This window comes from Peromyscus californicus, unplaced genomic scaffold, assembly GCF_007827085.1.
Source record: "Peromyscus californicus insignis strain IS unplaced genomic scaffold, ASM782708v3 Scaffold_8__1_contigs__length_139910024, whole genome shotgun sequence".
Taxonomy (NCBI): Eukaryota; Metazoa; Chordata; class Mammalia; order Rodentia; family Cricetidae; genus Peromyscus; species Peromyscus californicus.
The window spans coordinates 50,656,891-50,728,979 of NW_026294606.1; positions in this window are offsets into that span (position 1 = coordinate 50,656,891).

A 72,089-nucleotide genomic window follows, 5' to 3' on the forward strand; every position below is an offset into this window, starting at 1 on the left:
TTTACCTGTCCTTGAAGTCCAGAATACATTTGTCTCTCAGGGAACAAATGAGGTAACAGAAGATGAGATGAAGAGAAGCTGTTTCATGAAGTCTCTGAGGATTATGCATGGGAGAAAAGTCTGTATCTAATGTGCAGTTGGACAGTAGAGTGGAAGGTGGACAAACAGTGTTATTTCTACAGTTTTCTTGAATATCTGAGATACCTAATAAACTGATATTTTTGCATAAAACAACGTTGAAAAAAGGCCATGATACCTGGGCTCCAATTCTGCCTTACAGGACACATGGGACCCAAGCAAAGATGGCTACCTAAATGTTGCAGCTATTAGGATGATGTCCCCCAATGACTACTGTGCATTACTACAGGAGTCCCATATGGAGACCGTGTAGGAAAATATGACCTAGTTGTTTGTTTAATGTTGAAATTTGGCTTTGTAAAATGTGCTAGAAATTGAGATTTTGGATGAAGTAATGAGTGATTAATGGTTGGGTTAAACTACACATTCTGTATTTTCACAATTCTGAAGACCATCTTGGAATGGAATAAATAAGACCTTTCTTCAGGAGAATCCTTGTTCTTTTTTTGAAGAAATGTGGGTGCACTAGCAGAAAAGAGTTTCTGTGGAATCCATGTCTTCATGCACAATCTGATTGTCACTTGTGTTGTGAAGTTTATCTGAGATGAATTTCTGGAGGGAGAAGGGAGCACAGGGTGTGATGGAAGCTCTTTGACTTTGCATCACCATTAGAGTGTCTTTCCTCTGCCTCACTGCACAGGCTCTGCTTCCTGCACTCTGCATTAGCTCCTCCCTTCTGATGTCCTACAAACTGACTGGGACACAAGCTGCAATGCTAGTCACACAGTAAGCTCCTGTTCATACAGTTTTCTACATTCAAATTTATTTTTGAATTCATTGTGCTGTTTTCTAAGCTGGGCCAAGTCATTTTACAAAGTATATCCATTATAAACCAAGATGAATATTTTTCTATAGTTCTCTAGGTTTTGTGTTTGAAATAGAAAACAACTCTTCAAAAAAAGAGTAATAAAGTCAAGGACTGGAGAGATAGCTTAGAAATTAGGACCAAATATTGCTCCTTCAGAGGACTGAAGTTTGATTCCCATGATCCAGGTGAGCTGGCTAACTACAGCCTGTATTCCAACTAGGGTGTGTTTGTGCATGCATCTCTCTCTCTCTCTCTCTCTCTCTCTCTCTCTCTCTCTCTCTCTCTCTCTCTCTCTCTCTCTCTCTGCTTCTGTGTGTGTGTGTGTGTGTGTCTTTCTGTGTGTGATGCCCTCTTCTGGCCCCTATGAGTACTGCACAAATGTCTTGCACCCTCCACTATTGAATTATATCTTAATTCTGAAGCTAGTTTTACCCAGTCCCCTGCCTTTTCTAAGAATTGAGCAAGAGTCGTTTATACAACAGTGAGTTGCAGATGGAGAATCATACCTGACTGTTCTCAATGGAAAGATATCTTTATTCTTTATGGTTTCTGTCTTGTGAGAGAAGTGAGGCTCAGAATCTATACTGTCAGCTGATGATGACCATGGATGATGGGATTTAAAATCAAGTCTCCTGCCACTCCAGAAGCACAGTGCCCTAAGAATGTCACTTCTCTATGACATAGAAACTGTGTGCAACAAAACTTTTATAAGCCCCATCATCAAATGGAGCTAAGGACTTTACATGTTTCTAAATAATCATTTCATGTGCATCCTCTTCAACTCAACTTTCTCTTGCTAACCCCCTAATAGTTTCTGGGACTCTGTTCTAGATATGTAGAAATGACGAGGGAGAGAAGGACTCTTTTTTAGATATATGGAATTGGGGTATAAGACTGGGGCCAATCATTTTTATTCTTCTTTTGGTTTATAGATCGGGTCTCCTGCACAAGACAATTTTTCTGTAACCTGATGTAGCAGTGTGAGAATCCAGTATGGCTGAAGGGAACATTCATAACTCAGGAGTTCTTCAGAAACTGTGATGCTGGCATGAAGAATCTGTCTCAAATTTCTGTGTATAAATTAGGTATTCCTGAGTTTTTAGTATGAAGTTGCTGTGAACCAATTTGTTTCAATTGGAAGCCACTGACAATGCTAACTAGAAATCATTCTTTATCCAACAAAAGTTTAAATCAGTTTTGGAAAAATAAACACATTTAGTCTTCTACATTTTTACTAGGGAGACTTTGCATTGCGAGAAAATAGTCATTTAAAAATACTGTAGATTATTAGATATTTATATTTTAGAAATCTTTATAAACTTTGGGATTTGGCAGACAAAATTATAAAATATTATAATTTAAATATTATATTATATTTTAAGCATGAAATATTATAATTTATATAATTATACTTAATATATTATAACTTATAATATATAGTTATTGAAAGCTGTACATGAAAAGTATTAGCTCAAAATTAATGATGCTAGATGATATGAAATGAGGGGGAGGAAACACACTTTAAATAGAATCAATTTTCATCTTCTTGTGGTCAACTTGACTTTTCCTGAAATAGCATAAATCCTTTTGGAGAGAGAAGTATTTTAATATTTCTAAAGTCACATTAACATTCAGTTGTGATGATTCATCCTGTTTTTCCCCTCTGGTGCTTTGCTCCCACTTTATGATGTGTGTTTATTTATTTTGTGAAGAGAAATGTGAGAGATTGTCCATACTGTACAAGGAAGACTGCCTCAATGCAAGCTGACTTTTTAAAAATACAGGTTACTCACATAGAGCCTGTAATTACTGCATCAGTGTCAGCCAGAGGCTTGCTGTCCTGCCCTGGCTCCTCTGCCTGTGCCTTTATGCAGGTCACAAGTAACGAGTCAGACTCCAGACCTGAAGCCCCCTTCCAGACTCTCTGGTGCATCCTTTCGGTTCAGACTCCTTGTGAGTTCACTTGGTCAACAAAGGCCTTCTTACATCTTCCTCCTCCTCTTCTATCTTGCTTTCTTTCCCTTCCCCTTCTTTCTATATTCCTCCTTTTTCTCTTCTTCTTCTTCCCCTCTTTCTTTTCCTCCTCAATCTTCCTTTCTTCTAATACTGTGTCCCTATATAGCACAGGTTGGCTTTGAAATTCCATTTCTCTTTTTACTCAGGATCTCAAGTGCTAGGATTATAAGCGTACCCCACCAAGGCCTAGTTTAATCTATTCTTAATAAAATGTCTTCAATAATCAAATATTTTGATTTCTAAGAGTATATTTTTCTATTCAGCTGACCCATTAATTTTTTTGTTTATCACATTTTTATCATGTTGCATATATTGAATATGCCATGGTTAAGAATTTTCCTTTTGTTATTTGGATGTCTTTATCTTCATTATCAAATGAAACAGATAATAAATCAGGGCAATAAATTTATTGAATAATAGCCAACAAGAAGAGGTTTGTTGTCTTAAACAACATATTTACCAGCTCACCAAGAACAGCAGTTTTCTTAACTTATGCCTAAACAAATTCAAAATTCGCATTTGATAAAATATGATGGGTATATATATGGGCAAGTATATTCTTATGAAACATAGTGAGCTAAGTGCTTTATTTTCCCTCAAGCTCTTGTAGATTCTCCAGTCCCTGCCTCCTATCTCACCATTACAATGGGATTATAGATACACACTTCTGCACCTGGGTGTATATAGCTTCAAAGGATCCAAATTCAGATCTGGATGCATATGTGGCAATCCACATTGAGCCATCACCCAGCTCATGTCTCAAGTGAGCTAGCTCTTCTGTGAGATTAGAACTTGGATGGAGAAGTGTAATTTGACGATTGTGAGTTTCTGTGTTTCTTTCTATCTGAGTGTTCAGTACCACTGCTTTCTTTAGTTATTTGCTTGAAACTTCCATGTGGTTAAGGGTCTGGGATGTTGAATTTCTAGCCATTTGCTACTACTTTTGCTCATTTGAGACTCAAAGAGATTAAAAAATAAAATGTATCTATAAGAAATTTTTGACTTAGTGATTCTCTGTGGTTTGTGTTCAATTGAGCATCAAGTAAATAAGGTGTCAGCAAACTCCTATGGATGGTATTTTGTGCCAAAATGATGATTTATACATAAAAGTCGTTTTCACTAACTTTTATCATTAAATTATTTTTCATTATAAAGCATTTTTAAAGTGATATTATTCTTTCACTCTTAGGTACTATAAGTATGTATGATTTTCAAAAGAAAAAATATTTAAATGTATGAAAATATTTAACTATTTTGGAGACAGGGAAGGAAAATCTGAGTCTTACCAGAAGAACCAAATGTGTAATATAATAATTAATCTCCCTAAAATTTTTCATTTTCCTCTTCAGCTAACATCAAACTGGCATATCTTCTCATTAAACACATAGATAGAAAACAAAATCTGAAATCTAAAGAGATTTCAATATGATCATAACAATATCAGATCAAAAAATGTGGGACTATATAGATCTTATCTATCTTATGTAGGCACACTATGAGTTTGAAAATTTATTTAATAACAACATAATAAAGGTATAATATTTATTTCCACAAGCATAATAGGCATGTAGGTGATTGTAAGAGTGTCTCTGATAATTTTTAATATGTTTTATTAATATTAGTATAAAATTCAAATTCAGTTAAAATTCAATGGTTTATTACACACACACATACACACACACACATGCACACTTTTTTGTATTTTGGGACCTGAGTACTGAATCCAGTGCCTTGAATTTGCTAGTCCAGTGGTCTACCACTGAGCTAAGTCCTTTTCTTAAGACAATGTCTTATGAAGCACAGCTTGGCCTTGAACTTGCTATATACTAGGCCTCTTCTTCTGTACCTCCCAAGTGGTAGGATTACAAGCATATGCTACCACATCTGGCTCCATTTTATATATTTACCTTGGCTGTATAGTCCTTGGATTTTATTACTAATGATGTTTCATTTTACATTTTAACAAATGTGAAATTTATTTGAACATTATTCAGTTAGTTTTTAAAGGTCTAAATATACTTTCTATGACAGCAGCAAGTACATGGACATACATTGTGATTTAAACAATAGAAATGTATTTGTTCACTGTCTGGAAGTGGGAAGTTCAAGATCAGCATTTGCATGTTGTTGTATCATGAGCCCTTGGCCATCCTCTTTGTATGTCTCATGTATTTTGTGTGTGTGTGTGTGTGTGTGTGTGTGTGTGTGTGTGTGTGTGTGTGTGTTATTTTTGGTATTTCTGTATGCTCAAATGTCTCCTTCTTTCAGCATAGACTAGGAATCCTGATAGAGGCAGACTTTTCTTCAGCTTTACTGGTGGAAAGACCCTTTCTGCAAATGCAGCTGTCTTCTGAGGAACTGGGGACTAAGGCTACAACCTATAAAGGCAGCAGTTTTCAACCTGTGGGTTGCACCTCCTTTGGGGTTGAACAACCCTTTCACAGGGATTGCCGAAGGCCATCAGAAAACACAGATATTTACATTAGGATTCATAACAGTAGCAAAATTACAGTTAGGAAGTAGCAATGAAATTAATTTTATGCTTGGGGTCACTACAACAGGAGAAATTGTATTAAAGGGTCACAGCATTAGGAAGGTTGAGAAGCATTGCTATAAAGGGGCTTTTGTGCTCAATTGATATCTAACATATTTGTAGGTATTTTCTATTTATCAAATATTAGGGAAAGAAAATGCTCAGAATTAAATAGTTTTAGGCAAAGTACATTTGACAAACTAAATAAAAAATAATGAAAATATATCAATTATTATAGTCACTAAAGTTTATGTATATAATATTCAGTTGGCCACACCTGTATCCCACTGGCTTGGTATACTGAGATAGGACGATCACTTGAGCCCAGGAATGCCAAGCTAGCCTGGACATAAAGGAACTTATAACAACAACAAAAACTAGAAACAAACAAACAAACAAACAAAAATATAGAAAAATATGGGATAGTTCTTCTCATTATTATTATTATTAGTATTAGTATTAGTATTAGTAGTAGTAGTAGTAGTAGTAGTAGTAATAGTAGTAGTATTTTAAATAAGTGGACCTATTTTTCTATAAGTGTGAATGTTTGGCCGGAATGTATGTGTATGCACCATGTGCGTGCCTGGTGCCCAGGGAAGCCAAAGAGCATTAGATCCCCTGGAACTGGAATTCCAGACACTTGTGAGCTATCATGTGGGTTCTAAGAGCTGAGCTAAAGCCTTCTGGAAGAGCAACAAGTGCTCTTTACCACTGAGTCATCTCTCCAACTGCTAATATTTAATTTTTAAGTGTATGTGGGTATGGAGAGAATTGTACATATGCATACAGTCTTCATAAAGGCCAGAAAAATGCATTGAATCCATCCTCTGGAACAAGAGTTACAGCAATGTGAGTGCCGGGAGCAGAATTCCTGTTCTCTGCAAGAGCAGTGTGTACTTTGAAAAGCTGAGTCTTCTTTCCAGCTGCTCACATCTTTTCTATAAAAGGCCAGATAACTTATGTTCCAGGACTCATCATCTGTAGAGTCTCAAAGGCAAAGTTACTCAGCTTTGCTGTTACTGTACCAAAGGAACCACTGGTGATATGCAAATAAACAATCACACTGTGTAACAATAAAACTTTATTTGTAACACTGATGGTGATGGATTTAGTCTGTGAGCTGTATTTTGTTAAGCCCTAACATGGAGTTTGTACTCACTTCTGCATGCAGTTGTTTCCTTCGTATATCAACATTTCTATAGCTTCAATAGATTAGATGCCCTTTTCTATTTGTTGATAGCCCCTAAATTTAGCATTGTTGCTTGTTAACAGAAGCAATATTAATTTTTTTCTTCAATATTTTCTTCTCACACAGCCTTAGTTTTATGGACGAGATAGTCTTCTTTCTCCTTTCTCATTTTTCTTTTATATTGAATGCTCTAAATTGGGACTTACTAATATAGATATTTGTTGCCCTTCAACCATGTTGGTATCTTCTCCCACTTGCCCATTGCCTTCACAAAGGCCTATAAGTCCCCAGTAACAAAAGGCAGAGAACTCTCAGTTTGGTGTAAACAACTGCAGAATGTCCTAGAATGGTCTTACTACACATCAAGACAAAGAAGGGTGGGTCCAAAGCGAGTGTGAGTTTCATGACACTCTGTACTCTGTGCTGGGCTTTTTTGTCCACCCGGATATAGCAACCCTTGGCTAGGGATTGCTTTTGTTTCTCTGCTTTGTGCTTAGCTGCTATATTTTCTGCAAGGCAATTTCTCTGCCTTTCCACATTCTCTCAGCAGAAAATAATTGTAGAAGCTTGTATTTCTGATGAATAGTGACTGAGGTTCCCTCACTCTCAGGTCTAATGAAGAGATGGGAATGTGTTCTGAAGAGAATCTGGGAGTTTCTACCTGAATCCTCTTTCCAGTCCCAGAGAACAAGCTGTACAGACTGCAGTCATTGTATATACATATACATACAAGTAGCCCCAGACTCCTTGGCTCATCAGATCAGTTTGAGAGAAGAATGGCCAGAGGAATGAGGAAAACTTGACATATGAATTTGATGTGATCTTCTTTTCCTTCTGTATCTGTTGGACATCAATTAAACTAGGCAAAAGATAAATGGTAGGCTTTCATATTAGAAAGAACATCCACGAATATTTAAGGTGTAAAGATTGACCTAGATGTGTGTGTGGAAATGCAAATTTGGATGGGAAGGAAAAGAGGAATGGGTCTGTGAAGAGTCAGGGGAAGGGAGGTGAATATGATCAATACATGTTTTATGAAAATCTAAAAGAACTAATATAAATACATATATTAAACCAAATAAACAAACAACTAATAAACTTCACCAAACCTATTACTTGGGGAGAAAGATCTAAATGATTTAATATGTTCATCCCTGACAAAAATGGCTACAATATAAAACTATGTAAGAACCAACTTCTAACATTCAGATGTATTTACACATATTTGTGTATATGTTCCAAATGTATAATGTTTGGGCAGATTTCAGAAGAATTTACAATGCAAAAGGCAATTATTCCCTTTTCATCTTCAAGAAAAACAAGCCCCTTAACATTAGCACACAAATGATGATACAACACCTCACATTTCCACACATAGACTCATATGTAAGCTTTATAATGCATTCACTATTGAAAAACTCCATCTTTCTGTTTTTTTTAATATTCCTGTGACAATAGTGGATAACGTGTTGCATTAGCTCATTATCTTCTGAAACTTCGGTATTGTGCAGTGGAGGATTAACCTTTGCCAGATGAGACTATTATTTGTGACAAAACCTCTTGAAAACTGATCTAATTTATTTTAATTTTTCAACTAGCTAAAAATAGCAATTTTGTGAGATTAATGGTAATTATATTATCTAAATGAACCTATTCTAAATTCAAATTAAAACTCAATGCTACAATAAGAACAATTTACAGGAGAAAAAAATCCCAGTTTTGCATGTCAGTGCCTCAGTAACTAATTCATTTCACATTCAAAATACCTAAGTGATGTGATATTTAATTTTTTTCTCTTTTACAACTTCTGCTTTCATTATGAGGCAAATATGTAATTATAATGAGGCTATACTAATTTATGCAGCTGTTTTGGGAAGAGGGAAATTAAGCCAGCCTGATTTAGTAATGAAACAATTGAATTAGGGAGTGATTTTTGCATAATTGATTTTGTGTTGTTTACACAATAATGAACAACACTTGAGAAGTCAAAGTGTCTGATTTCGTGAGTACACAAGATGGATGAAGTCACCTTCCTCCTGTTGGTTTTGGCAGTGAAAAGTCTGCTACAGACTCATGTCCTTCCTTCAACACTTGGTCTCCAGTTGGTGGGACTGTTTGGCATGGTTGCAGAAGGAAGGTAGTCTGTGTTGAGGTAAGCGCTGACTGCAGGAAGTTGCCTGCAGGGAGGCAGTCCTTTGGGTTATTGTATGCCATCCTTAGTTCTGGCCCAGGGTCTCCCTTGCTTCCTGGCCACTGGCAGGATATAACCCACTGTCTCTCATTGGACAGCCATAGCCTCAAGCTGTTTCCACTGAGATGTTTCCCCACCATGATGGACTGCAGCACCTCGAACAATGTTTCCAAATGAATCTCGGGTCTCTGGTCCCTGTTGGGTGTTCTGTCACTCTGGCATTATGCCAACAGTATACTTACAAACAGAAAATATGTCAAAAAGGATGGTGTGATGAGTAATGCTGATTATCAACTTGATGGGATCTAGGATCACTGAAAAGATGAATCTTTGGATGTCTGTGAAGGATAATCTGGATTAGATCACGTGGTAGTTAGACCCAGGGACTAGAGTCCTTCCTGGATGAACAAAAATGAGAAAGTAAGCTGAGTACCTGTCCTGACCTCTCTGCTTCCTGAATGCAGATGTAATCTGACCGGTTGCCTCATGCCCCTTCCTTATCATCATGCACTGGATCCTGGAACTGTGATCCTGAATTAACTCTTCCTTATGTTGCTTTTGCCTGGGAATTTTGCCATAGCAACAAGAAACATGGCTAGTACAGATGGTAAATAAAATCCAATGGTTTTTGACCTAGCAATGGTATCTTGGAGTAATAAATTTCAATTTCTATAACACAAATTTGTCTTGGGTAGAGAAACAGTATTAAGGTGATTTCTATTTTTATTTTCAAATGTTGGCTGAAACATGCATGGATATTGAGCACTGACTATGGAATGTGTGTTCTGCTCCCAACTCTGGTGACTACTATCCAGTAACTGCAGGGAAACCTTTAAAAGAGTCAATCTAAGAAACTGATACAGCCTAGAAAACCTGAAACCTGTGATCCTTCTGCCTTGGCCACCAGAGCAGCTGGGATTATAAGCATGTGATATCATATCTGATTTATTTGAGGGGAATATATCTTTCTTCGTGATGTATTGAGTAACTGTAATGCCAGAGACAGAGATTTTCTGTGTATGGCTATGATAGAGATGGGCTTCCTGTGGCTAGAGTCTTTGGGTGTATAACTCCAAATATCTGTGGTCTTGGGCCAGCTACTTTTAATTCTGTAATGATGGAATGTCAAAAGACAAATTCCAAATTGGATGACAAATTGTAGGACTTTATATAAATTACTAAAGAAGGTGGCACTAAAGCAGCATGGCATCATGGGGTAGAATGGAATGTTTGTATGAAAAAGATACCATTCAGGATGGTTGGTTTGCAGCCATCTGTAGTCAGCCCAACATGAACATTCACCTGCTTGTGACTGGCCCATCTTGTAGGTTCTTGAAGAAAAACAGGCTGGGTACACACTCTGGTTCATCCCCAGTTCCAATGTTGATAACTTTATGTAGCAAGAATCTTAAAAGTTCTTATTAATAAGAACAAACCTAAGGCCAGTTATTGGGGTGAACGCTGGAAGGGCAGAGAGACAGAACAAGCCACAGCTAACCTCACCTGGCCAACTTCTCTGCTGGTCTTGTTTCCTCAGACTGGAAGCCTCTGAGTCTTCATATCCGAATGGCTCTCAGCTGAACTGTGCTGCTAGAAGCCTGAAAGCTTAACCAGCCAAATGCTTAACCAGCCAAATGCTTCTAGTTTCTGGTCCTCATGCCTTATATACCTTTCTGCTTTCTACCACCACTCCCTGGGATTAAAGGCTTGGTTTCTGGGATTAAAGGCGTGAGTCACCATGCTTGAACAGATGGATTTCTGCCTCTGGAATGCTAGGATTAAAGGCGTGTGCTATCACTGCCTATCCTAAGTATCTAGTGGCTTTTCTGTTCTCTGACCCCAGATAAGTTTAGGGTATGCAATATTTTGGGGAACACAATATCACCACAACTTTGTCCAGATTTGACACTTCTTGTCTATAAAACAGATATTCTAAACTCCACTCATGACAGAATTGTGGCCTACATCAAGGAGAAAGTACAAGAACAGTTCGACATATTATCAACATATTATCAATGGACTTTCATCCTCATGCCTCTGACATTCTCATACTGGATGATGCTTTGTGGTTTGGTGTTTCTAGAAATAACCTGGTCCATGTATGTGCTACACTCAGAGCCATTGAACACTGCCCATCCACACCAGAAACTGTTCTTCAGGTTTTTAACCTAGGACCTGGAGAAGAACTATTCATGTTGAATTTCAAAGATAGATTATAATGCAAATACAATAAAAAAATACTCTTTTTTCCTTTTTTTTTTTTTTTTTTTGGTTTCTTGAGACAGGATTTCTCTGTGTACCTTGCCTATCTGGGAACTCCCTCTGTCTGTAGATTAGGCCAGCCTAGAAGTCAGAGATCCACTAGCCTTTGCTTTTCAAGTACTGGGATTAAAGATGTGCACTACCACCTCCCAGCTCTCTGTTCTTTCTAAAATAGCTCATTTTGGCTTCAATCTCTTTAAAGAAAATTTTATTTAATTAAAATATATTCTTATCATCAGAGTAACTTTTGTCCTACAAAAACATAAAACTTTACATACAGATGTAGTTACATAATAATGCTTATATTATGAAGAGAAAACTTTATATAACCACAGTGGCAGTGACTGTATGAATAATTGTGGATTATTTGAGATTTTGAGAGCCAGTGTTTCAGCTATTCCTTTAAATTAATAGGAGTTGAGATATTGTGGTGGTTTGAATAGGATGACCCCCATAGACTCAAGTGTTTGAATGCTTGGTCCATAGGGAGTGGAATTATTAGGAGGTGTGGCCTTGTTGGAGGAAGTGTGACTGTGGGGCGGGCTTTGAGGTCTCATATGCTCAAGCTATGCTTAGTGTGGAATACAGTCAATTTCTGCTGCCTGCAGATCAAGATGTAAAACTCTCAGCTCCTTCTCCAGCACCATGTCTACCTGCATGCTGCCATGTTATACCATGATAAAAATGAACTGAACCTCCAAAACTGTAAGCCAGCCCCAATTAAATGTTTTCCTTTATAAGAATTGCTGTTGTATGGTGTATCATCATGGCAACAAAACCCTAATTAAGACAGATATTTTAATCATTGTCATTTATTTTTAATTTATATGCAGTGAGTTTTGTCATTGTGAAGATTGGGACAGCTTGAAGAAAAATACAATAGGATTGAAATTGGGGATAAATTTTAGTTCCTACTGTGTGGAAACTTCTAATAACATGCTTAGGGGAAGTATATGAATGCATGTATGATGCATATTTAAATATATATATATGCACATATTTTTCCCAATTTCAATAAAATTCTTAAATATTATTAGATCATTATAAATGTTAGTGATGCTTTTTAAAACTTAAGCAATGAACTAAAGCATATATATGTACATATGTATGCATATATATGCATATATAACCACATTTAAAATTTTAAATATAAGCTGTGTGTCACAGTGGTTGCACTTTTTTGGGGGACGGGTTCTGGGAATTAAATCCAGGACCTTACACATATTAGGCAACTACTCTGCTCCAGCCATGTGCCTTTTCAGTGCATTGTAGCCATGAGTGTCATTGATGACCTTGGTGCTTCATGGCCTGGGAAAAGGGGTCCTGCCTCTGCAACATATGGAAGACCACGTGGCTGTCAGACATACAACCTGTTCTTCATGCCCAACTACTCCCTAGGTTTTGATCTCTGTTCCTTTCACCTCTAGTTGTGTTGCTTCTCTTGGTGGCTTCTCAGTGAAACTCCAGGGCTTGATTCTTTCTCTTTCATTCTATGTCTTTGCATTTCTGTTTCTTTCTGGCTTCACTCCCCAGGAGTATTCTGAGTAGTGGTACCATGGCCATGGCATGTAGCCACCAGAAATGTGTCAGTTCCTTTCATCTGGGGAGCAGGGCAAGTTGGACCCGATTGAGTTATGATTATAAAATGAGAGCAGAGCAGGTAATTAAAATTGATCAATGGAAGGGATGTAAGCACACTTTACAGGTTTAGAATGACTCATAATTTTTCAGAAAAAAATCAATATCATAAGAATAACAATTTTAATAAGTGGTTCAGCAGAAACACATATCTTGAATATTAATAGCGTTAAATATCCTTTCCACATGCCAGATATTCATTGTTTATATTTTGTTTTTAGTGTTTTTTTTTTTTGTGTGTGTATGTGTGTATGCACATACATGAGCATGTGTGCTTATGCATATGAATGTATTTTCTTCACAGAGACCAGAAAAAAATGGAGCTGGATGTGGGTACTGGAAACTGAACTCAGGTTCTCTGCTAGCACAAGAAGTTCTCTGAACTGCTGAAGCCTCTCTCCAACCCCTTGATATCTTTCTTGACTCTAAACATGGTATACACTAATTAATTTGAACATTAGAAAAGCATATAAAGTAGCAGAAAAAATCTATGAGGTATTGTTTTAATCCTCACTGGCATACTGTTTTATTAATAATGGATACTAGAAACAACAGGTTTGTGTCAATTCAGTCTTCAATAAAGCCTTGTCAAAATCCAAGCAAGAAGCATCATCCTTCCTTGTGACTGAAGCAGAAGAATGTTTGATCCTTTAGAAACCTTGAGCTATCAGTGATGTGTTTAGAAGGAGCATGAGAACTAATCATGTGATCTGTTGGGTTTTCAAAAAATAAAGATAGGTTCTTTTGAAAAAAAGCAAAGACCAGATGGTAACTCTACCATGAAATAAGCAAATGGGGGCTTGTCAGTTTCACAGAGAATCTCTAGATGCCCCGACCCAGCTGTCAGAAATTCTGACTATGACACATTGCCTGGCTCTAGAGTCAGTACATCTTACTAAGTGGTTTCCATACCTAAACATTTCAAGTCTCTTTCTTTCTTTCTTAATTTATTTCTTCATTTGTTTATTATTCAACTTCTCATCTTCATCAGATTTCACTTCAATTTTCACCATGAGTTAACATTTCTTGGCCATTTGTAAAAGATGAAGTGAGGAACTAGCCTTTGTGGTTCAGAAAACAAATGGTCTGGGTAGGCTGATTTCCCTGGATGGAGGCTGATATTTATGAGGTTCACAAAACTGTGCTATCCTAGAAAAAATATGGGGACCCATGCCAGTATTGGCATATGGGACTACATTATTCTACACTGAAACAGAAAGCAGCTGTGTGCCTTAATAGATTATTTTCAGGCAATTGTCCTCTAAAAAAATGCACACACACAAGGTGCTCCCCAGTTTGTGTGGTATTTAACTGTATCTGGTAATGTTACATGAAAGAAATGCAGTGATGTTTACCAAACAGGGGCTTGGAACCAACACCTTCCATTTTGTAATTCCATGAACGTAAAGACTGTATACAGATGCACTTAGTACTATTTGCCAATATCAGATTTCAAATTCTCTTCCTGTCAGTTACCTTTGTTATCATAGAAGTGAAATACTGAGAGAATCAAAAGATTATGCCATGATGAATCAAGACCCCAGGGGAATAGGAAGAAGCAGAGTGTTAGACAGGTCTCCACATATCCACAAAGATATCTCCACTGTAGACTACTGGCAATGGTCAAGAGAGTGCCTGAGCTGACCTGCTCTGGTGATCAGATGGCCAAACACCCTGGCTGTCATCATAGAACTCTCATCAAGTGTCTGATGGAAGCAGATACAGAGATCCACGGCCGAGCCCTAGGTGGAGCTTCAGGAGTCCAATCAGCAAAAGAGAGTAGGGATTGTATGAGTGAGAGATATTGAGACCATGATTGGAAAAAGCACAGGGACAAATAGCCAAACTAGTGGAAATGCATGAACTGTGAACCAATGGCTGAGGAGCCCCAATGGAACTGGACCAGCCCCTCTGGGTAAGTGAGACAATTGATTAGCTTGAACTGTTTGGAAGGCCCCCAGGCAGTGGAGCCATGACCTGTCCTTGGTGCATGAGCTGGCTTTTTGGAGCCTGGGACCTATGCTGGGACACTTTGTTCAGCCTTGGTGTAGGGAGGAGGAGACTGGACCTGCTTCGGCTGAGTCTACCAGGCTGGGGTGACTCCCCAGGGGACACCTTGCCTTGGAGGAGGTGAAAGTCGGGGGTGGATTGGAGGGGGAGGGCTGGGGAGTGGGAGGAGGGAGGATGGGGGAATCTGTGGCTGAATGTGAAATTAAGTTAATTATAAAATAATAAAAAAAATTATGCATAATTTGCATTAAATATCATGTGTAAGACACCTAAATGACTACTATACTATAAAAGGAGGAGGTGAGGTAGCTGGAAAGATGTCTCAGTAGTTAAGAGCATGTATTGTTCTTGATAAGGACCTGATTTTGGTTCCTAGCACCTGCATCAGGTAGTTCACAATTATCTATAACTGGTTCTCCAAAGATCTGATGCCCCTCTAACCTACTTATACACAGATACATACACATAAATAATAATAAGATATATTTAAAAAATAGGAGGAAAGAATATTATTTTGGAATATTGTGCTGGAATAAATTTCATTTAATTTAAACTTTTTAAGTAAAATCAAACAGACATAGTCTAACAACTGAATGTTGCCTCTTTAATCTTTAGCACTATGCTCTATTAGCAATTTTTTATTGCTCTGATAAAAGCAATTTAAAAAGGGAGAGTTTTTGTTATGGCTCACAGTAAAAGCAAACAGTCCATCATAGTGGGAAGGGCATGCTGCTGGAGCATGAGGCAGCTGCTCACATTGTAGTCATGGTCAGAAAGCAGAGAGTGATGGATGCTGGTGCTCAGCTAGATTCTTCCTTTTCATTTAGCCTAGGAGCCAGTCCATGAAGTGGTATTGTCCATATTTAGGGTAGATCTTCCCACCTCTATTCACCCAGTATAGAAACTCCCTCACAGGCATGCCCAGAGTTTCCTAGGAGATTCTAGCTCCTATCAAGTTAACAACTGACATTGATCATCTCATACAGTCAGATATGGCATCAGCAAAATGCCCACATGAAACTGCTGGCCCATCATTTGTCACTGCAGATATGCACAGGGCTTAGCTGTAGCTATGGCTGTGATGACTCAGCCTTCAGAAACATCTTTACTCTCTTCATATATTCACTTAGTAGTCTAGAGAACCTGGTCTGGTAAGAGAAACATTGCTGTGCAGAGATGAGATCCTGAGGATGGCTCTCAAGCTCATGCCTAGGTGTGCTCACATGCAGTCAGCTTGCATCTGCATAAACCTTCACAGACTTGGAACAGGAAGCTTTTCATTACTCCTGTTCCTCCCTTCACCCGAGTATAATCCTCAAAGCAGAGGATGGCAGAGTCCATGAGTAAGGGGCGGGTGTTTTAATAATGCCTGTCTCCACCAGGAAGAAACACAGTGTGCAGGCATGAAGGAAGAATACATGTGGTGAGACTTGCTTTTTCTAGGCATAATTAGATGACAAAGCTGAGAACAATTTATACTGGTTAATTAAATGTAAAACTGCTGTACAGACAGCTCTCATGCTCACTTCTAATAATAATGAGCCCCGAGATGACATTATGCATTCATTCATATTTGATTTCATTGTGGCAGAGAGAGGAGGCTTAAAATGAACTACATCATTCATATCCTTTTGTCGTAATGAGGGAAATGTCATTTAAAAGTAGTATTAATTAAGTATATGGGAATATAATTACTGAATTATTTTTTTATTTAAAAATCATATGAGCTGCTGGGAATATGGTTAACTTATTGGAGTACTGGCCTAGCATGCAAGAAACTCTGGGTTGAATCTTCCATATTGGATAAATTGCACAACTGTAATCTCAGCATGGGGAGGTGGAGGCTGGAAGATGAGAAATTCAAGGCCATACTTGACTATATAGTGAGCTTGAGGCCAACCTGTGTTACATAAGCCTCTGTCTAAACAAAGTTTAAAGAAAACTAGACAAAAATAAGAAATATTGATTCAATATAACATGCTATGATATTTGTATATGTTTTTTTTTATTTTTGAGTTAACTAAGGGTGGAGAAAGTATATGACTTTTCCCAATAACAAACCATGTACACGGCAAAACCCACAATTTTCAATGATTTTTTTCTGGTGTTCAAAAGTTCTTTTTTTAGCATTGTTTGTTCTATTTAAATGGACAAGTTTCATAGCCCTCCTTGATGTATCTGAAAAGAGACATTGAATGGACTTGATTAGCTGATTTAACATAAAATGTATTGATTTACCTATTTATTTATTTTTATGATTGATTGCTTGATTGAGACACGGTTTTACTCTATAGTCCAGGCTGGCCTGTAACTCACTATAAAGCTCCGACTTTCTATCTCATTGCCTAGACTGCTAAGAAGTACAGTAGTGAGCAGCTATGACCACATTAATTTTTAATAATAAACATATTTTGTACATTAAGCCATCAAAAAGAGATTTCTATTATGAAGCTGAATTTTCTAGAGGTTTGGCTTCTGCTGTTTAGTCAGAAAAGAGGCACTGACTAGTTGAAATAGAGGAGGGACCACCAGAAGCTGTCAGTGTTAGCTCTTGTGGAGGAAGGGCATGCATTTTTAACTCAAATTAGGTTTATAATATCTTATAAATATATAATTTTTGTTTTATAGTGGTTTACAATATGTAGTGGATATCTATTAGGTTAAACTGTTTATAGATATCAACCTTCTAGTCTATAGACCTGAAGCATTGTCATTTACAGAGCAAATCTAGCAGTAATAAATTAATATTTGTTTTATTATTTTGAGACTGGACTTTGACACTGTAGCTTGTTGGAGTAGAACTCTCTATATAGCTCAGACCAGCTTCAAACTCATGACAATCCTCCCACCTTAGGCTCCTAGGTATAGGGATTAGAAGCATAAGATGCCATGGCTAGGAAAATATTTTATTATTAAAATAGAATAGCTCCTTGGCAGCTGACTGATTGTATCAATTGTGTCTCCAATTCTCTGTTTAATCAAGCAGTGGATACAATGCATTCACATGACCTTGACTGCTTCAAACTTGGCCCAGACTTTACAAAGTATTATTCTCCTTGTCTGTTCCTTTATTTTTTTTCTTGTTGGATGCACGTGGATGCCTCATCACCCCATCTTGCTTTAGTACCAATCTATGTGCTAATGATCAATCAAGAATAATCAACCATCTTGATTACTGTCAGCAGAGCGATTCAAAGACATTTACTGACTTTAATCCTTATTTTGGAAAACAAGTGTGTTAGTCAGAATTTCTCCACTAAAAAGCCCTTAAATCCCAGTAGCACAAAATGATACATCCTTAATCTTATACCTGCAGGTCTGCGGATGTGCTGGCATGTCTTGGTTACTCCAAGCTGTTGACTCAGGGTGTCAGGTTAGACAACTTACTGTTGAGAGTGTTTATTTTGGATCCTAAAGCTTATGGCCATACCTAGGAAATATTTCATGCAAAGGTTGAAAGCATAAGATACCAGCCCCTCTCTGCTTGCCTCATGTCTGCTAATGCACCTTCAATAAATCAAAGGATTTGGTAGAAAGTGACCAGTTTTATACTAAATCTACAAGTCTGACAATGAAAACTTGGCTGAGTTTATTTAGTTTATTTCTGTGTCTTTGATCTTATCTTACTGGTCTGTATGTCTGGTTTTGTACCCATACCATGCTAGTTTTGTTACTGTGGCTGTGTAATATAATTTTAAATCAGGTATTGGGATACCCCAGCTTTGTCCATTTTGCTCAAAATTTTGTTTCTGGGTTTTTTGTGCTTCCACGTGAATTTTGGGGTGCTTCTTGTATATTAGTGGAGAATTTCACTGGAATTTTGATAGTATCCCATTGAATCAGTAGATTATATTATGAAATAGTTATTTTTCTGAATATCTTTCTTTGGTGTTTTAAAGTTTTCATCGTTAAAATAATTCATCTCCATTTAGGTTTATTCTGAAGGCCGCTTGAAGCTGTTGCGAATTGGCTGCTTTTCTGATTGTTTTTCTCTGCATGCTCATTAATGGTATATAGAAAAGCTACTGGGTTTCATATGTTAATTCCATGCCCTGCTATTTTGTTGAAAGTGCTTATTAGTTTTACGAGCCTTCTGGTGGAGTCTTTAGGGTATATGTGGACGAAAATGTATTTATGAAACTCATGACTATATGCGATGAATATATAATAATAATAATTTGGGTGAAGATGGAGGCAAACTAAAATATTCTCGACAGAAGGTGCAGCACCTGCTACAGTCAAGCCTAGAAGGCAAGAGCTCTACTTAATAGGAAGGCAGTAAATGAGTCCATCAAGAGCACTGGCTGCTGTGTCATGCAGAGCCCTTCCTGAAGATGGCATGCACATGTTAGAACATTTTCTCCTCTGTCCTTCTGTCAGAGACCAAACATGGACCATGGAAAAGTACTAGCTAAGCCAGAGAACAAGCCCCTACCCTAAACCAGATGCCCCCAAAGATAAAGAACAGGTCAGGCAGGTCAGGTAGCATAGCAACAGAACAATGGGCCCTGACCAGTGACCTTACCACCTAGCAGCCTCACGACATGCACGACTTGCATGTAGCCCCTCACCTGCACTTACCGCACATCGTGCACCCCTTCCCTCCTCCCCTCCCCCTCCCATACTATATAAGCCTTGCTGAGGAGAATAAAATTTGCAGCTTGATCAGAACACACTGTCTTGCTGTCGTCCTTTCGTGTCTCCCCCGTCCTTCTCATTCTCTCCCACAGGTGGGTCGCCCCCGTTGATACCCCGCTGGCCGGGGCATCCTTCCATTGCTTGCTTCAAGTTAGAGCACAGAGGTCACGTGTGTGGCAGGTCCTCATTTGCTTCATATTGCTGTCATAGAGCACCATGACATGAAGGAATTCGGGGACTACAGCTTACAGTTGTCATCCATCATTCATGGAAGGAAGCAGAAGCCATGTAGGAACTCTGTGTAGCTAGAGTTTTTCTGCCTGGCCCACAGTCAGGACAAATCTCTCTCACCCGCCAGTCCCAAGCCGCTTAAACCCGATCAAATAAACACAGAGACTTATATATTGGTTTCAAACTGTATGGCCGTGGCAGGCTTCTTGCTAACTGTTCTTACAGCTTAAATTAATCCATTTCTATTAATCTATACCTTGCCACGTGGCTTGTGGCTTACCGGTACTTTACATCTTCCTTATCCTGATGGCGGCTGGCAGTGTCTCCCCCTCCAGCTTCCTGTTCTCTCAATTTTCCTCTGTTAGTCCCGCCTATACTTCCTGCCTGGCCACTGCCATTCAGTGATTTATTCATTGACCAATCAGCAACACATTTGACATACAGACCATCCCACAGCACCTCCCCTTTTCTTTTCTTAAAAAGGAAGGTTTTAACCTTTACACATCTCTAAAGTCAGCTTGGTATATTTGGGAATTTGGGCGTAGCTTCTCTTACTACTTCCTGCTGGAGGGGGGCGCTGTATCTTATGGGGAAACAAAGAAAATTTTAGGATCATGGAGTAGCCCGTGAGGCTGTGTCATCTGAGCCAGTTGCCTTGAAACGGTTCTGGATGTTGGATCATCTGGGCCATGGTGTCATCGGAGACCTTTCAGGTGGTCTTGGCTGGTCAAACCTGATGTGTCTTAATCTGGAACAAATCCATAGCCTCTTGCTTTCTGTGGAAACAAAAGAGACTCTTTTCCAAAGCAACATATCCTTACATCCAAATTTTGAAGTCAAAGTATCTTTAAAATATACATACTGGTTTAACTCAGCTTCCTTTACAATCAAATATCTCTCTGTAGTTAAGAATCCCAAAGACAACACAATCCAGACTCTCTGTGTAATAGTCATCTCTACGTGGCTTATTTTTTTATATTAATTTTACTGTCTCTTTAAAGACTTTATTTTTTAAAACCATGTATTTGTTTCTATACTGTATATATCACCTTTTTTTGTCTCTTTTAAGCCTACGTATATTTTACACATATTTTAAACTATTACATCTGAATCTGTCTTATTGTGAATCTATTATTTTAAGCTACAGCAGCTGTGGCTGCTGGCTCCGCCCATCTCAGCTTCCCAACATGGCGGCAGTATGCTTACCGTCAGCTCTGGGAGCCATCGTGGGTCTATGCTTTTATCCAAGCAGCATGTAGCCCAGAAACCTCTTTTTTTGTTTTGTACTAGCAAAGGCTAAATCCACAATACAGCTTAATGTGCCACTTGCAGAGGCTTCATTCCCGCCATACGGGGGCAGGTCGAGCGCACACGCTAGGAACCCGCCAGTAGCTCAAACCGGCAGCTGCCGCTCATTTGAGAGAGACAATTAGGAAGCTGTTTTTAGCTCCGTTTTAGAATCTTTTTTCTCAGTTTTTAGGTGGAAACTCTTGCCCCATGTTGGGCGCCATTTGTAGCTAGAGTTTTTCTGCCTGGCCCACAGTCAGGACAAATCTCTCTCACCCGCCAGTCCCAAGCCGCTTAAACCCGATCAAATAAACACAGAGACTTATATATTGGTTTCAAACTGTATGGCCATGGCAGGCTTCTTGCTAACTGTTCTTACAGCTTAAATTAATCCATTTCTATTAATCTATACCTTGCCACGTGGCTTGTGGCTTACCGGTACTTTACATCTTCCTTATCCTGATGGCGGCTGGCAGTGTCTCCCCCTCCAGCTTCCTGTTCTCTCAAATTTCCTCTGTTAGTCCCGCCTATACTTCCTGCCTGGCCACTGCCATTCAGTGATTTATTCATTGACCAATCAGCAACACATTTGACATACAGACCATCCCACAGCAACTCTGTTTACTGGCTTGCTAACCCCTGGATTGCTTAGCCTGCTTTCTTATGCACCCCAGGACCACCTAAGCAGGGGTATCACTGCCTATAGTTGGTTGTGGTCTTCCACATCAATCATCAATCAAGAAAATGCACCACAGGTTTGCCTACAAGACAATCTGATGGAGACATTTTTTTTCCCTTGAGCTTCCCTTTTCTCAGATGACTCTAGATGGTGTCAAGTTGACAAAAAACCATGCCAACACCTCTTGTATATGTCATTGGTAAGATCTGGCATGTTTCACTCAGTTGAGAACCAACAAACTTTCTACAGTTTATTTATATTAAACAAAAATCCCATGCAAAGTAACAACTAAGGCTGCTGCACCCTAACATTGGGACTGCCCTTACATTTTCAATAATGACCAGAAGGGAGGAGAAGTACTGGCCCCATGCCCTGTTTATTTTTAATATGACAAAATTTTTATGCCACACCAAAAAGTTTCCACCAGCGTTGTGGATGACTGACAACCCACTCTATAGCCTAATTTTGTTGTTCTTTTGTTTTGTTTGTTATGTGACCAGGGGTAGACTTGAACTTTTCGTCTGCTTTCTTCCACCTTCAAGTACTGGGACTGTAGGTGTACACCACGCTGCTCAGCCTTACTACTTGTTTAGTAGCCTTTTAATAAGGTGTGCATGTGAGCATACACACACACACACATATACACACACACATAATTCATTCCTGGTTTACCCATTGTTGCTTCTAGCAAAAGCAGGAAATAGTTTTGCTTTCATCAGCTCTCTTGGCTTCCTGTCCTCATGTAAAAGGTGAAGTTTAACTCAAGTAGGATTTTAATATATGTCCATTAAGGCTTCAGCATGAGTGGGAGATCTATGGTACTAACCAAGAACACCAAGAAAGATCAGAGTAGAGATGAAGGAGAATTTTGACCCTGTGCTGACTCTTAGTCCTGCCTGTATGTTTCCATGAAAGACAGGATTGAAGCTGAAACTTAGGATCCCATTTATGAAGAGGCAATTATTTTTTTTTCATGTATGTGTATGTGCATCTTCAATAATTTGTGTAAATAATAATAAATCAATGGATAAGTAAATGATACATATCCAGCAATTAGTCTCAATTATAGTGTAAATTTCTCTAATAAAAAAAGAGAGATGCCATTTTATGGAATCTTAGAACATTTTCCAATTCATGATATATTTTTAAAAATTATATTGTGGTGGTTTGAAAGAAAATGGTCCCCAAAGGGAGTAGCATTATTAGAAGGTATGGCCTTGGAGTAGGTGTGGTCTTGTTGGAGGAAGTGTGTCACTGTGGAAGGGGGCTTTGAGGTCTCATATATGCTCAAGCCACACCCAGTGAGATGGTTCACTTCCTATTGCCTGTGGATCAAAGATGTAGAATTCTCCAGCACCATGTCTGCCTGCATGCCACCATACTCACATGCTCCCTGACATGATAATAATGGACTAAACCTCTGGAACTCTAGGCTGCCAACTCAATTAAATATTTTCCTTTGTAAGAGTTGCTGTGGTCATGGTGTCTCTTCACAGCAATAGAAACTCTAACTAAGACACATATGAATAATCATCAAGTTATGTAATAAGAGCAGATAGTTTAAGCAGGTTCTAATTGTCTTAGGAGATAAAAATGGGTTGAAGAGAAGAAGAACAGGAAGAAGAAGGGGAGGGGAAGGAGGAGGAGGAGGGGAGGTATGGAACTACAGATGTCTGTGACCTAGTGAAGAGAGCAGTATGGCAGTTAGCTGAATGGGGAAGGAGCTTGTTTTGGGGACTAAGATTAGACAGGGAATTGGGTCCTGCTGAATGCAGTCACAAACAATATATGGAAAAGTATTTGCCATACCAAAGTCTAACTTCAGACTTGAGCTGGGCCAGCATTGTGATAGAACAGCATCCTCCTGGGCCCGAGGTTTTCTCCTCAGCTCTGCTTGGATAATTAAACCAGTTTAATCATGCTTGCTTAATATTGAGAATGGAAACAACTGTCATTGGAGCATAAGTATAAGGAAAATATGGAATGAACATATGATGAATTAAAATAAAAAGCATGACTTTTTGCAGAAATAGTAAACTCTGTTGTTGCTTAAATTTCATCCAGTAATAGACAGTGACACTTTATAACTTTGTCAAAGAGAAATGATTCAATTCATGTGTCTACCTTTCAGTGTTTTAATGTAAAAATGTCAGAGTGAATGAATTAGCTAGTCCTGCTCTTGGTTTTAGTTTTTTGAAGTTAGATTCTATGCCTTATTAGTTTGTATAATTAACCTATTCATTTTTATTGTGTATTTCAGCTACCAAGGATTTGTTAACATTTATTTACTATATCAGATTATTTTTATTTTCACATGTTAATCCCTACAAAGACTACTGGTGTAGTTAATTTTGGTATAATGGTGATATTGTAAGCAGAAAAATCTAAGAAAGACACAAAGGAAATTCATGCAATTCTAGGTTTAAATGAAGCTCACTTGAAGTGAGCTTTGGCTTGTGGAGCCTGAACCTCAGAAAGTCTTTCGAAGGTTTGCCATGGTTTATTGAGACTCTATGAAGAACAAGTCTACTGGGCTGCTACCATAAGCCTTTGAATCTCTCTCTCTCTCTCTCTCTCTCTCTCTCTCTCTCTCTCTCTCTCTCTGTGTGTGTGTGTGTGTGTGCGCGTGCGTGCGTGCGTGCATGTGTGTGTGTGTGTGTGTGTGTGTGTGTGTGTGTGTTTGTGTGTGTGTGTGTATTGTATAGACATGTATGAAAAGACAAAGAAGACATTGGGTGTCCTGCTATGGCACTCTCTCCTTTATTCCCTTTATATAGAGACTCCTAGTGAACTAGTGAGCAAGGCTGGTAGACAGCAAGCCCCAATGATCCTCCTGTCTCAGCCTCCCTCCCTTCTATTGTGCTTGGAATAAAGGCACATGATGCCATAGTCAACTTTTTGTGTAGGTGATGGAAATTCAAGTTCAGGACCTCATATATGCATGGCAAATTCTCTTATTCACAGAGCTATTGCTTCAGCCTTAGATGTCTATCTTTGATATGACACTGAGCATGGGTGTTCTGCACAGTGAACTAAAACGTATGTAATGACAATGACCTAGCACATACAATTATATGCAGTGTGTGAAAGAAAGGAATTGAGAGATGAATAAAGTTTTGGCCTGAGAAATGGAAAGGATAAAATTATAATTGTCAGCTGCTGGTGACCTGTGGGTGAGCATGACTGTTGAAATGGACTAGAGATCATGACTTCTTTTATGGACATTGTCTTAGTCACTGTTCTATTGCTGTAAAGAGACACTGTGATCAAGGCAACTCTTATCAACAAAAGCATTTAATTAGGGCCTTGCTTACAGTTTCAAAGGCTTAATCCACTATCATCATGGTGGGGAGCATGGCAGTACCCAGGCAGATACAGTGCTGGAGAAGTAACTGAAAGTCCTATATCCTGATCTGCAAGTGGTAGGGAGAGAGAGGAAGGGAGATAACTGGACCTGACATTGGTATTTGAAACCTCAAAGACCTCCCTTGTGACACACTTCCCCCTACAAAGCCATACCAATTTCAATAAAGTCACACCTCCTAATCCTCCTCAAATAGTGCTACTCCCTGATGACTAAGCATTCAAATATATGAGCCCATGCTATGCCAGGGAGGTGGGGTGGGGTGGGGAGGTTCATTCTTATTCAAACCATTACAGACATCTTGACATGGCCCTCCACCATGAAGGAAGGTATTACTGAGCTACCTGCAGTCCAAGGGAGACTTCAGGACTGTTGATGTGTAACTGTGAGTTGTCAATACAGAACTGTTACTTAAAATCATTGACAACAAGTGAAAAGAGCATAAGTGGAAAGAAGAACAGGTCCAAGTGCTAGTCTCCAGCATGCTTCCACAAAAGAAATTGGGGGAGGTTGCAGGGATATGACAAACAAAGTCAATTGGCGTTATTTGTGACCAGGGATGTAGCCTAGTGGTAGAGCACCTGTCTAGCATGAGCAATGGTCTAGATTTGACCTTCAACTCAAAAGGAAAGGCATATTTTAGACATCTTATAATAAAGTTTTACAACACTAGTCTATTCAGTTCTTTAATCCAATGGAAATTGACATTGTTTTTGATAATGGTGCATCTCCTAGGAGCTCCTTTTCCCACAACCATTTATGAAGAGAAGTTTACTTATTGTCAAGTGTCAGATCTGCCTGGAGAGGGACATGTACATGAGAGTGTGACAGCTCTGACATTTTCAGTTTATCTCCTGTCAACCTATCTATCTTCCCTCTACTACCAGGTGTCCTTAAGTTTCTTAAGAGAATAAACCACAGTCTCTGATAATCCTCATTTTATTTTGTTTTTACCTCTGTCCAGGTTTCTGTTGACTCCCTCCATTTTTGTATGTGTTTCAAATGCAGTTGTCCTGCTTCTGTAATGCAATGTAAGTTTTATTTTTAATATGTTGCATTTATAGACTTTGGTAAGTATTTTCATCTAGATAACATTTCTGATATATTTTCTAAACTTACTTTTTAAATTATCCTTTTTAATTCCAGTAAACTCTTACACTGATTCTAATAGGTTCATTCCCAGGTTATTTTTTACTGATTCTTAAACTTGCAAAAATGTAATTTTTCTATAATTGCATTCTCTAACAGTAAGTTCTTGTTATATTAAAATTCAGTCCAAGACATTCTCCATGCCCATCATATTTTTAGCACAAGAGTCTGTTCTTACTTTCCAATTATCATACATTTTATTACTCTTTGTTTGTTTTCTGCACTGACTGGACTATGTTGAAACACTGAAATGAAGTGGTGAGAGGGTATTCTTTTTTTTCATTTTTCTTTATTAAGAAATTTTCTACTCACTCCTCATACCATCCACAAATCCCCCTTCCTCCTCCTCCCACCCCCAGCCCTCTTTCCCAAGCCACCCCACATCCGCACATCCCCCAAATTGAGGTCTCCCATGGGAAGTCATCAGAGCCCAGCACACTTAGCCTAGGCAGGTCCAAGCCCCTTCCCACTGCACCAAGGCTGTACAAGGTGTCACACCACAGGCACCAGATTCCCAGAAGCCTGCCCATAGACCCAGGGACAGATTCTGATCCCCCTGCCTGGGTGCCTCCCAAACAGTTCGAGCCAAACACCCATCTTCCATATCCAGAGGGCCTGGTCCAGTCCCATGGGGGCTCTACAGTCACCAGTCCACAGTTCATGGGCTTCCACTAGTGTGGCCGGTCATCTCTGAATGTCCTCCCATCATGATCTCGACGTCCCTCGCCTGCAGAATCTCTCCTTTCTCTCATCAATTGGATTCCCGGAGCTCAGCCTGGTACCTGGCCGTGGATCTCTGCATCTGCTTCAATCAGTCACTGGACAAAGGCTCTATGATGACAGCTAGGTTATTTGCTAGGCCAGTCACCAGAGTAGACCAGTCCAGGCACCCTCTGGACCACTGCCAGCAGATCAAGGTGGGGTCATCCTGTGGATTCCTGAGAGCCTTGGGAGAGTATTCTTTTACCCTCTCAAATATTAAGGGGAAGGTGTTCAACACGTCACTCTTAAGTATGTGTCCTGTAGAGTTTTGAAAGTATTTGCTACTAGATTACAACAATTCTCTTCTATTAAAATTTTGCTTAATTTTTTAAAATCTTAAACCCAGCATTGAATTGTACCTTTATGTATATATTGGATTATTTTAATTACATTTAATTGATGTGTGTGTGTGTGTGTGTGTGTGTGTGTGTGTGTGTGTGTGTGTGTGTGTGTGCAGTCATGCCTGCATGTACACATGCTGTGGCACATGTGTGGAAGTCAGAGGACACCTTAAGTGTCTGTCCTTCTAATATGAGAGTCCTGGAGATCAAACACAGATCATAAAGCTTGGGAACAAGTTCCTTTTCCTGTTGAACCTTCTCACCAGCCCTCTATTGGAATATTTTTAAAAATATAAATAAAATGATGTGTAAACTCTATATATAATATTATGCCAATCATTATAAACTAAGTTTTAGTGTGCCAATTTTAAGATTTCATGAATGGAAAGACTAGAGGTTGCCAGATATTAGGACTCTGTCCAGGAGCGTGAGTCCAGGAGCATGAGTCCAGGAGTGTGAGAGCAATGATGAGTTTCTAAGGGATAAAGCCTAAGAGATGTTGCTGAAACTCCTCCCTGGTCTGTACTGCAGGAGTGGGCACATCAACCTAAGCAAGTGATAAAATGGCATAGATTATACACAGAGCAATACAGCCTTCTTCTTGTGCCACCGATTCCTTCTGTAGTATTCTTTCATTTCTGTAGTCATTTGGATGTGACTGTCTTTTCTAACTTCCTGACACTGAAGTTCCAGTTTTCAACCTTTACTAATTTGATCATCTGTGATGATAAACTTCCCCCTAAAATTGGTTTTTGCTTGAGAAACACATTTGTATCTTTTGTTTTTATTCTGCCCAGATATTTGGAGATTTTCTTCTGACTTTTCCCTTTATCTAATTACAGTTAATATTTGCATATTCATTTATGAGATTGACAATATTTGCATTTGGTGTATTCACCCTCAAAGTTTTCAAACATGTCGTATCCTGCCCTTTCAGAGTAATGGTCCTGACCACCCTCCCTGTCTTAACAGACCCTTCTCCAGCTTCAGCAGCTCGTCCAAGTTCAGGCATCAGGGACACAGGCTCACTAGGAGAAGTTCATCCTAGAATGTGGTCCCTGCCAGCTTCTGTGTACCCTTTTAACTTTCAGTAGCTTTACATGGGTGTATGGTATTTGAGGTTTGCTCTATAACTTCTTACTGTTTTGGGTGGCAATGAGTGAAGGTTATCTACAAATAAAAACCTAATCTTTTTTAACAGGCTTTTCAGGATCAAGTTGACCAAGGACACTTGTCATATGATATTTTCCCACATTATATCATCTAGAAGAAACATCTTCCAGTGTTGAAATTTTAGGGCCTGCTGTCTTATGTAATGAGACAAATAACTCTTACAGTCACACTACACACACACACACACACACACACACACACACACACACACACACACACACACATTCATTCTTAAGGATTTATTTTCACTTATGTGTATGAGTGTGTCTGTGTACGATTCTCTGTATATATTGGCACTCATATGTAAGGGTGCCAGTGGAGGCCAGAAAAGGACATCTGATCCCCTAGAGTTGCAGGTGGTTGTGAGCTGCTCACTGTGAGTACTGAGAATCAAGTTGGGTTCTTGAGAGAGCAGCAAGTGCTCTTAACCACGGAACTATTTCTCTAGCCCCTACAAACTCTTATACCTTACAATTATTTCAATGCTTTTCTTACCAGCACTGTGTATTTTTGTTCTTTTGTCTTTCATTATAATTAATCACAATAATTTAATTGTAAATGTATAAGTCCCTGTTAAATGGCTGAGGTAAAATCTCATCTAGGCACTACAGTCATCCAGAAAACAGTGAGTTTCTGAACTACCCAAGCTCTAAGTCAGCCTGGTCTGCCTCTTCAAACCTGTAGAGTGATAGCCACACTTTTGTCCACCATTTTTTTTCTTGAAAAAAATCCCTCTTTTCTAGATGAATCTAATTTTAAGTAAAATACTGGGGCAAAAAAAAAGAATGGGACACATTTGTGCTTGAAAAAATGAGTGAAAGACAGTGCCTAAGTCAGCCTACAAACCCACAGTTCAGGTATTAGAGACACTTAATCCTATCATTGAATATTTTTCTATAATTTCTCATCTTCCCAAGTTTATCTTAAAATAGGAAGTTTGGTAAAAATTAATTTTGTATTTTTTATGAAATTAATAGCAACAACTAATAATTTGGGTATAAGACTGAATGATATCTTTCCAATGATGAAAAATAATACATTAGTCATAAAGAAAAATTAATGTATAGATAAACTTGTGGGAGTTAAAGCAATACTCACACACCGATGAAAACAAAACCCACAGGGAGTAAAAATCAACCTGTAAATCTTGCAGAGATAGAAAATTCAAAGACTGCTCTTGAGAATTTGAGGGTGCAAAAGAAACGGAGCCTCATTAACTGTGATTAGGATTCCTAGACATCCCTAAATCTCAATGCTGCAGGCTTCCAAGGAGGGACATTCTGCCCAATTAATGCCAGCTCAAACTTTCCTAACAAAACAGATTGAGTTTTGAGTCATTTAATACATTTTCTTTTACCTGTGTCTTTCTACAATGTGTTCTGGACACAAGCAGGCTTGTCTTCATAAAATGTGCATGATTTGAACAGGCAGCCTCTGAAAGTCAGTTTGCTTTTCTTCCTCTCCATTTCATCTGATTGAATTCATCACTTCACGGTTAATCAGTTTCTATGGGAAAATAGAAAGTAGTGTGGTTACTCAGCAGCATTTAATGTAGCCAAATCACCGTCACCAAATACGTAAAGATTTCTTTCTGAGTCCTCACTAATGATTTCATTCTAATTTCTAGTCTAAGTTGTTCATCTCCCTTGTTTTAGCATCAGTTCCTTGAGGATAATAAAATCACTCTTAATTCTGATAATATTTTAACCTCTGCTTTATACGGTAAATGTGAAGTCAAACCAACCTATTCTTAACTATATTACTGAATTTCTGTGCCTTCCTTTTGTGGATATTGATTTTTGATTTTTTTTTTGAGAGGATCTCATGTAAACCAGACTAATCTTTAACTCACTCTGTAGCCATGGGTGGCATTTAACTCCTGATCATCCTTCCTCTACTGCCAGAGGGTCCCTGCAGGCTTTACAGCAGGCAGGGAAATAAAATCAGGGTGAGATAACAATGAAATTGATTAGCCCGATTTGAGTAGTCAGTTCTGAGCCAAGACTTCTAGAGTCTGACCTAGATCATTTTATTTTAGTCATATTTAAGCAAGGCACAATTTTGGCAAAACAAAAAGTTTTCTGATAACAATTAACTCAGTACCAAGTGCACAACAATTTTAAGACATGTTTACATTGAGATTCTTTACAAAGTACATCTGGCTTCTTTCACAAGAATAGATACTGTTGACTCAGAGATAGTGCCCAAGATTTAGGGTCTAGGGAGTTGACTGAGGTCAACATAATGTCTGTGGGCGTTAGTACTGGCCTGGCCCTGAGATAACACAGAAGTTACTTAGTCCCTTGTAAAGCACAAATGACATCTATCAAGAGTTTAAGGGGGGAAAGTCTGGGATAAGTAAAACGTAAATTCTGGAAGATATGTGCAGGGCCTGGCTCAACAGGTAGCAAAGGATTACCTACCAGGTTGTAAACTTCATTTTCCCCCAGAATTCTGAGAAGACGGCTAAGTGCTTCATTCCATTGAAGAGATAAGCTGTGTGTTTAACTTTTCTGGCTTTACCAGTGCTTATCTGTATATACAAAGTTTTATATGCCTGATACACTCTAACTCATCAATGATGGGATTATAGGTATATGTTACCACATCCAGTTTTATCTGGTGCTGGGGAAAAAATCCCGGGCTTCATGCCTGCTAGGTCAGCACCTTTTGGTCTATAGTCCCATGCCTGATTAGAGGATTCTTAAGTGAGTTATGCATCGTACCTTTCTCCTCATTTTGGGACTAATGATGCAGGGTTCAAAGAGGTCCTTCAGAGGTTAGGATATATGCCTCAAGAATCGAAAAATATAAGGTTTATGGAAACATGTCTCCTGGAAACAGCATTAGGAGCCACTTCTGGACATAAGTCAGAAAGTTCTAACTCTGCCAGCAGACATAGTCAAGTATGCAGGCCACACTAGCCACACTATCATTGGATGGTCTACGGTGTGACCTTCATTCAACAAACCTTTCCCTGTGAAGTTTCTTGAGTTGGAGTTGTGGTAACATATACCTGTAATCCCATCATTGGTGTGGTAGAGTGTAGAAGGCATAAAAGGCCTTGGCATAAATAAATGACTAGAGATGAATTTATGGATGCAGAAGGTTCTGAGGACTAGACACCAGCCACAAACAGGAACAGCCATCTTGCTTGGTCTCATATCTTTTGGGCTGTATGAGACTCCATAGCAGATTACTGATAAATTATTAACACTATTTTCAATATTAAGTATGGGCAGCTTAAGACAATGTAGGCTACATCACTTTAGTGCTGTAAGTCAGTCTTCTTGTCTTCCCTTCTTCCTATCTTATCCCCAATTCTCATCCAGGTTTCAGGTATGCTGAGAAAACTTACTTCCTGTGTGTTCCTCAGACCATAGGTTTACAAGGAGATTTCCAAATGTTGTGATGTTGACTACACTCTTGAAATAGGCAGGACAGATGCAGCCTATTATATCCTGGCCTTAGCTTGAATTTTTAGAGGTATTCAAGTCAGTTGTCTATCTCTAGATGCATCATTTTACCTTGGAAGTAAGATCATGTCATACAATATGGAAACTTTTACTGAAATATTAGGGAATTGGTAGCAAGCACAATTCCAAAGAGTGAGGACATAGCCTACTGAGAATGACAAACTATCTGATCACAACCAGTCCTGAACTCTGCAGAATTGATATTTGGGTATTCAAATTGCCCCCTAAAGTTAAATGAAAAATGATTCCTGGACTTAAAGAAGGACTATTAAGCTCTCCTGAGAAGAGAAAGCAAAGGAAATCTAAACTATAAGTCTTTAGAAATCTGTGCAAAATGAAGAAGAACTCCAAAATCTCCTTGCCCAATTTTACCTTTCACTCAGTTGATGAATGGGATTGGGGATATTGCTCAGTGGGTACAGCACCTGCCACACCAGCACGAAGACCTGATTTTAATCCCATATAGTGAAGCTGGGCATGGTGGAGTATTCCTGTAATCCCAGTGCTGAGAAGGGAAGACGGAGGACCACTGGGGCTTTCTGGCCAGCCATCCTTACGGAATTGGTAAGATCCAGGCCAATGAGAGACCCCTTTCTCAGAAAAGAAGATAAAGGACTGGAAAGACGACTTAGCACTCATGTCAGGCAGCTCACAATCACCTGTTACTCTAACTCAAGGAGCTCTGACTTGGTCTGACTCCTCTGGCCTCGGTGGGAACCTGCATGAGTGCACATACCCACCTACCCAGAAACACATCTACATAACTTAAAAAACATAATAAAATAAAAAAAGATGGAAGGCTCTTGAAAAATGGCACCTGAGGTTAACTTCTGACTCCTACACATACATATGCACACCTCAACACATAAGAACACATTAACATACACAATGTGTAAAAAACCATATGTATAATGAAATACAGAAAACTTATTAATGGATTAAATTTTACATTAAGACAGACAATTGCGGTGTCATGTGTGTGTTCAGGCACACAAACCCTGGTATACAGGACAGCTTTGGAAATAATGAGGGATGTGTTTATTCTAGAATCAAAGTAATCCTTTAATTAAAAATAGCCTATTTCTTCCTGAATTTGTAAAGCAAATGAACAGGTGCAGAAATGTCAGTAGCCTCCTTTTACTAGGTCCTCATTACTTTGTTTCTTCCCGACTCCTAACAACTGAGTTTGAAGTATTATCAAGATGAAGTGGCTTTTTGAAAAGTGCTCAAAGGGTTGGCTTTCAATCCTGCCAGATAATGCCAGCTCCCCAGTGCTGTGGCTATTCCAGTCCCTTAATTCTTTTGTAATATATCTTGCCATGATTTCATCAGGTGAACAAATCCAATTTTCTTTTTAGAAACACTGGAATTATCTAAACCAACACAAGCAATTTCAAGGGAAGTGAAAATGAAGAGTTAGAGAGGTGATTCTTTTGGAAAGATTTTTGTTGTTGTCTAGATTTAAATTGAAATAACAGTTTTCAGAAAAGGAGCTAGGAATGGAAGTATATTTCTTTTCTTAACATCAAAAAATAGGTGACATAGATTTTGTGTGGAAGACCTTTGGTTTGATGTTCAGTATTAATACTTTGAAAAGAAGGAGGCATGAAACAAGAATGTGACACATTGAGTAGTGATTCTATGTATAAGTAGATTTTCTTATTCTATACTTTCTATAGGTTATAAAACCTCTGAATGTCACTAAGTATTTCCACTCATTCTCTGCATCTAGCTTACAAATTTTGGCTTTGTTTTCTTCTCTTTAAAAACTAATTTTAATTACACACACATACACACACAGAGAGACAGACAGACAGATACAGAGAGAGAGAGAGAGAGAGAGAGAGAGAGAGAGAGAGAGAGAGAGAGAGAGAGAGAGAGAGAGAGAGGTGCATGCATCATGGCAAGTGTGGAGATCAGGAGACCTCTTGTGTGAGCTGGTTCTATTCTTGTACCATGTAGGTTCTGGTTACACAGGCCGTTACTCTTAGTGGCAGGCCTTTACTCTTGCTCTGGCTCCTTGGTGCTTTCCACATGTTTGTTTCTCAAGCAACACTATGATGATGATTTGTTTGGGATTCTTGCCTACTATAGGGATGGCTAGGCATCATTTCAGGGATTCAGTGTGTAGTATTATGTTTTCTGGGATTAACACCCAGACAGGAATTCAACCACTTCCCAAGTGATTTTACAGTACTAGTCTTTGAGAGGGCCAGTACTAATGAATGGATTTGGTGTTTGAACTTTTCATCAGCTTAATGATCTATGGAAGCATTAATTTTAGTCAAGTTCCCACCTGTTGAATTCCATTGATAACTATTCATCTAATGTAACTCAGTGTCTCACTTATGTAATGAGTGGAATCTTAGGGCCCCAGAGTCACACTAACATGCATATAGGAAATTATGGCCTTGGTCATTCCTGGAGAAGTAAATTAGTGATACAGTTTCTTCTTTATATTTTAACCTTTCTTAATTAAATAAGCTTATTTTTTGATAATTTTTACATGCATATAATGCATTATGATTACTCTCTCCACAACATTTTTTCTCTCTGCTATCTCTATCTTCCCTACAAGTCACTTTCCCAGATTCATTCTATTTAAGTTTATTTTGTGACCTACTGAGTTTAACCAGGGTCACCTGTGTGACCATCATTTTGGAGTTATTCATTGGCATCTGGTGGGCACTCCAGCTAGAGGCAGTAACTTCCTATCTTCCATAATCTGTCCATAGATACTCCTTCAGCCATAATAGGCAGGCTCACCAAGCCACTCGTCACTCATGCCTAACTGTTGATGGGCTCCTCGTTATTGAAGAAATAGTCTCAAATGAGCCTGAAGTAATTTTAAATGACCACATTTCAACTCCAAAGACAAGTAGAGAGTTACTAAGAATAAAAAGAAAATCAACAACCAGCCTTGCCCAATACACAGAAATACCACGAGGTCTGTGACCTTACTCTCCATCTGTTTTGAATCCACCTCATTATGAAGTGTTTTCATCCATGACGGTCATTTTATTTTTTTCTATTTACAGTATCTTAATTCATCATAAAACCCTGTTTTAGTTTGTATTCCAATCTTCTTCCCTGCAGCTTGTGCCTACCAGAACCAGTTTCAACAGATTCACATTCCAGAAGAGTATTTATTCGACATGACCACATTGCAAACTCTTTGCTGGAAATAGAAATATATTTGGGTATTCTCTTTCTACACACACACACACACACACACACACACACACACACACACACACACACCATCTTTAATTTTAATGACTTCATGACTGTGGCTCAGTAGCAATAGGATTTCTTATTTTACTAAATACTTTTATTGTTTGAGAATTCTATGCATCGTGTAATGTGTTTTGATCAAATCCATCCTCCAATTCCTCCCCTCTAAACCTTCCTTTATCACTGCCCCCACTTCTCCATCCCAACTTCATGTGTTCTTTTTCCTCTTCCTCTTCCTCTTCCTCTTCCTCTTCCTCTTCCTCTTCCTCTTCCTCTTCCTCTTCCTCTTCTTCTTCTTCTTCTTCTTCTTCTTCTTCTTCTTCTTCTTCTTCTTCTTCTTCTTCTTCTTCTTCTTCTTCTGTTTAACTCTACTAAGTCTACTTAGTGCTGCCTGTAAATGTATGGGTATAGGACCACTTATTGGAGAAGCATGGGTTAAAAAAATGAATAACAACAATTCACATGTTTGCTGTTTATTTAAAAAACACAAAGTTGCATAAAGGCTCTTTCATTTGTATTGCATGAATCATTATTTCAGCTTCCTTTAAATATTAATGATGTGTATGTTACATGCATGTCAGTGTACAGGTTTCTCTCTCTCTCTCTCTCTCTCTCTCTCTCTCTCTCTCTCTCTCTCTCTCTCTCTCTCTGTGTGTGTGTGTGTGTGTGTGTGTGTGTGTGTGTGTGTACATAAGAAGACTAGAGGAGGATGTCAGGTATCTTCCTCTATCACTCTCTGCTTCACTGCTGTAAGATAGGGTGTCTGACTGAATTCTAAGTGGTATTTTGGCCTAGGCTAACTGGCCCAAAACTCTGGGCATCTACCTGTTTGCCTCCCAATGCTGGTAGGCATGTGCAGCCGTGCTTGACCTTTCAAGTAAATCCTTATGATTTGAACTCAGGTCTTCAGCTTACAAACCAAGTGCTCTTACTCCTGAGGCATTTTCCTTGTGTCTATAACTTCATTTGTTTAGAGACTATTGAGTTTCTGTTATGTATGTAGCATTACATTCGGGGTTGGGAACCAAGACTGAATGATACCTTGTGCCATAGGTTTTACTAAGTACCAAGGGAAAACTGCCAAACAAAACAATCTATTTTCAAAACTAACAAAATATGGCCAGAAGTTCTGAGAGCTGGCTGTCAGAATTAAAGAGGGATTTGTATTGAAGACCCAAAGGTTTTCAACATTAACCTCTGGATTCAGAATGAGAATCTCGGTGAGGAGGTGACAGTGATGCGTTTTATTGTCACTTGACACAGAGAAAACTGTCTGACCCTAGAGTCTGTGCAATGATTTTGCTTGGCACTCTATGGCTCAACTCTGGCCACCAACCCAATGCCTGTACAAGTTGAAAAGAATGAACAAGTTTTAGTATATGGAGCTTGCAGTCTAAGGTCTGGATGGAGTAAGTTCACTGTCTTGGTTGGTACTGATAACATTCAAAGTGCAGTTGATAGTCATATGCAAGCAGCAGAAAGAATGGTGTAAATTTTTGTGGCATACTACATCTAGGATCTTGCCATTGCAGTAGGGAATTACTGTTGAAAAACCTGTCAGGAACCATTCTAGTGACAGTAATGCTGGGAACATTGGTTTTTCAGGGGAGCCTTCAGTTGAGAGGGTCAGAATTAATAAGAGGGACTAGCGAAACAAAGGTACATTTCAAGGCAGGTGATATCCTTTATGGAGACTTAGAAATTAGTGTAAAATGGCACTAAAGAGATGTTTTCATAACTCAAGAATTGTGAATGTGATTTTTCCAGGAACCAAGTTAAGGGTTTCCAGGGGTGCATGTTTTAAATAAATAATCACAGATTTTCTTTTAATATATTTATTTTGTTTTTACCTATGTGTATGTGCTGAGTGTATGTGTACTTCTGTGCACAGGCCTGAAGGTTCAGATCCCTTAGAACTGGAGTTAGAGGTGGTTGTGGGTCACCCAATATGGGTCCTGGGCACCAAACTCAGGTCTTCTGCAGGAGTAGTATGCTCTCTTAACACTGAACCATCTCTGCAGCATCCATAGTTGTTTTTGGTCACTGTATAAAACTATGAGTGCACTAGACACAGGCACACATGTTCTTGTTAATGTTTCACTCTATACTAGATATATCCATATTATAACACTGTGTGGATCGAGATCCAGGACAGGCACCAAAACTACACAGAGAAACCCTGTCTTGAGAAAATTCAAAAAAAAAAAAAAAAAAAAAAACCGTGTAGGGTGCAAAGTCCACTGTCTTTTTGGAGATCTCAAGTGTCCTCTAATGAAGACCAGAATAATAGTGAAGTTAAGTTCAAGTCAGTGTTGGCCATCATTACAAAATAAAGAATAAGAACAAATCTCCTCTTAGAAACAACTTAAATACTAAAATACCCAGGTAAAGGTGAGAAACTCCTACTGACAGAGGAAGAGAGCCCTGGTTGATTTGCTGGAGTTTCTGTGGACAGAAAGATACAGCTGGGAGAATTAGCTAGACATTCTCCTCTCTCATAGTGCTGCTGCTGAGGTCTGAGATACAGCTTTTCTTAGGAGTCTTTCTTCATGACTTGCAGAGGGTCGTCTTCCCACATTGTCTTTCATCTTGGGTATTCTTTGCACCATTTCTCTTCCTATACGGTCAACAGTCAAGGGAGATGAGAGCCTGCTGACAAGATCTACTTTTATCTTTGTTATCTCTTTAAAGGAGTCACCTGCTGGAGAGCTGGTGGTTAGTGTTTCAACATATGTGCAGGGGAGACTAATAGTGCTCATTGCACGAGTTGGCTGTTTGAAACCTGGGGCCTATGCAGGGTCGCTTGGCTCGGCCTGGGAGGAGGGGACTAGACCTGCCTGGACTGAGTCTACCAGGTTGATCTCAGTCCGCAGGGGAGGCTTTGTCCTGGAGGAGGTGGGAATGGGGGGTGGGCTGGGGAGAAGGTGAGGGGGGTGGGAGCGGGGAGAACAAGGGAATCTGTGGCTGATATGTAGAACTGAATTGTATTGCAAAATAAAAAAAAAAATCAGTATCTAAATCAGAAAATACATCCTAATACTATTTATTTTTAATTACAGGATTCTATTTGTTTATTTTGCATGTGTGTGTGTGTGTGTGTGTGTGTGTGTACAGCATAGCATATGTGTGGAGGTCAGAAGACAGAGTCAGTTGTCTCCTATCTTGTGAGCCTAAGGAACTAAACTCAAGGAGTCAGGCATTAGAGCATTAGCCTTGAACCACTGAGCCATCCCAATGGCCTAAATTACTTCCTTAAAAACTTCTTTTCAAAGCTACTCATAAATGCATTATTATTTTTATTCTTGTGAGATTATTTCATGATCTCATTTAATGGTGACTTCTAAGGAATAATGTGAATTGAGATTTTTTTTTAAATAGAAATGTTTGATAGAAATGCTTGTGGGAAACAGTCTGTAATTTCTCATTTCCTGTACAGGAAGGAAGGTTCAACTGGAAGGAAGTGAAAGGTGATGCATGATAACCGTAGTAATTTCCTGCAGCCCAGGAGGCTTTGATGTGGAATGAGGAAAAGCCAAGCCAATAGTTTGGGGCACGGCGTATATGGGAGCAGACACATCTCACACTTACTTTTATCCAGGAAGCATCAGAGGAACACTGAGTGAGGACCCTGGGATGACACTTGCTCACAACTGACTTCTTGCAGATAGACAGTCAATCAAAACAAGACACACTGATGTGGCCAGCTATTGACAAGGGGACCCACGTGGGAACACAGCAGAACATCCAGATCAGAAATTCTGCTCAGGTCTACAAGCCTGTGAGAGAGACAGACAGGCAGACAGACAGATAAATAGACAGATAGCAAGAACATACATAAACAGAGAGATGGATTGGATAGGCAGATATCAAGTGAGATAATATAGATAATACATAGATAAAAGACAAATAGATAAATAGATGGTAAATAGAAGATAGATTATATATATATATTATATATATATATGGTAGATAAATAACAGAAAGACAATAATGAGATAGGCAGACAGATATATAGATGATGATATGGATACATATAGATAAATAATAAATAGAAAGTAGAGGATATATAGACAAATATAGAGATATAGGTGTTTAATAATAGATGATAAATAGATAATATAAGGATAATGATAAATAGATGATAGAAGATAGATGGATGAAAGAAGATGATATAAGATAATAGGTAATATAAAGATAATAGAGCATTATAGATAATAGATGATAAATATAGATAATGAATAATAGAAAGGTAATATGTAAGTATCTAGGTAGATTAATAAGTTGATGCTATATGTTCACATATATAGAGAAAGATGATAGATAATAGATAATAGAGGAAAGCTATGTCATAGATTATAGCTAAGTGATAAGTATATTAATAGATTTTATAGATTACAGCTGATAGATAAATAATAGGTAGGTAGATAGATGGTGATAGATGATGATAAACTCCTTTGTATGTCTGGAAATATTTCAAAGAGTGTTTCAAACACTTCAGACAGATTTCCTCATTCTATTCCAGAATAAATTCAACTACATATTATTAGGATGGCCCAAGTCTGTAGCCACGATGGACAACCCATGTGGGAACTAGCCTCTTTTGGGGAAAATGGAAACTGCATGTCCTTCATGTCTCAGGAATCTGACCCTTATCTCAGTGAGAGCAGCCTGACCATAGCATCCTGCTGTTACTCCCACAACATCCTGTTATCCTAAGGACTAGAGGTCCCCTCATAAAAATTTCTGCTCACAACAGTTTTTTTCATAGCAGTCTCTTTCCCCTTAATGCCTTCCAGCCAATCTCCTGCATAACTTAAACCACCCTACAAAAACCCAAACTCTCTCTGGGCACTGCTCCTCTCTCTTTTCTCAGATAGAGCCCAGCAGTTTGTAGTTCAATAAAGCTTTGTTTTTTGGCCTCAGTGTGGCTCAGGTGGTTTCTCTCTCTTTTGTAAACCTTTCACAAATAACAAATAGATAATGGAACTTGGGGGATGTTTGGAAAGACTGAAAGAAGCAGGGCTGCTATCACGGAGAATAAAGATATAATTTATTAATATTATAGACATCTGGAATGCAGATATAAATTGTGATTAATTCTGGGCTTGCACTTGGAAGGTTTAGCAGATTCAATAATTCACCTTTTTGCTGTATTACTTGGTTCTCTGTCACTGGGACAAAATGCATGAGACCAATTAACTTAAAAGAGGAAACATGTTTTGGCTCATGGTCTCAGAGGTTTCAGTCCATGGCCACCGGGTCTCATTGATTTTAGGCTAGTGGCAAGGCAGAACATCATGGCAGGCATGTGGCAGAGGAAAGCTGCTAGTCTCATGGCAACCGACATAAAGATTGAGCTCAGTTTTTAAACAGAACTCCTGACCTGGAACCCTTTATGTTCTGAACACTTGAGTGGGTTCATCCACTCATGGCTGCAGAATCTTAATAATTCAATGCTCTCTGGTTCACTGGGGACCAATTCTTCAACACAAGATGTTTGGGGGAATTTAAGATTTAAGCCAGGACACATGATTCACATTATCTTCTGAAGAAAGCTGAGTTTGGTGGCTTTGAATGGATTGACATTTGCATAGTGACCATCCCAATCCACCTTGCTTTTCCATATTCCTACTGTTTTCCCAATTAATTTCATAACATGATGATGATTCCTGTTTAGAATTTGAAACTTGATTTTACAGGATTAACTATGTAGCTTAGACTTTAGGCATTTTCAACCTTAAGCTATGGGGCACTGAACTCTAAGGACATCCTTTAACCCTGCCTAGAGCCCCATTGATTGGGATCAGAAACGCACACCTTCCCCCCCCCCCCCCCCCCCGGTTGTTTTTGCTACGTGAATTTCTAGAAACTGAGTCTGAGAGAAGGCACACACAGCAGTACACCACAGGAGTGATTTGTAGAGTTTATTGACCTGTGCTCTCTGTGTCTGTGCTGTTAGAACCAGCCCTTAAAACCAGTTCTATGGAAGGGTGTAATCTGTCCAGAAGGCTCCTTCAGATTTTCTCTGGAAAGTGTCTGTCTATTCCCTTGTTTCTTATTTTCCCTTGGTATTTGCATGTTTAAATAACATTGTAGGAGACAAATATGGGCATTTATAAAATAAACTTTTAGGTCAAAATTAATACACAATGGGCATATGTATGTGTACAAAAGTTATATCAATTGAAATTAATACAATATAACAGAGTAAAATAATTATATATACTACTTTTTAGTAGACAAGAATTTTCTCAGCATAATTTTACTATAAGCAAGAAGGGTAGATTTTCATGAACATTAACATTTTCTGTTTATTGAAGGTGGACCCACATCTCTTCTACTGCTCCTGAGATCCAATCTCCCCTCCCCCCCAAATCTCATATCTCTGTAGTAGGGAACCTGCTCCAGTCTCCCTTTCCTATCTGACCCCATCCCTAATGGCTCACAAAGATCTTCTGCCTCAACCTTCCTTCCCCCAACATATCCCAATACCCAGCCTCCAACACCAGCAGGCATTCACTGGAAACACATCAGCTAACCAGAACAGGGATTAAGGCCCTCACCATTTCCTCCTCTTCTCCAAATCCAATCCCCCAGTCTCATCCCCAGTATTACAATAGAATACCAGCTTAGTTTTCCTCCATCCACATCTGTGGATCCTATAGTCCATCTCCTCATACCCTCCCCCAATTTGGTTGTTTTATTCCATCTCCCAACTCCAGCAGGTACTCCTGATAACCCACAGGCTGTGCCTGCCAGAAAACCAGGTAGACTGCCTGCAGACCTTCTCTTCTCTCTGTTCCTCCAGATCTAATACCCCAGTCTCATCCACAGCTCTGCAGCAGAATGCCTGTAGGAGCCTACCCTAACTCCACTGCTTCCCGTCTCCTATAGATCACACAGATCTTCTTCCCTTTCTAACCTTCCTCCCCCAAATCACTGTTTTGTCCCAGACTCTAACCTCAGCAGGCACCTCCTGCTAACCCAGGGCTGCTCTTTCCAGGGCAACAAATAGGCTGAAGGGAGACCCACACCTCTCTTACTGCTCCTAAGATCCACTACTCCCAGTCTCATCCCCAGCTCTGTAGCAGGAAACCTGCTGCAGTCTCCTTATCCTCCCCAACCCCTTCCCCACTGGATCAAAGTGATCTTTTCTTCCAAACTTCCTTTCCTCCAACTCATCTCAGTATCTCAACCTCCAACACCAGCAGGTATTCCCATGAACACACCAGTTAAACAGTCTTGTAAAACAGGCAAAACACAGCCATCACACTCTCTGAAAATCCAGAGGGGAAACAGAAACCAAGGAACAAAACACCCACCCAACAAACACAAACTTAGATATAAACAACTAGACCTATAATTATCCCCAAACCAGATGCCTATATGCCAGTTAAAAAAAAAAACACACACAACAACAACAAAATCCCCAATCTATAACAAGTAAGACAATATGTCTCCACTTGAGCCCAGCTATCCTACAACAGAAGTCTCTAACCATTCCAACATAGCTGAAGCACAAGGAAAAGACCTTTAAACCAACTATATGAAGATGATAGAAGTACTTAAAGAAAAAATGAATAAGTCCCTTAAAGAATCAGGAAAACACAAGCAAACAATTGGAGGACATGAATAAATTCTTTAAAGAAAGCCAAGGACTGCAGAGGTGAGGGTGGAGGGAGAGGGGAACAATGAAGAAAATGAATAAATCTGTTCAAGATCTGAAAATGGAAGTAGAAGCAATAAAGAAAACACAAATTTCTGGAAATGAATTTCCAGAGAATTGTGGAAATGAAAAATTTAGGAATTCTAACACAAATACAGAGGCAAGCATCATCAACAGAATGCAAGAGATGGAAGAGAGATTCTCAGCACTGAAGGTATGATAAATGAAATGGATACATCAGTCAAAGAAAATGCTATATCTAAAAAACTCCTGACACAAAACATCAAGAAAATCTGGGATACTATGAAAAGAACAAATCTCAGAATGATAAGGATAGAGGAAGGAGAAGAATCCTGGCTCAAAGGCCCAGAAAATATTTTCAACAAGATCATAGAAGGAAATGTTCCTAACCTGTAGATAGAGTTATCTATAAAGGTGCATGAAGGATACAGAACACAAAATAGATCAGATCAGAAAAAAAGTACCCTTGCTATTTAATAATCAAAACAATAAACATACAGAACAAAGAATATTAAAAGCTTCAAGAGAGAAACACCAAGTAGCATATAAAGGCTGACCTATTAGAATTACACCTGACTTCCCAGTGGAGACTCTAAATGCCAGAAGGGCCTGGACAGATTTGCTGCTGACTCTAAGAGACCACAGATGCCAGCCCAGACTACTATACCCAGCAAAACTTTCAATCACCATAAATGAAAAAAAAAAAAAAAACCTGTTCCAGGATAAAGTCCAATTTAAACAATATATATCTACGAATCCAGCCCCAAAGAAGATGCTAGAAAAAAACCCTTCCAATCTAAGGATGTTAACTATACCCATGAAAACATGGGGAATAAATAATCTTTTACCCAGGTTGCTCTTGAGGAGAGAGGGATGAGAAATATTTAGATACAAAGACAGTGTGGAGAAGATAGACAAAAACACAGTATAGCTTCAGGAGGACCTGGATCAATATCTACCTGCTCCTCTGTTTCTTCAAAAGGGCTTTTTAATAGGAATGACAAGGGGTGGGGCAAAAGACCTCCCCCTAGCACAGCCAAGTACAGACCCTTCCAAACACCTGGTAATCACACACATGGTAAAGCCATCCCTTAATGCAACCCTGCTGGGTAAAGCAAGCTCAGATCTCACTAGGAAACCTCTGTGGGCTCCCATAGCTATCCTCACAGATCAGTACCTTATCCAGTTATCACAGATGCTATGACCCACAGCCAGACATCATGTGGAGAGAGAATCCTTGGAATAAAAAGCTCTAAATGGAATGCTTCCATCAAATCCCTTCCCTCAGAGTTCAGAGAATCCAGGGCAAGTAGAGGAGGAAGGAATGTGAGAGCCAGAGGGGATGGAGGACACCAAGAGAATAAGGCCCTCTTAATCAACTAAGCAAGGTATATATGAACTCACAGAGACTGAATAGGCAAGCACAGGACCTACACAGGTCCCACCAGGTCCTCTGACTGTATAGTACAGCTATTAGCTTAGTATTTTTATGGGGCTCAGGACTTTGAGAATGAGTGGGTCTCTGACTCTGGTGCCTGCTCTTGGGACTCTTTTCCTCCTTTTGGGTTGCCCTGTCCAACTTTGATATGAAAGTTTTGGCTTCATCTTTCATTTTATTTTGTCATGTTTGTTATCTCTTACAAGCCTGTTCTTTCCTAATGAGAGACAGAAAGGGAATGGGTCAAGAAGGGAGTGATTGGGAGGAGTAGAGAGAGGGAAAACTATAGCCAGAATATACTGAAGGAGAAAAGAATCTGTTTTCAATAAAAGAAAAAGTTTTGTTAAAATTACATGAATCATAAAAGGAATATAACAAATATGCAATAATAGTTTTCATATATCAATGACTTTTCAAATTAGTAATAGCAAAGTGTGCCTCTCAGTAGCAAGTTGATTATAAATACAAATATATGTTTTACAAAACAGGATATGAAAATTCTTAGTATAAATATGAAAGATATTTAATATTGCTGGTATTTGGAGACATAAAAATAAATAATGATTCAAATTGCTATTTCCTTTTGAGGATTATTTTTAAATGTCTAAAATATTATCAGACAAACTCTACTGAAAATACATGTACATATTAATTAAACTGTGTTTTATGATTTTATCATGGGGCTAGTTTAATTTCTATGATCTGTATTCTGCATATCATTTGGCCACCATACACTGATATGTGTTACATAATGCTTCGTATCTAGTACTGTCACCATGGGGGATTTAAACAGGACAGGAAATACAGGAAGAGTAAATAGTCTTCCCATCTTGGCACAGGTAAGAGATGCTTTTGAGCAATTCAGTCTAAGTATCACTATGCACTAAGAAAACAACTTACATCTGGGTGTGTGTATTTTTATCTTCTTTCTACATTGCTTTCATTTTTTTATATTCTTAAATATCCAAACCTCACATCACTGCCCTAACAGCCTACTAATGACTCTAATTGTGATTGTGGAGTGTTTCTGCATGCTGGCATGCTCCATAGTGTCAGCTGTATGATGCACTGAGTTCATATCACTGCGCTGTAATTATTATATGTATGATGGGAACCTTTCATTCCTTCAATAGTTAACATCTAGACAAGAGTATTCTTTGATGCTTTTCTAGCATGAGGTCTGGGTTAAAACAATGTCCCTGAAGCCCTCAGAGGAGTAACTTGAAGGTCCTAGAGCCTGATCAGTACTTTGTGGGCTTTGGCTTGGCTACACAGTGTCCAAATCTTGTCACACAGAATAGTGTAGAGAGGATAAAGGGATAATGTGGATGAACTCTTGCTTATCTGTCTAGCTCCCATCAGTCTTTAATAATCATCTGTTTATTACAGGCTACTGTTACCTGAGGAAAATAGCTTGCTAAATTATTTCAAAGGTCTTAAATTTCAGACATTTTGTTCCTTTTCAGGGCTGTGGAGTAGTCCAGTGAAAGCATACTTATCTAAGTGAGGTTTTTGGTCCAAATGTTGACATCGTAAAAATAAATACTTTTTACTTATAACTAAAAACATAATTCATAGAAGTTACAAAATGTTTAAGTATCATTTCAAACACAAGTTTATAACTCTGCACCAAGATTCAGTAATATTACAAAGATCAAATTACTTTTTAGCATCTATTTAAAAGTTTCTGGAGATGTTAATAATTCAATTTGAAAAGTCAATAAAATATATGATCAGCATAAAATAATTGAATATAATTCTAAATCCCTATATAAAATAATCATTGCCAGGTGTCCCAGTTTAAGAACTGAGAATGTGAAATCTGCATAATAGTCAGACTATGTATTTAAATAAATTTAGTTTAATTGAAAATAGATAAGTTTCTGAAACATATTTCATCCCTGAAAGATTTAGGGGCACATTATTAAAATGTTTACCTACCTACATGTGAAGAGGTCATCACTACAAGATTTATAATACATAACACACACAGAGAGTGCGTGCTTTTTTGACATGAGTTCAGGTCTTGAACTCCCATCTGGACTCCTTTGAATTCTAGAGCTCTCTAGAATCTTCTCTGTGCTACTTAGATGAAGAATTGATCCCATCCTTGTCAGCTGAAATTAGCGGTGATTTAAGTGGAGAGAAGAGGACACTTCATAAAGAAACTGAGATTCTTATGAAGCACTGATTGAGAATTGTTCACAAGTCTGAGCTGTACTGTGTATATTCCATGCAAGCATGGACATACCCATGCCTGTTGTAGAAATGTTTGCAGAAGTCCATGGACGTAATAGTCTTTCTTTCAGAATATAGGACTGTCCTATTTGGAGATCACCTTCATTTATTTTCTTATCTCAATGTAGGTCTCTGTGAAATTACAGTATCAAATGGTGTGTTTAACTGAGGCCTTTCTTCTTTCAAGTTTTACTTTCATTGAATGGCACAAGTGACATATGTAACTTCACTCCCTGATCTTGGAAGCTATTCAAATTTATTCTAATGATTAGTGATAAATTAAGTGCCCTTCCCAGAAGGAAATTATTCTTTAAAAAAGTTATTTTTATATGTATGAGTATTTTGCCTGCATCTATGTGCATCATGTACATGCAGTATCTGAAGAGTCCAGAAGAGGGTGTTGGATCCCCTGGCGCTAAAGTTACTGGTGGTAGTGAGCTATCATGTGGGTGTTAGGAATCAAACCTCTGATCCTCTAGAAAAGCAGTAAGTTCTCTTAACTGAGTTATCTCTCCAGTTCCAAAGAAAACATTCTTACTTCAATTCTGTCACTTTTCATAAAATTTTCCCCAGACAAAATCTGAGACCAGTTGTGGTACCCAGTGATGACTAGATGCCAATAGTCTGATCAGTTATGAATGCAGCTATGTTTAAGCCCTGATGCTCTTTATTAGGATGCTGTCATGACATTGCCTGAGATTGTTCAAACCTGTGGAAATGTACTAATCCATAGCTTAGGAGAACACACAAAAATAGGGAGACAATTATATCTGACTTTGACCTCTATAATTCTAAAGCTCCTTAGTGGCTTTTCCATCAGACCCAGACTCACAGCGTAGGCCATTTATAAAGAAATAATTGATAACAAGTCTCACTTAGATAGGACTTTGTTGAGGTTAACATCAGTGAAGTTAAGTCCCATGGAATTGAAGCAGGAAGCAGTCTAATACCAGAGGGAAATGAAACATTTTGATACAAGTTCAAGGATCATAATTTGCATGCTGATGCCAAAATAAATATTGTGACTTTTAAATACAAGTCTCCAAGGTGAGACTGTCATAAAGTGAGTTAGTGTTTGATGACATTTAAATTTTAGCTAGGAATATGTGCAAGTAAAGAAAGGTCATTTGGTGTTGATTGGAATGCTAGAAGGTGTGTCTCGTAAGCTCTGAGTGTACATAGTTCCTAAGTGTCAGGGAAGGAGTGTCTTCTATGTACTGTTTGAGATATACAGAGTATGTCCATAGATGCTGCTGTTGGGGGCAGTTTGACCTTAATGGGATTATTATAAAATCAACCAAATAAATCATTGCTCTCTGTGCTTCAATGTAGGATACACGTCATAAAGCAAGACATATAATTATATTCATCAAGATGTATTTTGCATGTGTATGTATGTGTGGGATGCATATATATGGGTGTGCTTGCACATATTGGCATGTGTGTAGGTACACATGAATGCAATGAGTATGCCTGTGTATGTGCATGTGGGAGCGAGAAGTTGATGTTGGGCATCTTCCTTAACTTCTTCCTGGTTAGTCTGTTCCAGAGATTCCCCTGTCTTCATCCCCAAGGCCCTGAGAAAACAACGACATCATGAGGTTTGCAGACAAATGGATGGATCTAGAAAAAATCATCCTGAGTGAGGTAACCCAGACTCAGAAAGACAAATATGGTATGTACTCACTCACAGCAGGATACTAGATGTGGAACAAGGATGACTTGTCTGCTATTCACATCACCAGGGAGGCTACCTGGAAAACGGGACCCCAAGAAAGACACGGGGATCGCCCAATGACAGAGAAATGGAATGAGATCTACATGAACAGCCTGAACATGAGTGTGGGTAGTGAAAGGCGAGGGTCGAGGGAAAGAGAGCTTGGGGGAGCGGGAGATCCCAGCTGGATCAACAACAGAGAGGGAGAACAAGGAATAGGAGACCATGGTAAATGAAGACCACATGAGAATAGGAAGAAGCAAAGTGCTAGAGAGGCCCACAGAAATCCACAAAGATACCCACACAACAGACTGCTGGCAATGGTCAAGAGACAGCCCGACCTGACCTATTCTGGTGATGGGATGGCCAAACACCCTAATTGTCGTGCTAGAAACCACATCCAACTACTGAGGGATCTGGATGCAGAGATCCATGACTAGGCCCTGGGTGGATCTCTGGGAGTCCAATTAGCGAGAATGAGGAGGGTTTATATGAGCGAGAATTGTTGAGACCAAGGTTGGATAAAGCACAGGGACAAATAGCCAAATGAATGGAAACACATGAACTATGAACCAATGGCTGAGGGGTCACCAACTGGATCAGGCCCTCTGAGTGGGTGAAACAGTTTATTGGCCTGATCTGTTTGGGAGGCATCCAGGCAGTGGGACTGGGTCCTGTGCTCATTGCATGAGTTGGCTGTTTGAAACCTGGGGCCTATGCAGGATTGCTTGGCTCGGCCTGGGAGGAGGGGACTGGACCTACCTGGACTGAGTCTACCAGGTTGATCTCAGTCTGTGGGGAAGGCTTTGCCCTGGAGGAGATGGGAATGGGGGGGGCTGGGGGGAAGGTGAGGGGGGCGGGAGGGGGGGAGAACAAGGGAATCTGTGGCTGATATGTAGAACTGAATTGTATAGCAAAATTAAAAAAAAAAATCAAAAAAAAAAAAAAAAAAAAGAAGTGAGCCTCCATGCCTGCCTGGGTTGGATGCTGCTGATGTGAACTCCAGACTTCCTGCTTTTCAGCATGCACTTTTCCTCTATGTCACATTCCCAGAACCTCAGCATGAGTTTTTTTTTTAATATTTTTATTTTATAATTAATTTAATTTTACATATCCACAGATTCCCCTGTCCTCCCTCCTCCCACTCCCCAGCCTTCCCCGCCAATCCAACCCCCATTCCCACCTCCTCCAAGGCAAGGTCTCCCCTGGGGAGTCAGCCCAGCCTGGCAGACTCAGCCAAGGCAGGTCCAGTCCCCTCCTCCCTACACCAAGGCTGAGCAAGGTGTGCCAGCATAGGCCCCAGGCACCAAAAAGCCAGCTCAGGCACTAAGGACAGGTTCCAATTCCACTGCCTGGGGGCCTCCTAAACAGTTCAAGCTAATCAATTGTCTCGCTTACCCAGAGGGCCTGGTCCAGTTCCATGGGGGCTTCTCAGCACTTGGTTCACAGTTCATGTGTTTCCACTGGTTTGGCTATTTGTCCCTGTGCTTTTTCCAATCATGGTCTCGATATCTCTTGCTCATACAATCCCTGCTCTCTCTGGCCGATTGGACTCCTGGAGCTCCACCTGAGGTTTGGCCATGGATCTCTGCATCTGCTTCCATCAGTCACTGGATGAAGAAGCATTTCATAGCCAAAATGCTCCACCTCTGTTTTTTTTTTTTTTTTTTTTTATTCCTTTGTATTTGGAGAGTGGGTATCATGCAGACTCTGAAGCTGGTGGCTTAGTGTGGCTTCCCTCTTACTGTGCACTCATCTATCTCACTCCTTCATTGTCTTTAGCTGGGCCCCACCACTTACTCCACAGTGGTAAATAAACAAATGTAGCTAACATGGAAATGTTGTGTGAGCTTTTACGTTGGTCTTGCCCACTTAAAGGACTACCCTACTGCAGTTACTCCAAAATGATGACTCTGACTCGGTGCAAAATGAGAAAGCAGGAGGAGAATGGTGGTGCTCTGTCAGCAGCCAGGGCCGAAGCAGATGCTTCCCTGCATGTGGCTGTAGGTGAGAAGAAAACAAACCAACTAGCTTAGCTCTGGCTGCTGATTCCCAGCATTGTGAGCAAATAAATAAGGACCACATAAACGTAGAGCACCTTGGCCTGGTGCACTGTGCCTCAACAGATAACTGCGGCAGAACCATTCTTTCATAACTTGATTTCAATTCTGTAAACCAGCTTTGCAGCTGACTGTATAGCCTATTTCCTTTCCTGGCTCAGAACGGGGAAAAGATTGAAGGTGAAGGGTGGATACAGTGTGGGCAGTCTGTGACAGAATCTTGAGTCAGACAAAAACCAATAAGGTCAGGAGCATTGCAGGATCAGGTAATGAGGTGTAATGAATAGTAACTTATACAATTCATGGAGCATAAATCCTGCTCACTTCCACAGTGCCACCTCGGTTAAGAGGATTTGCCTTGTCTTTAAAGGAATAGTGTGTTTTAAATCCCTATTTCCTCCCTCTGAAGCTCGTGGAATCAGATGGTGGATCCTTTATGATTTCTGCTTCATGCTTCAAATTTAATTTATTTGAATGTAAAAATTGGTTTGCTAGTGATGTGGTAAACTGTGCCTGGTTATGAAATGTTAACTTGCAAGACACAATCACCTTAAAATATTCCCCCACGGCTCGCATCTGATACCATTCTGCTTATTGCAGGCATCTCTGATCAGACCAAATCAACCATAATCAGGCTGTATTTACAACCCAGCCAGGCTTCAAACACTGACATCTGGCTTGTGAGAGCAGGTGGCTTTGTGTGGGAGTTCCTGGATGGTTTCTTAATCAATAATTGTGAATACCTCTAGAGACAAGGCAGCAAAATCCTTCAGAAAATACTTCAAACCATAAAAATTACCTCTGCTTTTTTTCTCCCTCATACTTTTCTGTCAATCCAGTATATTTCCCCATACAGCTTCCGGTATGAATGAATGGAAACTAATTTTCCTGAAAAGAATGAAGATACCTTTAAGTTAGTTTATAGGTCTCTTGCCTGATTTTCTCTCAGAGTGGATTACTCAGTCCCTGGAACACTGCGACTGGATGGAAGAACGACCAAGCAAGATGCCAGGAGACTGATGAATTTCCCCTGCTTCAGTTGTTCAGTCACAACAAAGGACTCAGGGTCTGTTGTATCCCAGCACTCTCCCATGATTTAAAGACAGAGGCAAAGTGAGGAAGCCTCTTTTCTTCTGGAGATTGTAATTCTAATTATGTCAACCCATGGAATTCATCATCCCTGTCATTAAGCTCAAATGTGTGTGTGTGTGTGTGTGTGTGTGTGTGTGTGTGTGTGTGTGTGTGTGTGTGTGTGAAACTGGTGACCCCCCTGACACACACATGAAGGAAGAGAGAAAGAGAGAGAGAGAGAGAGAGAGAGAGAGAGAGAGAGAGAAATATCATTCATACATCCAGGCTTTGTGGCTGTATTAGTTATTGTCCTTAACCAAATACCCAACAAAGCAACTCAAGGTAGAAGGTAGGACGGGTTTATTTCGCCCACAGTGTGATGCAGCAGATCATCACCACGGAGAAGACATGGCAGGGAGAAGGGAAGGCTCTAGTGGGGATTGCCTGATTGGGAGGCAGCTGGCTGTATTATGTCTTCAGCCAGGAATCAGGATCCACGAATGCTGGTACCTTGTTGGCTTTCTCTTTTATTCAGTGTACTGCATGGTATGGTGTCACTCATATTCAGGGTGGGTCTTTCTTCCTCAGGTAACTTCTGTAGCACTGCCCTCACAGACATGTCTAGTCAGTAATTCCAATTCCTAACTAGTAGGCAAGAAAGCCTCCCATTAGGCAGACTGTTAGGGATTCCATCCCCTCTAGAGAGTGCCACCTGGTGATCAAGCTTTTAATACACAGCCTTGGGATTTCCAGGATCCCTAATAACAAAGCTGGGAACATTTCATCAAAGAACGTCAAACCTCTTGAACTCTCCATGTTATGGAATGATGACACTCTAATCAGAAACCTGTTATTTCTGGTGGTCCTTCTGGAACTTTGCTGAGGGCAATATGTCCAGAAAGGTGACCCTTTCTAACATCAGTAAGTCAGAAATCACTTCTTTCTGTTCAAGGGGTAAACTAGAGACTCTGCCCTGAAAGTGTCCCTTCTGTCTTAGCAAGAAGCCTTTGTTGCTGTTCTGAGTCTGTGTTTTATGCCAAGGGATAATGTGCCAGTTAACTGTGTGTTTTCCAAGAGTCCAACACACAGCTTGCAGTGGTACTAATAAAATATATGGTGGTCAAAGAAAGTATGTTTTATTCCTGATTCCTCTTTTTGTTTGTTTTGTTGTAAAAACACAAGAGAGTGAATCATTGACTTCCCTACAATGAAGAAGTGTCTGAAGAACACTAATGGAGGGTCTTCAGTTGTTGCACTGTGTGGTTAGATTATTGACTCTTCCTAATTGGGAGCCCATTAGAGTGGACCAGTTTGAGAGTACCAATATAAATGGACCCAAGTAAGATTTATAAATGACGGTGAGGGATGAGGTTGCCTCTAGAACTCAAAAGAATAACCCAAAGACACTGTAGCTGTTTAACATTTCATGTTCTGACATGTGACCACATTCTGTTTGTTGTTCCAGTATTGTAGATTGAACCCAGGGTATGGCATATGTTGGGCAAGAGTATTACCACTGAGCTTCACTCCCGAATCCTAATACATTTTTCTTGGTGGTGGCCAGGATGGAGAAGTTCTTATCTGCCTGAATAATATCAATAATTACTTGAGATGATGGGGCTTGTATTGTGCTCAAGGCACTGAATCATTCCTTTTAAATGAGTGATTTTATGAATGTCTCTGTGCTGTGAAGGAGTATATGAGCTAAAATCTCCTGAATGGTATCATGTTGTCATGCTGATGTGAAGAGGGAGCTACTGTGATGGAGATCTGGTCTGCAAGAATAGTGAGAGGTGAAGTTTGTCTGGGATACTCCAAGGGCAATAAGATGAAACTATAGGAAACCCTCCACTCACAGGCTGCTGAAATAGATACTACGTGGAAAATATGGCCTTTGTCTACAGTAGCAGAGTGCATTCATTTCCAGTTGATGATCAAATGGAATCAAGAATTTCAGTAGTATTTGTTTGAAAGATAATCAAATAGAATGTAGTGTCGTGGAATATTGTTTTAATATGTTGTTACATTTGTTTACGCTATGGAACATTTGTTAAATGATGCAAAGATATATTGGATTCTTTTATGTTGCATTTGTTTAACTGTGAAGCTGTGTTACTTTGCCTGTCTAAAATACCTAATTGTTCTAATAGAGAGCTGAATGGCCAATAGCGAGGCAGGAGAGAGAAATAGGTGGGGCTGGCAGGCAGAGAGAATAAATAGAAGGAGACAAACAGAAAAAAGGAGAAGGAGCAAGAAAGGAAGGAGAGGAGGACTCCAGGGGCCAGCCACCCAGCAACACAACAAGCCATAGAGTAAGAAGTAAAGAACAGTATACAGAAATAGAGAAAGATTAAAGCCCAGAGGCAAAAGGTAGATGGGTTAATCTAAGTTAAGAAAAGCTATCGAGAAACAAGCCACGCTAGGGCCACCCATTTATAAGTAATAATAAACCTCCATGTTATCTATTTGGGAGCTGGGTGGCAGGTTCCCAAAGAACTAAGAGTAAAACAACCAACTACAACAAAGTATGGATGATGATAAAATTCTCTGATAGATGTTACTCATTTTTCTCGGGTTTGGTTACTGGAAAAATTGCAATAAGTAGGATGTTCAATGGGACAATACAGGAAGTGGTTCTTTCTTTAGTCACTATATGACAATCGATGCCTTTTAATTATAGATTTTGATCCTTATGGACTTTGCTCTAGTTTATGTTCAGTTATATGAACTATTTTTCCTAGTTTATCAAAAATGCATTTGACATTCAAGTTACACCTGGGAACTTATTTAGCGTAATAAAATACATACAATTTAATAGTCTATACATTCTGCATCAGTGTTCTATGATAAAGGAAAAAGAAGGTCAGGAGACAGCATGTGGCCAGAATAAAATCCCAGTATTTTACTGAATAGATTACTGGAAAATATCAAACCAAATTAACACTGAGAAGAAGGATATGGCTTAGAGTTCTAATTAAATGAACACTTAATTGCATATTTCTTTATTTGACTTGGAAGTATGGTGATGATATTGGTTATAGTATTTCTTAGGATCACTTGGATTTCATGTAGCTTGGAAACTCATGGTGGAAGACAGGTTTTGACTCTTCCCTACAGAGTTCTAAATATCAGATCAAATTTCCCCTGTGACTTAGTAGCAATTGTTAAGGAATGGCATGGGGTAGTTTAATATTGATCTCTTTGAGATTTGTCATCAGGTAAGTAAAGTAAACTCATAATTTTTGAATTTTTAATTCAGACCACTATGTTAGAAGGAGGTAGTATATTTAAGGAAATATAAAATTTCATATGAGCACAATTAAAATTTTATTTTTAGCTTCATTAACTTGAAAAAAATCTTAGTTTGTCTCATGAAGCTTATTTTTAAGTTCATAGATATGCAGTGAATCATAGATTCCTATCAGAAAATGTTTTTAATTACTCATTGTGAAGATGATGAGGGTTACACCATGCCTTGGAGAAAAGAAATCACTAATAATTTAGGACCAAATGTATGACAGGTACTGTGCGAATCATATGAATGTTGCAATCTCATACTGTAAGACTTGTGGTTGAATCAGAAAATTGAGCTTCCAAGGAAATAAGCAAAGCCAGAAGGGGAAGGAAGGATGTTAGACCTGGGATCTGATGATTCCAAACCGCTCATTCTTGCATTTACAAAATACCATCTCTACTGTCAGTGTCCCGACTTTTGCCAGAAACTAATAATAACTGGAGTTCAGATATAACCTACTATCCATTAAATAACTTAGAACCTTATTTTGTTAAAGTACTCATATTTTGAGTTATACCAGGAGATGTATTAAGAATATAATCAAATATTTAAAACAAAAACAAGAAAAGGATATGTGTGGAGAGATGGCACATTGTTCAAGAGCACTAGCTGCTCTTGCAGAGGACTGGAGGGTTTGCTTCTCAGCACCCACATGTGGCTCATGACCACCTCTCACTCCAGTTCTGGGGTATCTTCTGCCCTCTTCAGGCCTCTATAGGCACTTCACAATATGGTGTGCATACATACATGTAGACAAACACTCATATACATAAAGTAAATAAATAAATCTCTACATAAAAGAATATAAACAAAGCATTTTTGCAAAATATCCACACTTCCAAAGCAGTCATTTTACAGTCAAAATATAGAAAATATAATCATGCTTTTATCTTGAGCTTGATGATTATTTAACAGTTACTGATTCTCTCATGTTTTTCTTTTCTGTATGCACAAGGAGATGCTTACCCATCTTCTAATGGTGATAACTGAAGGAATTTGCTGGCTGCTGTCTATGCATGTAATTCCTGATGCTCACAGGAATTTGTTCTTCCAAATTCATAGCCATTCACTAGAGCAATAAGTGTGTGAAGCAGTTGGTATGCATTTTACAAACCTATAAAATAATTGTTATGCGGACCTAGAATGAGTTGATGGAACTAAATGTATTCCACTAGACATTTTATGGTTCAAATGATCAGAATTACTTAACTTGAATTTCATTCATTACAATATAACACACTTTCAATGAGGTCAGCTTTAAAACTGCCTGCCATAATGACAGCCGAGTTAGTAGAGCAACTGTTTTTTGAGCAAGAGGAAATGCTTGCTCAGGTAGTCTCATCACTTGTTTTTGAAAGCAGAGATGTAATTATATAACCTTTATTCATTCAGTCTATCACAGTTAACTTTCATCAGGCAGAGTTGTTGTTTGTTTCCTACTAGAAGGGGAAAAGACATCTAATTATATTTAATGCAGTGTTTATGTACATATCTGCATTAGGCCAGCTGTGAAGCTATCCCAGTGAAATGGTAATCTCTCTGACAACCTGATAATGAAATAACCAAATGTGGATGGACTTTTGATACACGAAACTAATGTTTATGCATATTTGCATACTGATAATGCTAAGCTAATTATAAACCACTATTGTGTTAGCATGGACCTAAAAAGAATATTGCTATCTAATACTAGTTTGAATTCAGAATTTAACAATTATATCTACATATTCAAATCAAGATGTAAATCTCATAGATGTAATAAAACAAAACCTGGGAGGAAATTGATATATTAAATAACATGTACTATATATCCATATTAAAGTGACATTAATTAGTAACAATATGCTTATAAAATAGCCAACTAAAATAATTCTAAGTACATATTCTCATTATTAAAATTAGGCAAAATGGGGCAGGGTGTGGTGGCATAGGCTTTTAATTTTAGCACTTGGGAGGAAGAGGCAAACAGATCTCTGTGAGTTCCAGGCTAACCTGATCTATACAGCAGGCTTTTGGCCAACCAAGGCTACGTAATGAGATCCTGCTTCAAAAACAGGCAGGGGGCAAAATTCTTATTATATATTAAGAAAAATTTTTACTCCTTTTTCCTGCATTTGTATGTGTGCAGTATCTGTGCATATGTATATGCATGCTCATATGTATGCATATGTATGTGTGGTGGTGGGGTTCAAGGCTCACATTGATAGTCTTTCTAAATTACTCTCTGCTATATTTACTGAGGCAGGGTCTCTCCATTGAACAATGAATGCTCTAATATGACCGGTTTGGCTATCCAGCTTGCTCTGTGAATTCCCTGTTTCTTCTTCCTGCCAGTTGGTATTACAGATAGACTATCATACCCGCCTGGCATTTACGTGTATTCTGGGGATCTGAACTCTGACCTTCACAGTTGAGCAGCAAGTGTTTTACTCACTGGCCCATCTCTCCAGGCCTAGGAGGAGATGTTTTGTAGCTAGAGTTTTCCTGCTTGGTCCACAGTCAGGACAAATCTCTCTCACCTGCCAGTCCCACAGCCGCTCAGACCCGACCAAGTAAACACAGAGACTTATATTGGTTACAAACTGTATGGCTGTGGTAGGCTTCTTGCTAACTCTTCTTACAACTTAAATTAATCTATTTCTATAAATCTATACCTTGCCACATGGCTTGTGGCTTACCGGCATCTTCACATGCTGTTTCTCATCGAGGCAGCTGGCAGTGTCTCTCTCTCAGACTTCCACTTCCCAGAATTCTTCTCCTTGTCCGGCCTATACTTCCTGCCTAGCCAATGGCCAATCAGTGATTTATTTATTGACCAATCAGCAAAACATTTGCCATACAGAACATCCCACAGCAATGTTTTGAAATGTAGCATTCAGAGATTATTTTGTTGCTACTACTGTTGTAAATAGCATCAACAGTGCAGCTATTTTAATAGATAAAAAGAATCAGTATTATTCATGAACGAATAAGAATGTGCTTCCACTAGTCTGGCTATTTGTCCCTGTGCTTCCTCCAACCATGTAACTGGACCAGGCCCTGTGGATAAGCGAGACAGTTGATTAGCTTGAACTGTTTGGGAGACCTCCAGCCAGTGGAGCCAGGACCTGTCCTTGGTTTATGGGCTGACTTTTTGGAGCCTGGGGCCTATGCTGAGACACTTTGCTCAGTCTTGGTGTAGGGAGGAGGGGACTGGACCTGCCTTGGCTGAGTCTGCCAGGCTGGACTAATTCCCCAGGGGAGACCTTGCCTTGGAGGAGGTGGGAGTGGGGGGATGGATTGGGGGGCAGGGCTGGGGGGTGGGAGGAGGGAGGATGGGGGGGGAAATCCGTGGCTGATATGTGAAATTAAGTTAATTATGAAATAAAAAAGAATGTTCTACCTTTCCAGTTTTAAATGTAATCTTTTGAGACTATGGAGATTTCACATACTTCACATTTATTATAAAGTAATATTTTAAAACTTCAGCTTAACCCAGCCCAGTGTTCATTTGTAAAAGCTGATGCCAGTCCATTCAGATATCTAGTTATACTCTTGAGAGCATCTTGGCTCCTTCACCTTTAGAGTGGCTGATCCTCATTGTCAATATGAAGATGTTTGGATTGCCTAGAAGACACACCTCTATGTGGAGGCGTCTAGAGAAGATAAACTGGTGGGGGAAACATCCCATAAGAATAGGTAGCACATTCCATACAAAATAATTATAAATGCTGTGCTAATCTGCTTCATTGCATAAAGGAAAGCGAATATTATTACTGCTGCTTGACTTAAAAAAGAAGTAGGATGCATCCATCTAAGGGGCCCAGACATGAATGTATCTGAGAAACATGCATTATCATTCACCTGCCTTCATATCTTTCTGAGCATGTACATGTTCCTGCTGTTACCCTCTGCAAATGTCAGACTCTTTGACCTTCAACTATGGGATCTCAAGCTAACTTCTGGGGTCAGATTGGGTCTATGGAAGCATCCAGCTTTGTGGACTGCACAGTTTCCAGCTTCTTAGGCCCTCTAGCATGAAGACAGCTACTGTTAGACTACCCAGAACATATCATATAAGACAATCTAACAAGACCCCTCCATATAATATATATGATACAATATAAATACACAGTCTATTGTTTCTGTTCCTTCTCAGTCCATCACTGCCTCCATCTTCCTATACAGGAGTTTTTCACTAAGAAATGGGCAGCATTGCCTACTGATTTTCTTAGCTCTAGACATACACATGTCTGTAAGAAATGCATGGGGGGAGGTGGAGATGTACCTCGGCTGGTAGAGTGTTTACCTAGCACGAACAAGGCTTTGATCTCAGTGCCCATTACCAAACTCAGTGTGGTGATGCACACCTATAATTGTAATAATTAGAAGGTACTTCTCAGGTACATGGTGAATTTGTGGCTAGCCTGTGTAACTGGAGAGCTTTATTCTCTGGGTCCCACCAAGTCCTGCCATTCCTGGAGCCCACTTATAAAATAAACACACAGACACTTACATTATTTAAACTTCTTGGCCATTAGCTCAGGCCTATCATTGTCTAGCTCTTACTCTTATATTTAGCCCATTTCTACTAATCTTTACTTTGCCACGTGGCTCGTGGCTTACCAGTACTTTACATCTTCCTTGTCCTGGCGGTGGCTCCAGCCAGTCTCCCCTTTCCTTCCTCCTTTCTCAATTCTCCTCTCTGTTAGTCCCGCCTATACTTCCTGTCTGGCTATTGGCCAATCAGAGTTTATTTACATATAGTGATATCCACAGCACTTCCCCTTTTCTTCTTTTTTAAAAAGGAAGGTTTTAACTTTAACATAGTAAAATTACATATAACAAAACAATTATCAAGCAAGAATTATAGTAACAATATTAAAGAAGATATCCTATCTATGTTATATTTGTGAGTTTAAGGTTTTATATCTAACTTATCTTTTATCATAACTAAGGAAAATTGTAAGTATCTAGTCTTTAACCACATCAAAGACCTCAGAAGGATATAATACTACTGAGAAATGGGAGAAGGATGTAAGCAACTTTCGGGAGTCTTGTAGGGTAGACAGAGACAGCTGATAGCCTAGACAGTCATCCAAAGTTCTCTTGTAAAGTTGGGGCATCTGTCTTCAGCCCACAGGCCTAGAGTATCTCATTTACTTTTTTCTGTGTCCTGTAGAATGTCTGGCAGTTTCCTCTGTAAAGCAGGAACCTGAAGGACCATTTTGTCAAGCAAAGTTCAGTGGTCACCTTCCTATGGGTCCTGCATGTCCAGTTGATAAAGCAGTCCAGGCAAGAACAGTTTCTTGCTCATATAGATATTTTTGCCAAGGTGAAGATAAACTCCATATGGAGTGTCTCTGATGCCCATCCTCCTCTCTGAAGTAAATCGGTGTTGTCAGGAGCAGACATGTCTCACTGTCCAGAAAGTCTAAATTTTTAAAACATTTTAAATGCCATATTCTGTAGGTCTTTGAAGTGTTTGAAGACTACCTATCTATCTGAAATATATCTATGTATACCTAGAAGACTTAACTAACATGGCTACAAATATGATTATCATAGATGACTAATTATTAATCTATTTTTAATTATCTATTATAATTTTAAATGAGTTACATAAACATAATACCTCAAACAAGAATAGAAATATATATACAGTATAACAAAATTAAGTTTAAATTAGTATCAATAAACTAAAATCTATAGCAATGTAAAACATTCTAAACAAGTTGTTACTCTTTAAAAGTAGGTTCGTTAATCTACCCTTTCATCCTATTATATCTAAACTATCCCCTCTTTTTCTTTAGAAAGAGATTGTATTTATAATCAACCTGCTTTAAATAAAAATATTGGTTTTTCTCTATCCCACACCAGAGGGCTCTTGTGATTTGGGACACAAGAATCTCTTACCCATTTTTTTTTTTAAGCAATGTGTCTGGGTTTAGAGGGGGAGTGAGCCAATTCCATCTCTAAAGCCAGCTTGGTATATTTGGGAATTTGGGCGTAGTTTTAAGGTGGAAACTCGAGCCGTTGGGCGCCATTTGTAGCTGGAGAGCTTTTCTCTCCGGGTCCCACCAAGTGCTGCCATTCCTGGAGCCCACTTATAAAATAAACACACAGACACTTACATTATTTAAACTTCTTGGCCATTAGCTCAGGCCTATCATTGTCTAGCTCTTACTCTTATATTTAGCCCATTTCTACTAATCTTTACTTTGCCACGTGGCTCGTGGCTTACCGGTACTTGGTACTTTACATCTTCCTTGTCCTGGCGGTGGCTCCAGCCAGTCTCCCCTTTCCTTCCTCCTTTCTCAATTCTCCTCTCTGTTAGTTCCACCTATACTTCCTGTCTGGCTATTGGCCAATCAGAGTTTATTTACATATAGCGATATCCACAGCAAGCCTGTACTACATAAGATCCTTGCCTCAAAAAAACAAAAACTATAGAGACCAGACTGGTTTTGAACTGGCAATGATCCCCCTACCTCCAACTCATGAATGCTGGGATTACAGATGTGTGCTACCATGCCCAAAAATTAATCAGTATTTTTTACAATACCATCCTAATGACTATTCTAATGTGCTTCATTACTTACTACTGGTTGATTTAAAAAAATACTCATTAGTTGTTATCTTGTGGTGACCACAGACCTAGATAAAATCTAAAATGTTTGCATTCCAGTTGTTTTACTCTTTTGGGAGGCTCACCACCCAGCTCCCAAATAAATTACATGGACTCTTATTCTTTCTTAGGAATGCCAGGTCTTCGCTTGCCTTGTTTCTTGCCAGCTTCTCTTACTTTAAATCGTCCCATCTACCTTTTGCCTCTAGGCTTTTATCTTTGTCTATTTCTGTATATCTTTTCTTTCCTTCTTATTCCATGTCTGTTGTGTGGTTGTGTGGCCAGACCCTTCTTTTCTCACTCTTTGATTTTTCTCTTTTCAGATTTCTCCTCCTCCTATTTATTCCCTCTGCCTGCCAGCCCTACCTATCCTTTCTCCTGCCTGGCAGTTGGCCATTCAGCTCTTTATTAGACCAAGCAGATGTTTTAGACAGGCAAAGTAACACAGTTTCCCAGAGTTAAACAAACGCAACATAAAAGAATGTAACACATCTTTGAATCATTAAACAAATGTTTCACAGCATAAAAAAATATAAAACATCTACAAATAATATTTCACAACACATCCCCTTCTTGTTAGTGACATTACTGGGTTGAAGTAATGAAGAAAGTGCCCTTGGACAAAGAACAAATAATACCTACATCAGATGGGAGAGTGAGACATTCACCCCTAAAGTACAAATCTCTGCCAGCTGAATCAGCAATTTGGTGATTTTTTCCCCCAGAAATCTCTATCTTGAAATCTCCCTGGGAATCACCAACACCTTCTAATCAAGAAATTCTGCTTTCAGTCTTTTAAACTGACATCTATTAAAGGAAAGATACCTATTCACAACAATGGCTAATTTTATGATTATTTCCCAAGAGATCTTTCTCAGGAGTTTCTTTTTAACAATAACAAAATTATTGGCCATCATGGGAAGGAGAAATTAAAGAAATGGGCATCTTTAACCATAAATTTTACCAGACCATAGAGGAGCAATGTCACCAGGCTATAGGAAAATGGGCAATAATGGAAGGTAGGATCAGTGGTAGGGAGAGACATTTTAGAGATCAAACAATAGGATGACAGACTCCAGAGAGATATCTGTAGGTGAAGTATTTGCTGTGAAGCATAAAGAACTGAGTTCAGTCTTCAGAGTCCATGTGATGGTGTGCACTTGTGCTGTGGATTTCACTCTGTATACTATGAATGTGTTGCTCTGATTGGTTAATAAATAAAATGTTCATTGGCCAGTAGCCGGGCAGGAAGTATAGGTAGGATAAGCAGAGAAGGAGAATTGTGGGAATGTTGGAAGGCTGAGTCAGGAGACAGCAGCCCACCGTCCATGGAGCAGCATGTAATGGCACACAGGTAAAGCCATGGAACATGTGGCAACATATATAATAACAGAGATGGGTTGAGTTTAAGTGTAAGAGTTAGTCAGTGGTATGCCTGAGCTAATGACTGGGCAGTTTTAATTAATATAAGCTTCTGAGTGATTATTTTATAAGCAGCTTCGGGGTCCATGGAGCTGGCAGGACCAGAGAAAACTTCAGCTACACACTTGTGATCATAACACTGGAGAGATAGAGACAGACAGATCCCAGGTGTCCCTTGAGCAGGCAACATAGCCTACTTGACAAACTCCCAGTCAGAAAGAGACCATGTCTCACAAAACAAGGTGGGGCCGTGAATGACAGCTAGGTTGGCCTTTGTTTCCTACAAACATCTGTGGATACACATGCACCCATTTATGCATGGGCATGACACACACATATACACTTACATACATGCACACTTATACATATACATGCACTACACACAATCTAATGTGTAAGCTGTACAGAGTGTAGATAGCCAATATTCTATTATCAGAACTTGGAGCAGTGATTGCCTTGTAGGGTTTTATATACATTTGTAGAATTAAGGGAGTCACAATAATGATAGAATAGCTAATGTTGACTTGTTTTATAGGTATTGTAAAATACTTCTTGATCACTTTATATAGGTAATCTTATTTGTTGTTTATGACAAACCTATGATATGCATGTGACTGGGTCTGTTTTATAGACACTATAGCCTCGAGGGAGTACTGTGGCAGAGATGCTTTCATGGAGTGGATATGGAGATCTGTACCTGGGTCTCTTGACATCACACCCATTTCTCCCTAGGACTTGTACTTACTTTCCCATCCTCTCAAAATTATGTTTATTTATAATACTTGATTTTAATATTTCTATTACCAAAACAACCTAACACAATTATATGCATTCTTCCTATGAGAAGAATGGAAGACTTGAAAATTTAGAACTACATTATATTTGTTTTGTCTTAGATATAAACATCAGAACTAATTTTATCTTTCTCAAAATAAAAATAGAATTCAATAAAGTTAGGTTTCTCTCTCTGGAAATGGTATTACCTTACTGTTTTAACTCTGAATGATCTCACAGTCACTGTGCTGAAAATGAGAAGAATCACAGGACAGAGTGATGACCTTCATAGTTCTTGTATGGCCTGATTTATATAGGACAATTGAAATATTTCTGTTTTCAGATTGTCTTGCAGTTAAGTTTGATTCATTTTATAATTTTAAATATTTAGACTTGATAAAGTATAGAATGGGAAATAAACTGTATTATCCAAGGAGCTTCATGTCCTTCTAACTCATTTCTCTTTTCAGATTGTTCTGTTTTCATAGTGTATGTGAGTGATCTTTATCTCTCCAGGAATAAAGTAGAGCTCATGGTGAGTTAGCTATAGCAATGCTTGACTTCACAGGAAATCACACACATACACTTGAGTTTTCTCCATTTGATTTTTACTTATAAAAGGAAAGAAGGGTACAGTTGAGATAAATGAAAATAAACATTAGTGAAGGATGGAAAGGTGATTTAAAAGCGATAACTAAAGGAGATTCCACTTAGACAAGAGACTTCTTCATCCTTGCACCTGTGTTATCCAGGGTTCCCACAGAGAAACAGAACAAATAGTAACCATGCACCATCACCACTCAAACAAAAGCAACAAGGCTATATTTACCTATATCATGATATAATGATCTTAAACAAGGCTGAAAAAATGCATGACCCTTCCCCAAAAGAAAAGGTAGAATTATTGCATGTTTGGTGTTCTGCCTACATCGTGTGGCTTAAATACTTGAATGTAAAATTAGCAGCCCTTGTATGTTGAAACAGCATCAAGACATCTTATTGTTCATGATAGGCACAGAAGCAAGGAAAGGAAGCAGATGTGAGTGCAAACAAATGTATAAATTAACATAATTAACTCAGAGAATGAGTCTGTGATACTAGACAATGATTAATTTTTAATGCTCAGATAAGAACTTTTGCTAATATACAAAAGCAACAGAAAAGTGACAGTTTTTGGGCTGTTAGATGGCTTAGTAGGTAAGGATGTTTGCCACAAAATGTGATGGCCCTAGTTTAATGTCCAGAAGCTACATGGTGGAAGGAGAGAGCAGACTTATGTAAGTTGTTCCCTGACTTCTACACACACACACACACACACACACACACACACACACACACACAAACACACACCATAGTGCACATGAGTGTGCATACACCCATACCAACACAAATAAATGCATATAATAGTTGTATAGAAAAGCTGTAGCTTGTTTAACCTCACAGGACAACAGACAGAAAAAGAGTGACTTCAATATTTTACTATATGATGAAACTGTTTTAAAGGTATGTCTTTATCCTGATTCAAAAGATGTTTTATGTTTAATGCATTTAGTAAAATAAATTTTTACCAATTCACTTTTCAGAAAAAAATTTAAAGATTTCCTTTTCTTTTATGTATTTGAGTATTTTGCCTGCATGTATGTATGTGCAACATATGAGCGCAGTGCCTGCAGAGCCCAGAAGAGGGCATCAGAACCCCAGAAACTGGAGTTTCAGAAGGTTGTGTGCTGTGATGCTCTTAACCCCTGAGCCATCGCTCCAGCCCTTATCTATCCACTTTTGAAATTGTCTTCATTGCTTACTGTTTAAAACGGAGTAACATAGCAAATTTAATGATAACACATCATGGAGGAGATTGAAACAGCACATGTTTGCCAAAGTCCTTAATAATCCTCAGCACTAATTTTCATGTAAGAACCAGAAATTAAATGAAGCCTTATCAATCTCATAGGATAAAATGTTTTGTTTGATCTCTTTCCTGTAATTTAAATGCCTGTCATTCGAGTCTGTACAAGTTACTTTCCTCGATGCTGTGACAAAATGCTGGACAAAAGCAACTCAAACAAAGAATTTCTTTTGAATTATTGTTGGAGGGGTTCCAGTTCTGCTTGGAGGTAATGGCATGGTAGCAGAAGTGTGAGGTCACCAGTTACATTGTGTCTGCTGTCTGGAAGCAGAGAGAGATGAATTTTGGTGGCTTCCTCCTATTTTTCTTCTTCTTAAGTATGGGACAACAGTCCATGGGATGGTGTCTTCTACATTCGAGGTGGGCCTTTCATCCTCAATTAATACTCTTTGGAAACACCATCAATGACACACTAAGAAGTGTTCCTTCTACTTTATTTCCAAGCCAGTCAAGATGACAATATTAACCAACACAATGACTTTAAGCATTTTCTAGTAATGATATCACTTATATTAAATAATAGTTATGTATTTTGCATAAATTTTCATTACTTTAATGTATTAAATAAATTTATTTTATACAGATATTTGCACTCCAAATGTGGTCACTCTCCTAATTTGTGAAGAGTATGTTACAAGATGCTCAGTGAATACGTGAATGAGCAGACTCAATGAAGTTATGATGTCATTCTTTAGACAAATTACTCAATGTCAGAAAAAGTGGACAATGTGTCATGGTGATAACTGTGAAAATCTTTTTAGAATCATTGCTGGAAGGCTGATAGGAAAATAGCTTCCTATGCTAATGAGACTGAATTTGTATTCATTCATTTTGACTTAGTTTGGTCCATTGCTCACTGGAAGAAGTGTTCATGCAAAGAGGCACTGCATTCACTGTGTGTCTGCCAGCTGTGCTCTGTGACTCACTCCTTCCCACTGTGGATTGCTCACATTTGCAGGCAGAGAGACAAGAGAGTGAAAGCATTAAACTCCCTCCCTGAGAGCTTATTTATTTTAATTGTTACTTTCAAGCCTATAATGCCAGAAATGAATCCGACAGGTTTACTCCAGGCTTCATAACTTCTTAAGTTTTGGCTCCCTTTTATTTTTCTTCTTATGAATTAGATAGTTCATTTCCCAAATTAGTTCAGGCAAGTCTTCATGCACTGAGTGCAGAATCATACAGTGTTGGAGCCCGGCTTCACAGCCATTGCTTTCCAGGGTTCTGATTTCAAAGTTTTGGGAAGAATGGAGTTTAGAAGTTCATTGCTGATCTGAACTTCTAAATCAAGCATTTGGTCACAAATCAAGGAAGAATGATGATGGCCAAAGTAAACACCAGTAGAAATTATGTATTTCCCCTCTGTTGATGTCTGTTTGTTTGTTTGATAGCATAAGTAAAGAGAAAATTGTGTGTGTGTGGGGAGAAAACCACAAGGGACTGTTAGAGACTTGGCTTTTAAAAGTAGGTTTAAAATGATAACAACTATCCCCATCTTGTCTTAGACTATGTCTTCCACAAATTTGCATAATCTGAAGTCTGTAGCCACTTATCTGTGTGACACATTCCCTCTTACTTATCATGGTAAATGGCAGGGGTGTTTGCTTATACTTGTTTGAAATTGCAGAGAGGATAAAAATTAAAATTTCCTTGATTCATTGATTATTAACATTCGATGTGGTCCATTATTAAGCCATTTCCATCAACCAACACGTTCTCCTAAAACATGTTTGTTTGGGTCAGAAAAGTTCTTGAACCTGGACCATGGGAGAAATTAAAACTAATTGGTAGAAAATATGAAGGAAAGAAAGTTCTGATTACATTTATTTTTCAAAGCAACAATAATTACCCTATCAGCAGCACCCACTGAGATAATTTCTTATAGAATTTTAATGTAGTAGTGGGAACCCAAACATAGATACCATATTGCATTACATACAAATTTAGTGCACACTTAAGATCAGATAATTTTCAAGAACATGATTTGATCATGTGATTCTGTCCATGGTTCAAGCTTTTAAGAAAGATGAAGAACAGAGAAGCAAAACTGGATTTCCATATCACATTTTCCTAGAGTTAGTCCAAACAAGAATATTACTTTTAAATAAGTTTTCTATCCAACATGTCCAGTCTGCCCTTTCCGTGTGTGTGTGTGTGTGTGTGTGTGTGTGTGTGTGTGTGTGTGTGTGTGTGTGTGTGTGATTCTGGGATATATCTTTGCTTTGCCTCAATAATATTACACAACTCCATGGGAAGAGTGTGTTTAGAATTTTTCATTTTCTCAGAGTTAATCATTATTTCACATTGATAGAAACCATAGAAAATGTGCACATTTTTCCATATTACAGGATCACACTTCAATGGAATATTTGTTGCCATAAATCTTACTTATTTCTTTAGCTGAAATAATGTTCTATGTTCTCCAATATAAAACAAAGTGACTCCGTGTCTTAGTTTTCTTTCTGTTGCTGTACTAAAATGTCCTGACAAAAGGCAAGTTAGGGGAGAAAAGGCTTATTTTAGTTTACAATCTCAGGTTATAAACCGGGATTATCGCTGTGGGAATATCAGAATGGAAGGAGCTTGAGGCGGCCAGTCACCTCACATCTATAGCCGAGAGTAGAGAGAAGTGCATTGCTTACTTGTTGCTCTCCGGCTTGAGTTCTCCATTCATGCTATCCATATCCCTGCCTAGTGAAGGGTGCAAACCACTATGGCCAGGATCTTCCCACATCCATTAACTTAATTAAGGTAATCTCTCACAGACATACCCACAGTCAACCCAATATAAGCAATCCTTCATTGAGACTCTTCTCAGGTGATTCCATGTCATTTCAAATGGATAATCAAAGCTGACCATCACACTCAGTAAATGATTGCTTAAATTTTTCAAATTCAGACTAAATATGAAGCTTTATTATTTGCATTATATAGTTCATTATTAAGCCATGTCGCTCAATCAATACCTTCTCATAAAGCACATTCTTTCCATTGTTCGGATCAGAAAGTTCTTGCTGATCAGCTCTGGTGGCACATACCTTTGATGCCTTTAATTCCAGCACTTGGGAGGCAGAGGCAGGCATATCTCTGTGAGTTCAAGGCCAGCCTGGTCTACAGAGCTAGTTCTAGGACAGCCAAGACCACCCACCCACCCACCCACACACACACACACACACACACACACACATACACACACACACACACACACACACACACACACACACACACACACACACACACCTGTATAAAAACAAAACCATAAAAGAAAGAGAAGAAAAAGAAAGGTCTTGAATTTCAACGATATCCTTGGCAAAGAAAAACTGAGTAAGGTTTTATTAATAAAATGCTCAACATCAGTACTGATCAGTAAATGAAGATGTGTTAGTAACACATTTGAAATTGCAGATGAATAAAATATCTCATATATTCTGATGATGTCAAAATAAGTATAAAAAGATAAATTTTTATTCCCACAGATATAAATGATAAAGAAATAGGAATATCTATCTTGGATTGTGCATCAAATCTGCACACTGTTTTGCCTATGTTGTATAACAGTGTGTCACAAATCGAAATTGATAGCTCTATTACACTGTGAAGATATTGATGAAATCTGTTTCTATAGCTCATGGTTTTTATGCAATGTTTTTTCATTTGTCAGACAATTCTGACAGTTCTAATTTTACAGAATTTTCCTCTCGATGCATATGTCATAGCTTGCTCTGCTCTTTCTTCCAACATTATACAGCCCTCTTCATAACTTTCTCAACTCAGAGTCTAAATACAACCTCCTAAGAAAAATGGGCATATCTTTTTGTTAGTGTCTCTCCTCATTGCCTTTGTACAGAGAAAGATTCACCATTGGTCTCAGGAGGCTGGAGTTCTAGCAATAAGCATTCCAAGGTCAAAGTTAATATTTTTTAAAGAATATCACCAATAGATCAACAGCAAAGAATTGTTCCAAAGCTTAAATAAATAACCTAAACAAACTACTCCTATTCTATGTTTTAGGAGCCTATATGTGTGTAAAATGGTCTCTTTTATATAGAAAAGAATACAAATGAGTTATATTTTGTTTCTGCCACAAGTGGTACTAGAATAAGACTGTTTTTGATACAACTAGAGCCAGGAGGCACAGTGCACACTTGAAATCCCAACATTTGAGAGACTGAGTCAGAAGGATGAGAAGTTCAAGGTCATCCTTGTCAACATAGTAAACTCAAGGCTAGCTTTCAATATGATACACCTTTTCAAAACAAACAATTAGAGACCTTACTTTCTCTTAATAAATTATACTACAGTGGAAAATGTTAATTTTAATTTCTTTTTATACAGCTTCTATCTGATTGTTGTACTCTAAACACTACTATCAACAATTTATATTTCCTTCAGTCTTCATACCTTTATAAAAACTTATAAATGTTTATCTCCACATGATCTTGCTGAACTAGTAGACAGCAATGATTATTGTGCTATGGCATGTCGCTCTATATGCTGTGAATATGTGTTGCTCTGATTAGTTGTTTAATAAAATGCTGATTGGCCAGTAGCCAGGCAGGAAGTATAGGTAGGGTAAGCAGACAAAAATTCTGGGAAGACAAAAGGCTGAGTCAGGAGTAGCCAGCCAGACACAGAGGAAACAAGATGACAAGGCAGAACTGAGAAAAGGTACCAAGCCATGTGGCTAAACATAGATAAGAATTGTGGGTTAATTTAAGTGTAAGAGCTAGTCAGTAATAATCCTGAGCTAATGACCAAGCAGTTATAATTGATATAAGTCTCTGTGTGTATACTTGGGGGCTGCAAGTGGGAGAGATTTGTCCTGACCACCGACCAGCTGGGACACAGGAAAACTTCCAACTACATTATTGGTTTATACTTATGTATTTTTCTGTATAACTCTTACATTAATTTGTATGTACTTCTGTTGGCTACTTCTGGTCTTCTCTTTGCTTTTTCACAAATATTAGCCACAAATTACTTAGCTAACTTGGACATGATACTAAAGTGTCATATCAATTTTGCTTTCAGTAAAGAGCATATCAAAGCCAGGGACATTCACATTTTCTCACATATCTGTATTTTCAACATTAGTTTGTTCTTTAGTTAAACATATTTAATTCATGCTTTAAAAAAACCACTCTAGCAATTTGCCCTTTGTTGTGGTTAGTTTTTATTGTCAACATGACACAACCTAGAGTCACCTGCAAAGAGGGAACCTCAATTGAAGAAATCCTCAGATCATATTGGCCTGTGGGCATGTCTGAGAGGGAATTGTCTCAATTGATAATTGATGTAGGAGGGCTCAGCTTACTTGGAAAGGTACCCTTCCTAGGCGAGTGGGCCTAGGATATAGGGGAAAGTGTGAGCTTGGGAGTGAGACAATGAGCAGCAATTCTTTACAGTTTCTGCTCTACTTCCTGACCTAACTTCCATTAGTGATGGACTGTGACCTCGAAGTGTAAGGTAAAATAAACATTTTCTTTCCCAAAGTTGCCTTTTGTCATAGTGTTTATCACAGCAATAGACACAAACTAGAACATCCTTCTTGCATTATCTTCACCAAGTCTTTTCCTTGTTGATAAACTTCCAGGGCCATGCAGAGATGCATCTTTGTACTGTTCAAGGCTCTAGTGTCAGCACCAAACAGATAACAAGGAGCAAACAGTAGCCATAGTCCTTGCATATATTAATGAATTTAATTTTCTGAGTAAACCAATAGGAACAGGTCATTGCTACCCCCAGATTCAATTTATTTGTCTTTTCACAACATCCTGTGTTCTGATTGCAAAGCCATTGCAGAAAAGGATATGCAATAATCTGTATGGATCCCTAAATTAATGACTTATACATGCTAAGGACTAAAGATGAGGCTCTTTATTATCCCAAGAGATTACTAGGGGATATAGATTTACAATCAATGAAAAGCAGTATAGTAACTGCATTGTGTGAATAAAGAAGAGGACTTCTCATTGCTAAATTGTCATGAATGCAATATGTATTGGATGGGATGTGTAGAATGGCACAGAAAAGAATCTTAAGTGTGTGTAGTATATGTTAAGAGAGAGTAAAAGCATAAAATAATGATATAGATCTCAATCTATAAAAAAGTCACAAAAGTATAATAGATTCAGTAGGTCAAAATTATTTGCAGCACATCAATATTTACTGAGCATCATAATACATAAATGATTCAAATCTATGTATATGGCTCAAACAGCTAACATTTGGGCCAACAATTTGTTAAAATTTAAGCTTGAACTAAAGCTGCTGCCAGAGGCTTAGTTATTGAGACAATGCACTGCTCTTCCAGAGGTTGCCAGTTTGATTCCCAGAACCCATGTCAGGTGGCTCACAACTGACTGTCACTCTAAACCCAGGTGACCTCTTCTGGCCTCTGAAGGCACACATGGACACACAAATAAAAATAAATAAACCTTGAAAGCTGTATTTGACCTAACATTTCCCTTTATATAGTTTCCTAACAGTGATTTGTGAACAGACTGTAAACCTACTTACTGTCTTTAACAGCAACTGGATTCTCAAACAAATAGCAGCTGCTCAGCTTCTATCAATGACCAGCAGCCATCCGTTTAAACCTAGCTTGAACCAACAGGTCTATCTCTAGTCTCACTTTTGTTCTCTCTCTCTCTCTCTCTCTCTCTCTCTCTCTCTCTCTCTCTCTCTCTCTGTGTGTGTGTCACTATCACTTGTTTTTCTCTAGCTGATCCATTTTTTGGTCTGAAATACAAATA